Source organism: Sciurus vulgaris (assembly GCF_902686455.1).
Source record: "Sciurus vulgaris genome assembly, chromosome: 1".
Taxonomy (NCBI): Eukaryota; Metazoa; Chordata; class Mammalia; order Rodentia; family Sciuridae; genus Sciurus; species Sciurus vulgaris.
Genome location: NC_136461.1, coordinates 155,431,519 through 155,503,607, shown reverse-complemented (window position 1 = coordinate 155,503,607; position 72,089 = coordinate 155,431,519). Strand labels below are relative to the sequence as shown.

Here is a 72,089-nt window from a genome sequence, read left to right as displayed (position 1 = left end):
TAATTGGAATCACAACTTAAAACAGTAAAATAAAGCCGATTGAGGTCACTTACAAAAAGGACTTAAGGTAAGAGATAATGAGTATCATTTTATTCTAGCAACCTTACCACAGGATCACAAGGGGAGTTTTTGAAAATTGATGCCTAGAATAACATTCAATATTTTGATATTTTGATATATTTGATCTAAGGTCCAACTTGGACATCAGCAATTTTAAAAGCTCCTGTGGTTCTAAATTGCAGTCAAGGTTGAAAAAAAATCACTGTCTGATTGAGTCATTATAATATATACCATGTGTGTATATATATATATATATATATGTATATATATGTGTGTGTGTGTGTAAACATATATATATGTATGTAATACATATATATATAGTAAAACTGAAAGTTTTCAAATCCTTAGGAAAACACCATTCTATATACATGAAATATGAAAATAGAAGAATGTTTTAAACTATTCTTTTTTTATTTAGCTTATAATTTTTAACAGACTGCATTTTGATTCATTGTATACAAATGGGGTACATAATTTAATTTCTATGGTTGTACACAATGTAGATTCATATCATTCATGTAATCATACATGTACATAGGGTAATCATGTCTGTCTCATTCTACCATTTTTCATACCCCCCACTATCCTCTAAAGTTTCCCCATTATTCTCTCATTCCCCACCTCCCACCCCCATTATATATCATTCTCCACTTATCAGGGAATACATTTGGCCTTTGGTTTTTTGGGCTTGGCTTATTTCACTTAGCATGATGTTCTCCAATTCCATCCATTTATTTGCAAATGCCATAATATTATTCTTCTTCATGGCTGAATAGTATTCCATTGTGTATATATACCAGAGTTTCTTTATCCATTCATCTGTTGAAGGGCATCTAGGTTGGTTCCACAATTTAGCTATTGTGAACCGAGCTGCTATAAACTTTATTTTGAAAAAATAAAAAAAAATTTGACAGAATCATGTATATTTATAAGGTCCAATGTAATGTTTTAATGCATGTATACATTATGGAAGGAACAACTAAGGCTATTCCCTTGTGGTGACAATGTTTAAAATCCCATAGTTAGTCATCGTGAGGTGCAGTAGATCAATAGAACTCATTCCTTCTTTGCAACTGAAGTTTGCACACTTTGATCAGTTTCTCTCCTTTCCCCATTCACTGCTCTGCCCAAGCATCTCACCACCACACTTTTAACTCCCACTTGACTGTTTTAGATTCCAAACATAAGTAAGATAGTGCAATGCTTCTATTTCTGTGCCTGGTTTATTTCACTTAGTATAATGTCCCCTAGATTCATTTCTGTTGTCATGAACAGTAGGATGCACTGCTTTTTTAAAGGTCAAATGATATTACATTGTGTATATACCACATTTTAATGATCTGATTCTTCATTAATGACCCTAAGTTGTTTCTATATCTTGGCTATTGTGAATAATGCTGAAATGAACATGGGAGGACAGATATCTCTTTGACATACTGATTTCAGTTCCTTTGGATACATATCTGGAAGTGGAATTCCTGGGTCATATGGTAATTCTATTTGTACTCTTCTGAATAACTCCTTCCTGTTTTTCAAAATGGTGCTACTTATTTGCATTCTTACCAGAAGTGTAAAAATGTTGCCTTTTATTCACATCCTCACAAATAATTAATATTATTATTAACATGGTTTATGTTGCTATAATGAAATGCCTGAGACCAAGTACTTTATAAGTTAAAAAATATACTTAGTTCACAGTTCTGCAGATTCAGGAATATGGCACCAGTACTGACACAGCTCTGGAAAGAGGCACTGGGGATTAATTGGGGTCCCAGGAAAACTGCATTCATGGGTTCCAATGACATCACCCCATGATTTAAGGACTTCCCACTAGGCCTGACTTCTTAGAAGTTGTACCACCTCTTAACATTGCCACACTGAGGCAAAGAAGCTGCCATTATCTAAAACCTTGGAGGACACACACATCCAACTATAGCAATATCTTTAATCTTTTTGTTAACAGCCATCATTACAGGTGATATCTCATTGTTGTTTTGTTCTTCGTTTTTTATTTTTCTGATTGGTGATATTGAGATTTTTTTCTATATCACAGAGAGCAATAAAATACATAAGATGCTTAATGTCACATGTTATTAGGGAGTTGAGAATTAAAACAACAAACCGTTACACACCTATTAGAATAGCCTACATTCAAACCACTAAAACCGCCACAGACTGACCAGGTGGTGGAGCCACGGGAATTCTTATTTGTTGCTGGGGGGATTGCTGCATTATTATACGACTACTTTGGAGGAAAATTTAGAAGTTCCTTACAAAACTAAACATATTCCTATCATGAGATCCTTCAATCACAGTCCTGGGTATTTACCAAAGGAGTTGAAAACATGCTCATACAAAAACTGCACATAGATTTTTGCAGCAGCTTTATTCACAATTTCCAAAACTTGCAAGGAACCAGAACATCTTTCAGTAGATAAATGCATAGATCGTGGTATATCCAGACACTGGAATATGGGTTAAAAAGACATGTCATCATTCCATGAAAAGTCATGGTAGAAACTTAGATGTATATTATTAAGTGAAAAATGCTAATCTGAAAAGGTCACATATTAAATGAGTCCAACTATATGACATTCTGTAAAAGCAAAAACTCTGGAGTTGGTAAAAAAAGGTCAGTAGTTGCCAGGGGTTGGGAGGGATGGATGCATGAATAGCCAGGACCCAGGAATTTTAGGGTAGTAAAACTATTCTGTATGATACTATAACGGTGGATACATGTCATTGGGCAATTGTCAGAACCCATAGAATATAATACATCAAGAGTGAACCTACACGTAAAGATTTGGTGATAATGTTCAGGTTCATCAATTGTGACAGATGCACCGCTACTGTTCAGATGCTGACAATGGGAGGTTGTGCATGTGCCATGGAAGCAAGAGCATGGAAGGATGCTCTGTATTTTATGATTCATTTTCCTATGAATGTAAGAATTGTCTAAAAAATAAAGTCTATTAAAATTATATGGATTATTTATATTTCACTGCAATTTTGTGGTCAGTTGTATGCATCACCTTTTACTCATGAATACTGTGTTTAACTGTAGCTTTCCCCTCTAAATATCAGACAGAAATACAAATATAGAACCAGAAGATAGGCAATGGAAAACTGTTAGAATGTGAAACCACTCAATTTTTGCAGAAAACAAACGTCAGAAAAGCAGGAACAGAAAAGCAGCTACAAATCATAAAAACTCTACATCAAGAATAAAAATAACCCAATCAACAAATGGGCTAAGGAAATGAACAGACACTTCACAGAAGAAGATCTACAAGCAATCAACAGATATATGAAAAACTGTTCAACATCTCTAGTAATAAGAGAAATGCAAATCAAAACTACCCTAAGATTCCATCTCACCCCAATTAGAATGGTGATTATCAAGAATACTAGCAACAACAGGTGTTGGCGAGGATGTGGGGAGAAAGGTACACTCACACATTGCTGATGAGGTTGCAAATTAGTGCAGCCACTCTGGAAAGCAGTGTGGAGATTCCTTAGAAAACTTGGAATGGAACCACCATTTGACCCAGCTATCCCACTCCTTGGCCTATACCCAAAGGACTTAAAATCAGCATACTACAGTGATGCAGCCACATCAATGTTCATAGCTGTTTAATTCACAATAGCCAGATTGTGGAACCAACATAGATGCCCTTCAATTGATGAATGGATAAAGAAACAGTGATATATATATATATATATATACATATATATATACATGTATATGTATGTGTATATATATATTTATATATACACACATACACACACAATGGAATATTACTCAGCCATAAAGAATAACAAAATTATGGCATTTGCAGGCAAATGGATAAAATTGAAGAATATCATGCTAAGTGAGATAAGCCAATCTCAAAAAACCAAAGGACGAATGATCTCTGTGATAAGTGGATGATGACACATAGTGGGGGGTGGGAGGGGGCAAGAATGGAGGAAGGAGGGACTATATAGAGGGAAAAGAGGGGTGAAAGGGGTGGGGAAGGAAAAAATAACAGAATGAATCAAACACTATTACCCTATGTAAATGTATGATTACACAAATGGCATGCCTTTACTTCATGTACAGAGAAACAGTATGTATCCCATTTGTTTATAATAAAAATTTTAAAAAACTAAGATTGGCTACCAATTGAACAGGATGAAAATTTACTTTATTTACTTGAAAAATGATGACAAACTTCAATTTTAAAAATACTTAGTCACTGAATGGTGCACAATTGTAATTCCAGCAACTTGGGAGGCTGAGGCAGGAGGATGGCAAGTTTAAGGCCAATTCAGGCAATTTAGTCTCAAAATAAGATTTTAAAATAGTTGATAATGTAGCTTGGTGGCAAAGTGCTCCTGGATTCAATTACCAGCACTGAAAAACAAAACAAAACTGAAATAAGAAAAAAAGAAGAATTTAGTAAATTAAATATATTTTGGATGTACCGTTCTGCTGCTCCAAGTATTTGGTTATATATTTGAATATTATTCATATTATCATCTTATTGAAAATTTAACCACTCTAAGCACAAAATTTAAGTTTTTCAAAGACAATATAGGTTTAGAAAGATTATTGGAACTCTGTCCATATGAACGATTATAAGTGGTAAAATTAATCACTATATTCAGATAATTTTATTATACTACAAATAATTCTCTATTTTGTGCATATTGAAAACTTTAGAAAGATTTAAGAAAACTAAAAATGAGAATTAATACAAAATTAGCAACACTTATCAAATATGCTCAGTGTATATAAATAAATTGAAATGCACATCAATAATAATGCTAAGTGTTCACATTAAAATTTAATTTGGAAAACATATGAACAAATGCTGAAAGAATAGAGTGCACAAATATGAGAAAATTATGATAAACTATTGAATTATGTGATTCAATTTTGGTATGGTGGTATTCAGTATTCTAGTGATAATTCATGAGATTTTATGAATAATAGTTTTTTCACTGGCCCAAACCATATCATAAAAATAGTATTTTGTTGATCATTTCTGTGAAAATAAAACATCAACACCAACTGATATCATAAATTGTTTAAAAAGTAAACATTTCTCCAAGTCACTAAAATTATAGCACATGTAATAACCTAAGCTATTTTGGAAAACATAAAATGTTTGTTACTCAATTTTTAAGAGATACAACTTTGATGTAAGTCATAAATAATAGACAACAATTCTTGTTAGATTTGTTGGCTTTTGAATACAGGTATTTCTTAATATGGACACATTTTGAATTTTTCAAGTAAATAGAATATTAACTATAGACATTTAAAATTGCTTAAAATGTGAATTTAAACATAAATTATGTAATAAATCAAGGAGAAAACAATACTGCAAGTATTTGTGGTGATATCAGTTACTAATGAAAAACATCAAAAAATATCTTAGGACTTCATATTACTTCTGTCCATCCTTCAAATTATAGCAAATAATGTATAAGAAATCCATTTCTCAGTTGTTTATAATATCCAATCACTATAAAACTGTTTTTAGCTTTAAAAGCATTTCAAATTCATAATGGGAAAACTGAGTTCACCCTAATGTCACAAAATATCAAGACAGAACAGAATATCTTAAAACTTATAGGATGTTTTTAATAAAAATAAACATTGTGAAAACTAAAGACAGAGTTTAAAAAAAATTTTAAATGTCTTGCTTAGTATTTCTTTGGCATGATGATTTTACTAATATTAATGTTTTAAGCAAAATATTTTAGAAACTAAAGTTGAAGTATATGATGCCCTTAAAATCATCAAAGGGTTTAGAAAAATATATGAAAATAAAATAAAGCAATGAGTAAGTAAAATGTATTATTGATGCTAAAGCAATTGTAGTCTCTGGCCATTACTGTATATCTCTTCATTTTAGAAACTTTCAGGAGGAAAAAAAAATCACCTCTTGACTGAAACTTCACAATCAGCTCCCCTGTGATCCAGAAACAAATTATAAAATCTATCATTTTTCCACACTCAATACAGAAATATAATATCATGATCAATTTCTAAAATACTAAATGCACATCTAGACCTTTTAGCATTCTTGATGTTCATCACAATTCTTTGAACAGGATTTGCTGTATACCACTGAGCACCTGATTCAGTGACTGATGCATTTAGTAAGAGCAATAGATTGATTGAGGAGGTACTAATGAATGCAGAAGTAAGACTTTAGATTTTTTTTTTTTCTAAAAGTAAACATGCACCTAGCATGGTGATACATACCTATAATACCAGTGGCTCAGGAGGCTGAGGCAGGAGGATTGTGAGTTCAAAGCCAACCTCAGCAGTTTAGTGAGGCCCTAAGCAACTCAGTGAGACCCTGTCTCTAAATAAAATATCAAAAAGGGCTGGGTATGTGACTCTGTGGTTAAGTACCTCTGGGCTCAATTCTTGGTAATAAAATAAACAAACAAATAAATAAATACATGCTTCCTTTGTAGTAAGACATTTTGCTTTCAGGAAAAGCAGTTATTGCACACATTTCTAAGTACTCTTGTAATCTGAGTGTATATTTATTTTTGCCAATGTAAGTAATCAGTTGTTAAAACTGTGTTACCTTGGGTGAAGTATGGTGAAGCCAGAAGCAGATCTAGAGAGAGAAGCTTAAAAGAATATGGTTTATTATATGCAGAGCACTCACCATGTGGGGCCACTTAAGTAAGCACCAGAGCCATGCAGGAGGCAGAGGGAGACAGTGGTCTGGGTCTTGAGTGTGGTTTCTATGGGAAGGAAAGGCCAAGGCGGAGCACGCAGATTCAGAATTGCTTAATGTGAATCATTTCAGTGAGCTCTGGGCACAGGACGTTTGCTGGTGATTTGATACCAAGCCCTGGGCTGAGGAGTGTTGGTGCACAGTGGTGTGGAGTGTGAGAACCCCATTACAGAGGTGGCGGAGGGCTAGACTTAACTGGCTGCTCAAGAAAGGGAATTAACTGGCTGTAGCCAGAGCCTCCAGAGTGGATCACAACAACATTTTAAATACTATATTATAACAATGGAGAATATGAATGTCCAAATAAAAACTCATTAACAATATCAATTCTACAATGCCAAAAGAAATTTCTGTTAAATCTACTGACTATTTCTATCAAAAGCAAGATATTGGAGGGAGTAAGTATTTAAACTACAGGAAAAATTTTATTTCCAGAGGCAGTTCAGTTTTCTTTTTTCTTTTGCCTCTGAGGCAGAAGTCCCCTCCTTTTGGTAGCTGAGTCTAAGATGAGAATTCACCAGAGGAGAAGGGTAAAGGACGAAAAGATTGAGGATTGAATGTTTAAGGAGAATTAGTCTCACCAGAGTCTGCACCAGGGGAACTTTAGGACAGATTTCCTGGGTTAGGGGCAGACATGAGTAATCCCAAAGCAGTCACAGGAGAAAGAGGACAGAGTTAAGAGATTTTGACTCATTTATTTGGCCCTAGTTCCATTTTCTGTCCTCTTCTTGTCCAAGGCTACAACGCTCTGTCCTCCACATTACTCTACCCCATCTATTCAAAAACAGCTGTCTCCCCAGAGTTGATTTAATGGTTTTTTTTTTTTGCTATTGTTTGTAAGTTAGCTAATTCTTTTCTTATATTTATATTTTCTTATTTTCACCAAATTGCTTCACCAAATTGTTTGGTGAAGGACTCCTTCACTAAGGTTTGGAGGCATATCATACCACTGAATTTGAAATTTTAAAACAAAATCATGAAGTCTGCCCCAGATTTATCTATAAACTGGGGATTAGTGTGGGATTAGAGAATATTTGTGGGAAAGATTCCGCCTTTGGGTTCCCTTCTTCCACCCAGGAGAAGTCTGCTTTTACTTTTCTTTAATAAAGCTTCTTACTTTCTACTCTACGCTTGCCTCGGTGTGCTTCTCTGGCATTATACTTCAACACCTGAGGAAGCAGGACTCGTCACCAGTAAACGGCGGTATCAGATTTGGAGGTTCCACCATGGAGGTCCTACCCACACTGAGGTAGGTAAGCTTCTCTCTTCACGCACCCCACATTTGTCTGAGATGCATCTTTCTGTCTCTTTCTTTCTGGAGGGCAAAATGGGCACCTGTTGGCTACTTAAATGTCGTCAGTGCAGCCGCCATCCTTCAAGACTCGGGTGAGAGATTCCTGAACCAGGCAGTTTCCAATCACCTACTCTTTGCAGACCAGGCATGTTGGACTCTGCTGAAGCCATTTCCTACTTTTCTGTCCAGGCCCAGCGCGCAATTGCCGTCAGTACACAGTGTCCCTCGTCCTGACCTACCCAGGATGTGTGGAGGCGGAGGAAGGGTTGGAACAACTGCGGGGTTCTCTGGCCCGGGCTACTCTCGGGTGGATCCCAAAGGTTCCTTCTCCAGACTCCCCCTCCCGACTGCCCTAAGGGGTATCCAGGGTGATTGGTTGACAAATGGCACTGAGGGAAAGCGTCAATTACCTTTGCCCCCGTATGGGCCGTACAGCACTCCCCCCACATCCACTCCCTCCTGGATGTTTCCCCTTCGCTCGCTGATCAGACATTAAGCATTCAGATGGTAGGATCAAGAGAAAGACATGGGACAATTAGGAAGAAAATGCCCAGGTTACCTTTGTTTGTCCTTGCAAACAAATTTAGCCCTTGCTAGTTTGTTTAAAGTTTTCCTGTAGTTAAATGTGCTCAGTGTGTTCTAAGCTGCAAGAAGGCTATATTTTAAATCAACCCTTCCCTTGAATCCCTCAGGGAATAAGGTATTGGATGCCTAATAATCAATAGGTGTCCCCTCACCCTCTAGAGATTCCTTTAGTATACAAAATAGGCAAGAAGATGTGCAATTTTTCCTTTGTTGTGGGTCTCTCTTAATTAGGAATTTATAGTGGCAGGGAGGAAAGCAGTAATGCCCTTAAGTCTGAATCCTCCAAGGGTCTCTAGCACAGGGCAAACTGGGACTCTAGCACGGAAGGCCAGAAATCACTTTGGCAAAGCCAGGTAGAGAAAGATGGGTTTTCTGGACCGGATTGAAGCTAAAACTTAGGGAGACATCCCTAAAAATGGTCTCCGGTGTGGGCACCTGAGGTCTGTTTTTCTTTTCTTCCACTCAGAAGGGAGTTTCACTCTCAACAGTTTTGCCAGGTTCACCACTAGCCTGCATACTGAAAAACTGGGACAAATTTGGCTCACAGACACTCAAGAAAAAGCACTTCATTTTCTTCTGCCTCCAGGCCTGGCCTCAGTACACACTCTCTGATGGAGAATCCTGGCCACCAGAGGGAAGTATAAATTTTAATACCATTCTACAACTTGATAGATTTTGCAAAAGGGAAGGAAAATGGTGTGAGGTACCTTATGTTCAAATCTTCTTTACTCTAAGGGAAGACCCCAAATTATGCCAAAAAATGTAAAGTAGACTCAGCCAAAACCACTGCCATCAGGGAAGAAAAGCTTAAAGAATCACCTACTGAGGGAAAGGAATCATAGGGACCCCCCAGTGCTCCATTTTTTGCTAATGCCCATCAGCAGGCCTCCTGTCCTTCCATACTCTGGCCTTTCTCCATCTGCCTCGATGAGAATTTGGACCAATTAAAGTATACAACCCTTTCTCCCTCCAAGACCTAAGACAGATAAAAACAGACCTAGGGAAATTTTCAGAAGATCCAGATAAAATATTGAGGTATTTCAAAACCTATGCCAGGTGTTTGACCTCACCTGGAAAGATGAGACCAGACTTTAACCTCCAATGAGAAGGAAGCCACCCTAAAAGCAGCTGAACAGTTTGGGGATGACCTACACCTTACTCATAACCCAGGAGCCCAAACTAGATCTAAACCCAACTATCCATCAGGAGCATAGGCAATTCCCAGAAATGATCCTGACTGGGATCCGAATGATGAACAGGATGTTTGGAAGATCAGACACTTCCAAATGTTAGTCCTTGAGACCCTTAAGAGAATCAAACAGAAGTCTATTAACTATTCCAAGGTTTCTGAAATTATACAAGGAAAGCCTGGCTATTTTCAAGGAGAAACTCAGAAAGGCAATGAGAAAACACACCACCGTGGATCCTGAATCCACAGATGGCCATTTACTTTTAAAGGACAAGTTTATCATTCAGTCAGCCCCAGACGTTCGGAGGAAATTACAGAAATTGGCATATGGCCCTGATCAATCCTTAGATGATATCCTCTGACTTGCAACTTCCATTTTTTATAATCGAGATATAGAGGAAAAGAAGGAAAGAGAGCGTAGAGATGAGAAAAATGCTGAAGCGCTGGTCTTAGCCCTAAGAGGAGTTACCTTCCTGGGTGAAAAAGAGGGAAAACGGAATGTACCTCAGTCCACAAGAGGGATTTGTTTGCATTGTGGAGAGGAGGGACATTTCAAATGGGAATGTCCCCGAGCCAAATGGCCACCTCCAGAGCCCTGCCCTAAATGTCAAGGCAATCATTGGAAAAATGACTGTCTTCAAGGGCGTAGGTCCTCGAGGCCAGACTCTTCCACACAGGCCTGATGGGGCCCGGGTCAATTCTAATGGCTGCCGTAACTCCTATCACTATGAATGAGCCCCAGGTATGCTTCTCCGTAGGGAGCCAAGAGGTCAACTTCCTCTTAGATACTGGCGCCAGCTTTTCAGTGCTCAACTTTTATCCTGGACCTCTTTCCTCTAATACTATAATGGTGCAAGGGTGTCTGGACGGGCTATTACCAGAAAGTTTACTCCCCTACTGAGTTGTAAGTGGGATGGGATGATGTTTTCTCATGCATTCCTGATAGTCCCAGAATGCCCTACCCCTATATTGGGAAGGGACTTACTTTCAAAATTTCAGACTTCCATTACAATGAATTTGGGACCACAAGGATCATTATGTTTACTGTAAGAAAACCCACGAAAACCATGCCGGATATGGGAAATCACATAAGGGAGTTTATTAAGCAAACAAAGTGTCTCCCTGCAGGGTAAGAGAGAAAATGAGAGGAAAAGAAAGGGAAAGAGAAAGGGCACATGCTAGAGAGAGTGGAAAGCGAGGAGGAGAAAGAAAGCAAGTGAGTAGGAGAGAAAAAGCAAGAGAAAAGATGGCAGGGTAGCTATCCTTAAGCAGTTGAATTCCGCCGGGCTAACAGGGAACCAATAACGGAGAAGGATACTTGCAAGCTGACTGATGAACCAATAGCTAGCTAGGATGTTCACAGAATGACAAGTATTTGGGAGGCGGGGAAATGGCTGCAGTGGAAAGGGCTGGGGAGCAGCTTTCAGACTGACAAGCTAGGTTGTGATGCAATGGAAAAGGTGGGGGAGCAGCTTTGTATTACATTTATCTCTATTAGAATGTGATATAAATCCTAAAGTATGGGCCACTGATGTCAAAATTTGATGGGCAAAATGTGCAATCCCAATTAAAATAGTCTTAAAGAATCCCTCTGTCTTTCCACATCAGAGACAATACCCACGACGCCCAGAAGCAAAAAAAGGACTTATTAAAGATCATCTAAAGTCTCAAACAACAGAAACTTTTAGTACCTTGTAACAGCCCATGCAATTCACTGATTTTGGGAGTTCAAAAATTGAATGGGGAATGGCGTTTAGACCAAGATCTCAGAATAATTAATGAAGCAGTTGTTCCCCTCCACCCAGTAGTTCCTAATCCATATACTCTGTTATCTGAGATTCCAGCAACTGCTGCTTGGTTTTCTGTGTTAGATTTAAAGGATGCCTTCTTTTGCATACCTCTGGACTCTCAGTCTCAGTATCTGTTTGCCTTCGAGGAACCAGATAGTGGATCTCAATTAACCTGGACAGTACTTCCCCAAGGATTTAGAGATAGCCCCCACCTATTGGACAAACTCTGGCTAAGGACTAACAAAATTCAGAGATAAGACATCTGCAATTGTTCCCAATATGGGTATGATATCCTGTTATGCGCCTCCACCCAGGAGGAATGTCAAGAGGCTACTACAGAACTCTTAAACTTCTTAGCCAATTGGGGTTATAAAATCTCAAAAAAAAAAAAAAAAAAAAGCTCAATTATGTCAACAACAGGTCCAATATTTAGGATTACAACTATCTCAAGGAATCCGCAAACTAGGACAGGAAAGAATAACTCCCTTAGGACAATATCCTCTGCCTCAGACCCTAAGGCAACTCAGAGGCTTCCTAGGAATAACTGGATACTGCAGACTTGGATTCCTGGGTATGGGGAGTTAGCTAAGCCTCTTTACAGCCTTCTGAAAGAAACTTTACTCCAAGGAGCAACCACCCTAATATGGGAATCAGAACATATTAAAGCCTTTAAGACATTAAAAGGGGTCCTACTCCAAGCCCCTGCCCTTAGTTTACCTATTGAAGAGAAATTTAACCTGTTAGTCACTGAAAGAGGAAGAATAGCCCTAGGAGTGGTAACACAAAAGAATGCACCTGTTCAACAGCCAGTAGCCTATCTCAGCAAGGAACTTGACATGGTGTCTCAGGGGTGGGCCCACTGTTTGCGAGTAATTGCAGCTGTAGCATAATTGCAGCTGTAGCCCTACTCATCCCTGAGGCAGTCAAAATCACCCTGGGAAAATACCTTATTGTCTACACTTGCCATGATGTCACAGATACAAAGATGGTTATTACCAGGTTTGGGACAGAAATTTATGGCTTCCACCCACCATTGGGCATCTAAACCAAAAGGCCTCAATCTGTTGGGAACAAACATACGATAAATGGCCTAATAGTACTAGAGAATTAGGATGGATTCCAGAGTCCCTATGCCAACAAATTGTAATTTTTACAAGCCAATAATTGGTTTGGAACTAATTGGCTTTCTAGACCTGAAATTAGCTGGCCAGCACCCAATGGGACACAATGGATATGTGGAACTAACTTATGGCCCTGGCTTCCCCCAGGCTGGATAGGAAGATAGAAAGATGTTCCTGGATGCAAGGAAGATGGACCCCAAGTATAGAACAGCCAGCAAATCTCCCAATCGCAAACATAGATGGGGACGATATGTTTTTCGTTGGTATGATCATTTAGCTTCAATGTTTATCCCACAAATTGATTTAGAAGATGTAATGTGGCATGTGGAGACTCTAAACAATTGTACCCAAACAGCCCTCCATGATGTTGAAGAAAGCATTTCTCTCCTTAACACAGAAGTGACACTCATGAGGAAAGCTGTCTTACAAAACCCGATGGCTTTAGATATCCTCACTGCAGCCCAAAGCAGTACTTGTGCCATTGTTAGAACTGGATGTTGTGTTTACATCCCTGACAACTCTCTGGCAATGTGACTGACATCCTTAAAGATTTACATTCTCAAATAGAGGCCATGTCCTCCCCAGACTTATCAAGGGAACCAATTCTTAGCTTCTGGTTCTCTGATACCTCCTGGTGGAAAACATTATTAGTCTCTGTCATCACCATCATATTCATTGGCATGTTCCTATGCTGTGGCATTTACTGTTGCATTATTCTTATCCCAGTACTCATAACTTCTTGTTTCTCTTATAGATTGCCCATCTCTCAGATGACCCTCCAGCCTGTTACTTCTCAACCGGACTTTTACTGTGGACCCCTCGATCCACCTGATTTCTAAATGGGAACTCCAAACTGCTTGCCCCATGCTGCCCCCTTCCAGCTTGAAGCAGCCAGAGAAGTTCTCACCCCCTTTCCTTATAGCAGTAAGGAGTTCCTAAAACTAGAGGGGGTAATGAAACCAGAATTGGGGACAGGCAGTTAGTGTAGAAATAGGGGATCCAGGCAGATTGAGGAAATGGGGGCCATGAACGCCAACTGTCTCTGGAAGTTGGAGGCCGCCCTGGAGAATGGAATATCAAGGACCTGGAGAGCCCATTGATAACCAAATTTACCTGCCCTAGTCAGGGACTACAGGCAAGGAGATGCTAATTAAAGCCCCTGGGTCCTTACCTGCCTGAATCCCCTTGGCCCTCCCCCTGCCCATCACTTCTTGCTTTATGCAAAACCAGGCCTAATCACATAGGTAGGAAGGAAAGAGATAAGGGGGAAAGAATGGGAGAATAAAACCTATAAAAAGGACAAGATTTTCTCAATCCGATGGATTCCGTCTTTGGGTCCCCTTCTACCACCCGGGAGAAGACTGCTTTTACTTTTCTTTAATAAAGCTTATTACTTTCTACTCTTAAAAAAAGAGAGAGAATATTTGTGGGAAATAAAATTCTTAATTTAATTGTTTACTTATTCACATTGACCTCTTTTTTTTAAAGAGAGACTATTTTTGTCCCTTTTTACACCTCCATACTTGTGTTGCTTAGAGGTTCTTTGTTGTAAAGAGGTTAAACTTTTTAAAAGATCTGCTTGGAAAATGTAAGCACATGTATTTGCCAAATATATGTTTCATCTTTTAATTATTGGAATGGAAAACCCAGAAAGAGGAATTTATTAGGCCCCCCCCCCCTTTTTTTTATTTGGTACTGGGGATTGAACTCAGGGGCACTCAATCACTGAGCTATATCCCCAGCACTATTTTTTGTATTTTTCTAGAGACAGGGTCTCACTGCGTTGCTTAGTGCCTTGCCATTGCTGAGGCTAGCTTTGAACTCATGATCCTCCTGTCTCAGCCTCTGAAGCCACTGGGATTACAAGTGTGCATCACCGCACTGGGCTCAGGAATTTATAAAATAGTCAGATCACATCCATGGGAAATTTGTTGCAAAGACAAGCATATACAACACGTAGGTAATGAATAAACATTGATAAGACTCTTTAATAATAAGGTGCAGGTGACTTATAAATTAGATGTCATTCATTATCGATTAAAAGATCAAGTTAATTGTAAATGAAATTAAATAGGTAAACGCATATTCCTATAGTTTTATATGTAAAAAACATTGGATATACATATACATATGTACACATATATGTAAAAAAATACATATATTTACATATTTAAATATATATTTGCATATGTACACATTTTATATATACATATATGTAGAAGAGAATATAATATGTAAAAACATATACCTATAAGCTTTTTAAAATAATTTTCTTTTTGGATACAAAGAATGCTATCTATTTCATATTGATTTATATTTATATATTATGGAGATTACAAAGTCAATATTTTCAGGAGGATTGTTGGCCTTTCTAGTATCTAGGATTCCAAAGTAATTCAGTAAAATTAGAAGATAATTTTCTTAAAATGTAATGTAACACATTACACATGTATTTATAGGGGAATAGATGCTGTTTTGTTTCATTACCAATTGCTAAGTGAGCATTAGCAAGCTGGGATAAGATAATATTAATTCAATCTTAGAATTTAAAAGCTCAGACAGATTTCCTAAGAATTGAATTTCATTTTATCAGGTTTATGATATTCCTGGGACTTGTAATTAGAGAAAAATAAAATGTCACATTAGTGTTCTTTTTTTCTTTAATGGTTGTACTTAAATTTTTATTTTAACTCAGGACACTAACACATTTTATCTTCCTATTTGAAGAACACAGTCACACTAGCGTTTATATTTCAGGAAGCTTCTAGCTAAGAAGCATAATATTAGAAGCATGAATTCATGCTCCCTAAATCATATAATCTTTAAAATTGCACTAACCTCAAATGAGCTATCAAGTAGTAGATTCCAGCCACTGACCACATTTACCTAATAACAATAGATTTGAAAACATCTTGTGATATGTTTCTTATATTCCCTATGTACTAGGCAAAATTACCTTTGTTTTCTTGTCAAGAAAAATAGTAATAGTAGGAACATACCTCAACATTGTAAAGGCTATCTACACTAAGCCCACAACTTACATCATTTTTAGTGGAGAAAAACTAAAAGTATTCCCTCTAAAAACTTGAACAAAACAGGGATGCCCTCTTTCACCACTTCTATTCAACATTGTCTTGAATCACTTGCCAGAGCAATTAGACAGACAAAAGAAATTAAAGGAATACAAATAGGAAAAGAAGAACTTCAGCTGTCACTATTTGCTGATGACATGATCCTATATTTAGAAGATCCAGAAAACTCCACTAGAAAACTTTTAGAACTCATCAATGAATTCAGCAAAGCAACAGAATATAAAATCAATACTTATAAATCTAATGAATTTCTATTCATAAGTGATGAATCCTCTGAAAGAGAAATTAGGAAAACCACTCCATTCACAATAGCCTCAAAAAAAAAAAATACGGGGAATTAATCTAACAAAAGAGGTGAAAGACCACTACAATGAAAACTACAGAACACTAAAGAAAGAAATTGAAGAAAATATTCGAAGATGGAAAGATCTCCTATGTTCTTGGACAGGCAGAATCAACATTGTCAATATGGTCATTCTACTAAAGTCCTATACAGATTCAATTCAATTCCAATTAAAATCCCAATGACATTCCTCATAGACATAGAGAAAGCAATCATGAACTTCATCTGGAAGAATAAGAGACCTCTAATAGCCCAAACAATCCTGAGTAGAAAAAGTAAAACAGGAGGTATCACAATACCAGACTTTAAACTATACTACAGAGCAATAGTAACAAAAATTGCGTGGTATTGGTACCAAAATAGACATGCAGACCAATGATACAGAATAGAAGACACAGAGACAAAACCACATATATACAGTCACCTCATACTAGACAAAGGAGCCAAAAACATACAATGGAGAAAAGACAGCCTGTTCAACAAATGGTGCTGGCAAACTGGAAATCCATATGCCATAAAATGAAATTAAACCTGTATCTCTCACCCTGCACAAAACTCAACTCAAAATGGATCAAGGACTTAGGAATTAGACCAGAGACCCTGCACCTAATAGAAGACAAAGTAGGCCCAAATCTTCATCATGTTGGCTTAGGATCAGACTTCCTTAACAAGACTCCCAAAGCATAAGAAATCAAAGCAAGAATCAATAAATGGGATGGACTCAAACTAAAAAGCTTTTTTCTCAGCAAAGGATACAATCAAGAACGTGAAGAGAGAGCCTACAGAATGGGAGAAAATCTTTTTCACAAGCACTTCAGATAGATCACTTATCTCCAAAATTTATAAAGAACTTACAAAACTTTACACCAAAAATACAAAGAACCCAATCAATAAATGGGTCAAGGAACTAGACAGACACTTTACAGAAGAAGACATATAGGTGATTAATAAATAGATGAAAAAGTGTTCAACATCTCTAGTAATTAGAGAAATGCAAGTTAAAACAACTCTAAGATTTCATCTTACTCCAATTAGAATGGCTATTATCAAGAACACAAACCATTATAGACGTTGGTGTGGATGTGGGGAAAAGGCACAATTTTACATTGCTGGGTGGAGTTGCAAATTGGTGCAGTCACTCTGGAAAGCAGTGTAGAGAATCCTCAGAAAACTTGGAATGGACCCATCATTTGACCCAGCTATCCCACCCCTTGGTTTATACCCAAAGGACTTAAAATAAGCATACTATAGTAACACAGCCACATCAATGTTTATAGCAGCTCAGTTCATAATAACTAGATTGTGAAACCAACCTAGATGCCCTTCAAAAGATGAATGGATAAAGAAACTGTGGCATATATACACAGTGGAATATTATTCAGCCATAAAGCAGAATAATATTATGACATTTGCAGATAAATGGATGGAATTGGAGAATACCATGCTAAGTGAAATAAACCAATCCCAAAAAACCAAAGGCCGAATGTTTTCTCTGATAAGTGGAGAATGATATATAATGGGGATGGGAGGTGTGGGGAGTGAGAGAAGAATGGAGGAACTTTGGATTATGTAGAAGGAAATGAGAGGGAGGGGAGTATGAAAAATGGTGGAATGAGACAGACATCATTACCCTATATACATGTATGATTACACGAATGGTATGAATCTACATCATCTACAACTATGGAAATGAAATGATGTACCCCATTTGTGTACAATGAATCAAAATGTAGTTTATAAAAAATTTAAAAAAATAAATAATTAAAAAAAGAAAAATGTCAACAAGAAAAACATAATGAAGAGTCTAAAAGCAGAGCAGTGCCATTAACAATATACCCTTTCTGTCTGGCTTCTATTGTCTTCCCTTCTGCTATCCATAGTTTCTGCCTTTCATCTTCCTACTTACAAAGATTGTGCCTGTGTCTGCTATCCCAATTCAAAGAAAGTTGAAGGGAGAAAAATTGAAGGAACAGACCTCGGTCCAATCTAACCACTGCTATTGATCTTGCTTCATACCATACTGGATTTCACAGAAGTCACAAATGGGAGGTGAATTCTTTTAAATGAACCTAACCTCCTTTATATGACTATATTTTTACCTCAAGTAAAGTTGAAGCTATCACAGAGAGGAAGAAGGATTTAACGGATTTTAAGTAGGCACCTCAGGGTGTGTGGCATACAGCAGTTGGTTGCAAGTGACAGAATTCATAGGGCGGCATTTTAGGGAAGGACTGATGAGTCTGCATTGCCTAAAGTGACACTGATGAGAATTGATGTAGACTGTGTATTTGTGGCAGATGCGGTGACTGAGGAAATGGGGCTGTATCAGCAACGAAACGGGGTAGGTATTTAGACAAACTGCCTGGTGTCCTGAATAGGATATACAGAATGAGGATGGGAGCAAAAGCTCACTCAGAAACAAATTTCTCACTAGAGAAATCATTTGGTTTCATATAATTCAGAGTTTAAGGTCAAAGCAGAGAGAAGGAAAAAAAAAAAAAAAAAAAAAAAAACGGTCTCCAAGGTTAGAACACCAAATTCGACTTGGACTTGTCTCTGTTTAGTTAATGATATCCTAGCAAGAGGAATACCTGAATCTGTGAATCTGTCCTCAGTGCTTCCCCAGAACCAATCATTAACCACCTCTAATGACTGTCATTTGTATGTGTTTGACTATTTGTTGTCATTCCTTGAATGCTTTATCATTTTTCTTTTTTGTTTTTTTATAGCACTTTAAACTTTCTTCACTGGGTCATTTTATTTCAAGTTTTTGCACTTTTTTCCTGCCACGGATTTTTGTTCTGACTGCCTGAGATTTTTCCAGAGTCCTCCTCTCCTTTACCACCAGTAATATGGCTAGGGTTAACCTAGGTCAAAAGCAGCCATTGAAATCTATTTTTGTCAGGTAAGCAATGCAACCTCTAAAAACATTAAAAACTTCTCCCCAAAGAGGATAGCAAGTAAGCATATGTAAAGATGCTTCACATAATAGCAGAGTAATGTAAATGAGCACAACAGGGAGATACCACTACACATGATTAGAATGGCCCAAATCCCAAATCTGGTAACACCAAAGCCTGTTCCAAGATGTTGAGCACCAGAAATTCCCATTCAGTGCTGGTGGGAATGCTGTAGAATGATGCAGAGAACTTGAAAGGAAGTTTACAAGCTTCTGATAAAACTATACCTAGATTTACTGTCTAAACCAATAATTGTACTCCTTGATATTTACCCCAAGGATTTGAAAGCTTATGTCCACACAAAGAGCTGCACTTGATGTTTGCAGCAACTCGATTCATAATTACCAAACTTTCAAACAATCAAGACACCCTTCAGTAGATGAATGAATATACTGGTATATATAAACAGTGGAATATTACTCAGAGACAAAAAGAAATGTGTTATCAAGGCATAAAAAGAGCCAGGAGTGGTGGCATAGGCCTGTAATCCCAGCAACTGGAGAGAATGAGGCAGGAAGTTCAAGACCAGTCTCACCAAATTAGTGAGGCCCTCAGCAACTTAGTAACACCCTGTCTCAAAAATATATTAAAAAAAAAAAAAAAAAAAAAAAAAAAAAATATATATATATATATATATATATAAAGGAAAAGGACAGGGATGTAGCTCAGTGGTAAAGTGCCCTTGGGCTTAATCTCCAGTACCTGAAAAAAAAAATATATGGTGGTAACTTAAATGCATATTGTAGCCATACGTCCAGCATGGGTGAGGGAAAGAGTTTCTGTTGGAGGGATGAGCCAGCTATAAACTAACCACTAAGAAACTTATTTAATAGAAAAACCACAGCAGACAATTGTCTTTTGAATCAGAGGGGGCATGATGGATTGAGCCTTGCTAGATCTGGCTCTCACAAGAAAATGGAGCACAACCTTGGTTTATTTTTAGCAGTACAGATCAAAGGGGGACCAGTAGGAGCTTCTTCTGTGGGAAATAGGATGGGGTGGAGTTAAGGAAGCCATTTGCTCTAGCAGGTCATCCCAGCAAGACCTGCAAATTCCAGGCAGTGAGCCACTGCACAGATACCAAATGCCTCGGGCCATCTGGAACAGTCTCTTAATGATTGTCAATTCTTGGAAGATACATTTCTGTGTTTGACGACTCACCAAGCCTGGTTTGGGGGTCATAGATGGCTCCCCACAGCACATCATTAAGTGAAAGAAGCCAGTTTATAGAATTATAAAGAATCCTAGAAAAAGCAAAAAATCCTATGGACTTAGTAAAAAGATTAATAGTTTCCAAAAGTTGGGAGGGAAGAATATCTAGGCAGAGCACAGAGTACTTTTAGTATTAGTTTACATGATACCATGAGAGTGAATATGTGTCACTATATATTTGTACAAACCCATAGAAAGTTTACCACCAAGAGTGAGCCCTAATGTAAACTATGAACTTAGGGTGATAATGGTGTATCTCCATAGGTTCATCAATTGAAACAGATTTACCACTGCTTCAGATAATGGCAAGGCCACACATGAATAGGGTTTGTGTTAGTCAGTTCTCATCTCTGTGATCAAAATATCTGGCAAGAACAACTTATATGAGGAAAGGCTTTATTTTGGTTGACAAATTTAGAGGTTTGGTCCATGGGCATGCTTAAAGGCAGAAACATCACGTCAGAAAGTCATGGTGAGGAATGTTGCTAGGATTATAGGAGCTGGGAAGGAGAAAGAAACTGGGGCAGTGTGTGGGGGAGTTTGAGAGGAAGGGGACAGGGACATAGTTCAAAGTCATGTCTCTAATGACCTCTTTCCTCCCATGCACATGCCCCACCCACCTACAGTTGCCAACCAACAGTAGATTATTAATCCATCAAATGGATTAAGCCACTAATGAGGTCATGACTCCCACAATTGAATATTATCACCTCTGATCTTTGCTGCATTGTCAAACACATGAGCCTTTGGGGGGATATTAAAGGTTCAAACTATAATGGGAGTTATGTGAGAAATTTTAACATCTGAATTTCTCTATGAATGTAAAACTCCTCTAAAAGCATGTGATCAGAATGACTAAGAAAGTCTGTACTGTAAAATTTCAAATTTAAGGCTGGGGATATAGCTCAGTTGGTAGAGTGCTTGCCTCACATCCTCATGGGCCTGGGTTCAATCCCTAGCACCACACACAAAAAAATGCAAATTCAGAAATTCGTAAAATATATTTATATATACGAACAAAAAGAAAAGAAAAAGAAAAAACACACTGTACTCCAACTAACCTGAGATGACCACTGTTCTTTACCTTTCCATATTAATAAATTTTCAGTTTATCTACACTCAACTCATATTCAAATTTCTAAAGGTATTCCTAAATATTTTTCCCCTAATGCTTTGTGAAAGTTTGTTATGACACTTGAAATGTTATAATCTAGTACAATTTTTTTTTCCATTTCCCTAGGACATCAATTTGTTGAATAGATTCTAGTCTGCATAAACTCTTAACTGCTAAATTTTTCTTTCAGGGTTATCCAAAAAAATTTTCTACAACTATAGAAATGTTCCATATCTCTGATAAACATTAAGGTATTCACTGGACCCATGTGATGAATGAGTGAGTATTGAGTACTAGAACAATTCAACTTTTAATTTAACTTCAGTTCATTTAAATTCAAATATAAGTTAAATCTAATTTTAAATAGTCACCACATGTGGTGAGTGGCTACTGCATTGAACAGTGTAGACATAGTTGCTTTCCTCATGCTTATTTTTAACTTACAGCTTTATTCCTATTTTTCCTGTGACTAGAAAATGTAGGAATAGTCTAAATGCATGATGCATTCAAACTGAACAAGACTGACTAGAAAATTTGCTAGAGATGTCATATATTGCATAGTGGGCTCTCTCAGGCGCACATACTCTCTGGTTGTCCCTCCATTCATACTAAGATTGAGCCCAGGATAAGAATGATGATATTCTGACATGTTCTTTGCAGAGACACAATCTCCCCCTTTGAGTCTGGAAAGTAGTTTGTGAGGCAGCTAGAGTGGAATGAAACAAATGTCTGGTCCTTCTTCAAAGATACTCTGATTTTTATTTTTAAAATAAAATAAAAACCCATTTTATTAGGGGTTTCAGAATGATCTTCCAGTTCTACCTTTGTCTCTATATCATTAGATAGATTGACTCTTTTTTTCTCTCTATAAAGAAGAGCTTTTCTGATTAACAGGGGCATTTGTTTACCCCATATTTCCTTTAAGAATGAAGGCAAATGTTTAATTTTTTTCCTTTAGTTACCAATTTTTAAAGAAAGATGTTTTTATGAACACAATGAATGTCAAAATATGAGTTTTTCCACCTTTTTCTTTCATCAATATCATTAATAAATTTTGTTTTTTATTGATTCAAAAACTGGGGGTTAGGCATGTAGCTTGGTGGTACAGCACATACTTAGCACATGTGAAGTTCTTGGTTCAATAACCAAGATAAAAGCAAGGAATACATTTTCCTTCATGCTGGTTCGTGATGGTATCTTTTAAAATGAAACTCAGGCTTTATTGTAGAGCATTTCTTGGGAAGTACATCATGGGTTGTAGAGACCAGCCTTTGAGAGTAGATAAGTTCCAATATCAGACCCTGCTAGCATCTCTTTTGTGGAGATTCCATAGCACCTTAATTCCTCAAACATATTCTAGTTTTGAGCATCTGAGTAAGAGATAGCATTCAGCAGAAAGCCAGCCTCAGCTTGGGAGATTCTTATATGCTTTAAACAGCATGAATACAAGCAGTGGTCCCTTATGTTTAATTTTCAGGGCCATAGCTTTCCCAACTCACCAAGCATAGATATGATTTAAAGCAAAGAGCTTCTGATGACCTATGGTATATACTCCTGGGTCCTCGACAGGCAGAAAAGACAAGAGAAATACAGGGTGAGTCTTGAGACATAAGATAAAGAGCTATAATCTGTAAGGTATCCAACTATAACTGTAGAGTTAGGGAATGGTCCCCAAATGGCATGACATAATTTCATGGAGGGTTGAACATAGAAGTATAGGATGCATACACCTATACTCTAGTATGTATACATATCCAGAAATACTATAACTCATCATCTCACTGTGTACACTGACCTTTTCTGAATTTCAGAACATGTTTAGCTTGTTGAGAATAGACTTCCCCTATCAGTCTGGTGATACTGAGAAGTAGAAACTGAGAAAGTGCTCTGGGAGTTTAAGAGATGTGGGGAAGTCTTGTCACAATTGCGTTTAGTAATGTGTGATTTTCATGCTTTCATTATCCAGAACACACATGCAGTTATGATTTTTAATTTTAGGTGTCAACTTGAATGAAGTAAGTGATAGCCAGATAGTTGATTAAATATTATTTCTGGTTATATCTCTGGGAACATTTCTGGAAGAGATTGGCATTTTTTTTCCCTTGGTACTGAGATTGAACCCAGAGGTGCTTTCCCACTGAGCTACGATCCCCAGTCTTTTTTCTTTTTTAATTTTGATACAGAGTTTCACTAAATTGCTGGGTCTGGCCTTGAACTTGCGATCCTCTTGCCTCAGTCTCCAGATTTGTGTGTGCCACAAAGCCTAGTAATATTGGCATTAGAATCAGTGGACTGAGTAAGTAAGATCTGCCTTCAACAGATGTGGGTGGGTAATATCCAATGGACTGACGACACCGAACAAAAAGGCCAAAGAAAGGCAAATTCATGTTGTCTGTCTCGTGGAGCCAGATTATCCTTCTCCTGGCCTTGAACATCACAACTGCAGATTCTCTGGCCTTTAGACTCCAGGACTTGCAACAGAGACTCCCCAGGGACCCTCAGATTAAGAAATTACATGATCAGCTTTCCAGGTTCTCAGGCCTTCAGCCTTGGATTGAGTCAAGCTACTAGCTTCCCTAGGTCTTCAACCTGCAAACGGCAAATGGTCTATCATGATATTTCTCTTTTTATAATCATGTGAGATAATTTCCCTTAAAAAATCCACTTTAATCCATCCACTCATTTATCTATTTATCCATCTACCCACCTACCTACCCACCTACCTATTTGTCCATCTATTTACCCTATTGGTTCTGTCTCTGTGGAGAACTTTGCCTAAAACAGTGATAATAGTTGTTTCTGATATTTCCAAATCACTGTACTGTTAACAAAGAACATCCATATATACTACACGACTTGCTCTTTAAAAAATTCATATTTTATTGTACCCTGATTGTTAGTGAGGAAATAGATACTTATAGGAATAATTTTCTCATATTTACCCATCTAGCATGTGACTGAGCTGAGATTTATAGCCAAGGTCCTATAATACATTAGTTGTTAACTCATTTAATAAAAATTTATTAAACACTACTTGTCAAGTACTTTGTTGGGCACTGGGGACACAGTGTTGCACAAATGTGTTTCATATTCCCCATACCTCAGTCTCTAGTCCCATTATCACCTCCTAAGATGAAAGTCTTATTTCTTGATTGAACTACTGCAACTATCTCTGAATGGGTGTCTTTCTTTAATTCATAATTTAAGTGTCACATGGTTGCCCCAGTGCTTTTTCTAAATGTATATATGGTCTTTGAAGCTTTTGCTTTCAAAGGTTTTCATTATATTCAAGGGGATTTTTTGTTTTTGTTTTTGTTTTTTAAGTCCAAACTTCTTAGCCAGGGCCTTCACAATCTGGCCTCTGCACAATTCTGTTGTTTCTTGTCCCATAGAAACCTGTGACCCATGCTGAATCCCAACACTCTACTGTACTGAAATATTTGTAATCTTCACCTGTGGAATGATCCAGGGTAGTCTTCCTTCCTTCAACTTTCCCCTGCAAGCCTATCAACCTAATTCCAGGGTGCTTTAGGTAGTGTGATGAGGTAATTTATTGTCTAAACTGGGGTATTATTCAGAATGAAAAAAAAAGTTAATAGTTATGTTGGAAAAGAAAACTCCTGGCTTTTTTTTTTTTAACCAGGTAACTAAGAAATATGTTTAATCAAAAATAGCTTCATGTGCCCCAATTACTCTAAACTTATTTTAATATGATATCTACTGCATCCCATAAAGGCATTTGTCTACCTTCTAAGTTTCTTCATTCAGAGGCAAGTCTGTTATATTCATCCTTGTCTCTACAAAGTTTTTTATTGGGGATTGAACTCGGGGGTACTTAATGACTGAGCCACATCCCCAGACCTTTTTTTTATTCTATTTAGAGACAGGGTCTCACTGCGGCTGGCTTTGAACTCCCTATCCTCTTGCCTCAGCTTCCTGAGCTGCTGGGATTATAGGTGTGCACCAGTTTTGTATTGTTTTTGCTCTAGTAGGTGGTCAATATTTTAAAAGTACATTCTGTTAAATGAATACATTCAGGTAGGAACTTTACTGAGCATTTGGACATCAAATTTTACAATTACTCTGGGATGCAAACAACCTGTAAAATACTTGATTACATGGAAACTTGTCCAAATTTGGAAAGAGTATTGATGGGAAGTGTATATATATATATATATATATATATATATATATATATATATATGTAACATATTCTAAAGTGATCTTATGAAATTCATCAATCAATTGATGGTTTTAAATTAACATCTATGGAGAATTTTTTAGATTATTCAAGATTATCTCTAGATGATACATTATTCACTTTTAGGAAGTGACCCCATATAATTATAGATGTCTGAAATTTTCTTTCTATTATGGAGAAAGAATAAATATTTCAAATTAGAGAAGAACTGTTGTACCTAATCAGGACTAAAGACCTAGGACTTATCACTTATCACCTATATTAGTTAGTATTCTACAGAGAAACATAACCAATAGTGGATATTTACATTTGTTTAGTCTAGATATAGATATGGAGAAATTGGCTCCAAAAGGTGTCTGAGAAATCCCACAGTTTATTATCTATACTCTGGAGACCAAGAAAAGTCAGTGGTTAGTTCTAGTCTGAATTCAAAAGCCTGAGAACCAAGAGTATTAAGGCCAGAAAAATCAATGTGCTGGTTCATTCAGTCAGATAGAAAGGGAGAGGAAAGAACAAGTTTTTCCTTCCTCTTCCTTTTTGCTATATCCAGGTACTTGACCGAGTGAATAATGCCCACCCACATGGGGGAGGGCAATTTGCCCTCTGAGCTATTTAGTCTAACCAGTTCAATGCTAATCTCTCAGAACCCCTCACAGACATGCAGAAATGATGTGTACTCAAATATCTGGGCAGCCCATAATCGAGTCAAGTTGAGACATAAAATTAACCAGCATATAACCCATGTAGTATGCCAATGGATTCTGGCAAATTTAATAATATCATTGTCCAAATAACTGCCTTCAATAATGTTGTGAATTTGGCAACATTTGTCTTTCACATCTCAATTTGAACATCCACTCTTAGGAAACTCTTATAAAATTACATGGTCTTTCAGGGAGCAGTGTTGTTAAAAACTAAAGCGATGGTCTTACTAATTTAAATTCATTTGCATCAGTAGCAGTTTTCGTAATGGAAAGAGACAAAATGCATCTGCATGACTCTAAAGATACCTGGTTGCTATTCTGGCTCACACCTTAGAGTTTCTAGGACAAAGATTGAATGTATCTATCTGGCTAGCTTCCTGCACATTGACTGATCCATTTATTATGTTCAATAAATGTTTTATTGAATCAACAATAAGGTAAATATTTATCAATAACTTGGGAAAATACTCATTTTCATATTTTGTTTTTGCTATCAAGCCCCTTCAACTCCCTTTCCAGTGGCTTTTGATTAAAATAACAACAGTGATAACAAAACCATACCTATTAATGCAACACAGTGTGTGTGTGTGTGTGTGTGTGTGTGTGTGTGTGTGATAAAATTGTCTAGTCTTTTGGGAGAAAATATAACTAGGGGTATTTCTTGATATGGAAACTCTAATATTGATTAATCTCTTTTAATTGCTTTTCTGTAACATTTACATTTTCCATCACTGATTAATAGTAAAAACATGGCAGTCTATGACCAGGATAGTCATAGTTCTTAAATCATTTAAGAAAGAACACTTTATCAATCCCTTCTGGACAAAAGAGGAAGTATGCTTGTCATTAAAAAAAATACACATTTCTATTATTCTACTACCAATTATAAAATCATCCAGACAAAATGAAATTTGCAACATCTTAATAGTCTTGGCTTCTAGCAGGGCTATAATTATACTTTTCTACAGAGATAAAGGTCTTCTTAGCTCAAATTTGAACATTCTCTAGGGGTGGCAATTTCACACACTTATGCTGTAAAGCAGTCTTTGTATGACAATTCTCACTAGTCCCTTCCTTGTATTCCTGCTATAGTTTATATGGATTTAGTTTAAAGCAGAGATTGAATCTGCATCCATATGATGCCAAGATTATTGACTGAAACCACACATTTGGTATGAAATAAATCTTTAGACAGAGTTCGATAAGGTGTCATGCATGGAGTCTGTGTGTTTGTGTGTACATATGTGTGCAGGAACGGACTGTGAATTCAATTTCAATATGCATTTATCTTATAAAGTTTAGTGAATATCACCATTCAAAATATCTTATCAAGTACCTATTGGATACCAGCTACTTCTGTAATCCTGCTCTCACGGAGCTAGCATTAGTGTAGTGTCTGTGTGAGTCTCTCTGTGTGGGTAGACCCAACAAACAAACAAACAAATGTCTATTATGTAAAAAGGTACTAAGAAAATAGGAAAATTGTATCATGGGACATGGGAACAAAGAATTCCTAGAATGAAAGAGAGGCAGTATTTGTTTTCTGTGCAGAGTAACATTCGACCATAAGCTTCAAGGCTTGAAAGAACGCACTTATTAACTCACAGTTTGTTCTTGCCTCAGTTCTCCACTTCAGGGTCTCACAAGGCTGTGATCCAGGTGTCCACCAAAGCTGCATTCTCCTCTGGAGGTTCAAATTGGGAAGTCTTCTTCCAATTCCCTCAGGTGTTAGTAGGTCATTATCTTATGTGCTGTATCACGTACAACAACTAGCTTTGTAGCCAGTCATGCAGAGAGAGCTCCCAGAACTGGATCTGTGAGCAAAAGAGAACTTTATGCAATATAACATAATAAGGAGAGTGATAACCTATGATCCTTCCCATATTCTATTTCTAGAAGCAAAGCAGTTCTCTCTAATACTCAGGGGAAGAGAATATACAAAGCTTTGAATGACAAGAGGTAAGGGTCATGAGAATCACCTGGAAAGTCTGTCTGACACTTACAGATTTTTTTAAAAAATAGAGTGGTTAGCATTACCTTCACTGAGAAAGTAATATCACATCAAGTCTTTGAAGGAGCCATGAAAGGCAACTGTGAGACTGCTTTTGGCAGTAACGTCTCAGAAAAAGTACAAACAAGCTGAGATAAGTGAGAAAAAGAGAGTAATAGAAAAAGATAATGTTACATGGTCAATAGCTACCAGCAACAGGGTGGGAGTGGGGAGAGATGGTGGCCATAGTTGGAGAAGATTCTGTAAAATTTTATAGGCAATTGTAGACATTTGACTTGTATGCAGAGCGAGGTCAGAAATCAAGAGAGGGTTTTAAAAAGTAAAGCAATTTCATATAAATTATTCGAGGTTATCACTGGCTGAGAGTAGGCATGGAATGGCACTCATGAAAGTATGGAGACCCAGTTAGGAGCCTGGAGTTGTAACCTTAGTAGAGATGGTAGTGGAGATGGGAAGGACTTGTCAAAATATAGATAAAATTCAAAGGTAGACTCAACATTTTTTCTTAAATTTATCTTTTCCATTCTGTAGATGAAGTAGCATTTTCAGAATTTAACAGCAAACCTTCATGTCCATTGAGTTTCTACTTTGAGCATTTGGAATTGCATTTAAAATAAGCTCAATTTCATCTCCCTGAGGAACTGAACTACAACCTGTGAAACTCAGGAGCTGGTAGTTGCCATTGCCTGCTCTGTTGCCTAGAATAAAGAAAAAAAAAAATTACAGTCGAAAGAAGAGGGAAGCTGATGCATAGAAACCATAGTGAAATACTTACTGAGAGTATTCAATGAATATCTTCTATTTTTATTTGAAGGAGCCATGCAAATTAACATTAACCTAATCACCAATGGAAATAGTAAAATCAATCTGCAGAAAGTGAATTGTTAGAAAAAATTGAAAAAGACTTTTTCTTTTACAATTAGTTATACCTTATTTCTAATATATAGGTAAATCTTGAGAAAGGTTGTAAGATTTTTTGAGGGCATATAAATGTGGATGAAACAGAAGATTTATAACAGCATATTTATGGTTCTCTGAATCTTCTTTGAGCCTTACCAGAAGTCTTCAAAATTGTGGTAACTTGCAGAGATCATAAATTTTTATAAGGAGTTCTCATAGGTGTACATTGTTTTCTTTTTCAAAACCTTTAGTGGCCTGTAAAGAGAATAAATATTGTCTTGTTTCTGCTTTTAAGTTCTTTGAAGCTGAGGCAAATGAAGTGAAGTTAAAAAGCACAGTGATATCATTTCATTTGAATTGTTACCTGGCCCCTAAACCTCTATAGCCTGAAGTCTAGTATTTCCAAATCCTGCTGTACTAACAAGCAAAAGTGATTGGTGATTCATTAGGACGGTTTTATTTTAGGTACCTGTTCTCACTGTTAAGCTATTTTCTTAATTGCTAATTAGATGTCTTGGAAAGTATTAATAAAGAAAAGAATTCATTTGCACAAGGCTGCTGGCTTATCAGTTGCTCCCTCTGTGAGTCAACATGGTGCAAGTGTAAATGTATAACTGGCTTAAAGAGCGCAATGACTCTTGCCTCGTTATGGTGTGACCATATGTGGCCAATTATATTTCCTCTGTTTTTAATAATGTAGTTGTTGATTTACTAGTCCACATTCTTCTCTGATCATTAATTTTTATAGGCTTTCATCCTTTGAATCATCCTCATGTGGTTTGTTACACCCGCACTTTCTTGCCACTACATATTTTAAGCTTATAAACAGAACACACAATTGTGTTGTTCCCATGGAAACCTTCAAACATGGAAGAACCACAGCTTTGAGGCTGCAACTTATATTGTATGAGGGTTCATGCCCTGCAAGTGCATACTTTAATCTCCAGTGTTTCCGACATGAAGATGCAGTTAACCTGGATGCCATTAGAGTTAATTGCTTATTTTATTTTCATTTTTTAAATACCTTGAATCAGTTTTAACCACTGTGGTAGAAAAGACCTAGATTAGCACATCAAAATTAACCAAAAGACAGGACCTCCATGAAGATGAGCATCTGGTATGGAGAGGAGAATTGCAGCTCCTGGAGCAATTTCTATAATTCTTACAAGTTCATTCGTTTACTCATTCGGCTGTTAATTTTTGTGTAACTGGAACAAGAGGGGCTCTATTCCAGGCCTGAGAGTTATAGTAATAATAAGATAAAACCTCATAATGCTTACATTCAAGTGGAATCTGGAGCCCCTTCAAAATTTATATACAAATAACCATACCAGGCAATGGGATGCAAAATACAGAGGCAGTGTACATGTGGCAGTGTGTTGTGATTTTAGTCAAGGTCATCAAGGGACATGTCATTGTAGTAGGTGCATTTGACTAGAGACTTGATTGAAGTGAGTGAATAGGTCATGCAAAATCTGAATGAAGTTCTTTACATGAAGAGGAAATTGAAAATACAAATGCCTTGAGGTGGAAACCAGTTTGATATACATCCACTTGACATACAGGAAGAGTTCCAGCAGCCCCGAACCTAATAACCAAGGAATGGGGTTCAGGAAATGACAGGAAACTACAGATACAAAGAAGGATGGGAACTAAGGGAAGTGAGTATGTAGTGGCTTGTAGGTCATGGTAAGGACACTGAATTCTGTTCTGAGATTAACAAGCTCTGAGCAGAAATATAATGTGATCAAATTCATAGTTTAATTATAGATTTCTCTACTTATGGTGATCATACTTAACTATGTGGAGGCAAGTGTAGAAGTTAGACCAGTAAAGATGCTATTATAGTCATTTAGGGTCTAGGAGAGAGAAAGCATACGCAAGGATTGGATTCGAGGTATAACTGGAAGATAAAGACAGTAGGACTGATGTTCAGAACACAAATTGTGAATGAAAGGAGTCACAGTGAGTACTAGAGAACTATTCTGAGTAACTAGATTCATGATGGTGACCTTCACTGAAATGTAGAAGACTGAGGAAAAAAAGTTTTGAGGGGGTGAAAACATGAGTTTTCATTGTTAGTTTTTATTGTCAGGCTTACTTGTGGTTGACAATTCACAAATTCAAGGAATTTTCGTTTCCTTTTTGACTGTGAGCTCTGGAAAGGCAGTACTTCTGTCTATTTTACTCACCTTGTTATCCTGAGTTCCTGTGCTGTTTATGAGCACGGACATTGAAAAGTGCTAAATGTTTATTTGTTGGCATACTCATCCAATAAATGTTGATATCAAGGACTTTTTCCTATGTGCTTTGTTTAGCAACTCTAGAGTTAGCTTGTAATAAAATACCCATAGAAATAATATACAATAAGTATATATTATTTATATGGGTATTTTAAATATATTTTATATATAATAAATTTATATATATTTATTATATATAATAAATATGCTATATGTTATATATTTATATTGTGTGTGTGTATATATATATATACATATATATATTTCATGAATGGAAAGTACTAAAATGAAATTTACTCTTCGATATTTTTAAAATTCATTTTACAAATTCCAGCTTCTCTGTCAGTAGTATATTTACTTGGTTGGTTGACTACTATTGAGCTTTTCAAGGCATCTGTTAATAAGGACCTAAACCCATAATACAACCAAAAGTCCTGCACGATCTGGCTCTTTCCAACCTCTACCTCTTCATCTTTTGTTTCTACATGACTCTGTACCCCAGCCACAATGACCTTCTTTCAATTTCTTGAATGAACAATGGTCACGGCCAATTTAGAGCTTTTTCTATGCCTGGAATGTCTAGTTGCCTCTTGAATCCTAGCTAGACTAAGTCGGACCTCCAGTTTTGTGCCCTCAGTACTTAGCATTATACTTCCTAACAGAGATAATTTAAATAAGTATTTATTTAAAAAATTTTTATGTATGTATTATAATTATACATAATAGCAGAATTCATTGTGGTATATTCATACCAGCATATAATGTAATTTGGTAAATTTCATTCCCCATTGCTTCCCTTCTATTTCCCCTTTTCCCTCCTCCTAATCCCCTTGCTTTCCTTTACTGGTCTCACTTCTGTTTTTATGAAATCACTTTGTTTTCCCTTTTTTCTATTTTCCACATATTCAAGAAAACCTATAACCCTTGACTTTCTAAGACTGGCTTATTTCACTTAAAATGATGTTACTCAGTACATCCATTTTCCTGCAAAAGACATAATTTCATTCTTTATGGTTGAGTAAAACCCCATCGTGCTTATATACCACATTTTCTTTAACCATTCATCTGTTGTGAGATACCACACTGCCTCCACAAGTTGGCTCATGTGAATTGCGCTGCTATAAACAGTCGTATGCGTGCATCCCTAGAGCATGCTATCTTTATATCTTTTGGATAAATACCAAGGAACAGAATAGCTGGGTCCTTTGATGGTTCTATATCAAGTCTTCCAAGAACCTTCAAATTGATTTCCACAGTGGTTGCACTAATTTACAATTCCACAAAAAGCACATGTGTTCATTTTTCCACACATCCTCACCAGCATTTATTGGTATTTGTATTCTTGATGACTGCCATTCTAAGGGGTGTGAGATAAAATCTCAGTGCAGTTTTGATTTGCATTTCCCTGATTGTGGAAGATGGTGAACACTTTTTCAAATACTTGTTGGCTATTTACATTTCTTCTTTTGAGAGAAGTCTATTTATTTCATTTGGCTTTTTATTGATTGAGTTATTTGATTCTTGGTGTTTTTTTTGAGCACTTTATATATTTTTATATTAATCCTCTGTCAAAAGAGGAGCTAGCAAAGAATTTTTTTCCATTCTCTAGGCTCTTTTTTCATGCTTTTGTTTATTTTGTTTTGCATAAACTTGTAAATTTGATGCTATCCAATTTATTATTTCCTGGTTTTATTTTCTGAGCTTTAGGAAATTCTATTCAGGAGATTATTGCAGGTGTCTAACTGCTAGAGTGTTGAGCTATTTTATTCTAACAGTTGCAGTTTCTTGTCTAATTCTAGGTCTTTGATCCATTTTGAGTTGACTTTTGTTCAGAGTAAGAGATAAGGCTCTAGTTTCATTTTTTTACATATTCAGTTTTCCTAGCACTAATGTTTTAAAAAGGCTGCCTTTTCTCTAACACAGGTTGTTGGTGCCTTTGTCAAGGATCAGATGACTGTATCTGTGTGGGTTTGCCTCTGTGTCTTCTATTGCATTACAATGTTCTACCTGTCTATTTTTATGCCAGTGCCATGCTGTCTTTGTTACTACAGCTCTGTAGTATAATTTGAAAGCATGTATTCCAATGCCTCTAGCATTGCTCTGTTTACTTTTAATTGCTTTGGCTATTCTGGGTCTTTTATTCTTTCATATGAATTTTAGGACTGTTTTGTCTAGTTTTGTGAAGAACATCATTTGATTTTGATGGGGATTTCATTGAATCTGTAGATTGTCTTTGATACTATGATTATTTAAACAATATTAATGCTGGCTGTCCAAGAACATGGGCAATCTTTCCAACTTCTAAAGTCTTCTTCAATTTCTTTCTTCAGAGTTCTGTAATTTGATTGTTGATGTCTTTTGTTTTCTTGGTTAAAGCAATTCCTAGGTTTTGTTTATTTTACTTGTTTGTTTATTTGAGGCTATTTGAATGGGATTGTTTTTCTTATCCTGATTTCTTTTTACATGGGTTCTTTATTAGTATATAAAAATTTCTTGATTTTAATGTGTTGATTTCATATCTTACTTCTTTGAGGAGCTTTTTTAAAATCAACTTTAGAAGTCTTCTGGTAGAGTTTTTGGGTCTTCACAGTATAGAATCTTATGATTTATAAATGGTGATAATTTGACTTCATCCTTTTCTATTTTAAACCCTTTAATTTCCTTCTCCTGCATAATTGCTGTAGTTAAAATTTCAAGTACTATATTGAATAGGAATGTTGAGAGCAGAAATCCTTGTCTCATTCCTGATTTAAGAGGAAATTCTTTCTGATCTTTCACATTCAGTATGATGCTGACTTTGGGTTTAGTTTTTGTAATATTGAGGTAAGTTCCTTATACCCCTTTTATTCTTAGTGTTTTTAACATGAATTTTGCTGAATTTTGTCAAAGGCATACTTTATATCCACTGAGATTGTCATTTGATTTTTGTCCTTAATTCTATTTATGTGATGAATTACATTGATTTGTATATGTTAAAGCATTCTTCAATCTGTGGAATGAAACCAACTTGATTATAGTATCCAATCTTTTAATGTATTTTTGAGTATAGATTGCTAATATTGACATGGTTGTCTGCTGCTAGGTTGAGCATGTGAGTAGGCATGTGGCCTACTGGTCCCAGCTAAGAAGTGGAAATGGAGTGGCAGAGTGACAGAGTGGTGGCTCCATTGAGTTGGAATGTAGGCAGCAAGCATGGGCCATGGCCACATGGAGCTTGGCATGAAGGCATTGTGGGCCTGAGGTACTGCAAGCCAAGACATGCTGATCTGTCACTCTGCTGCAGGCACGCCTGGGCACTATGCAGATGCAAGCTGCGGAAGCCTGTTCCATGTAGCACTATAGCCAAGAACCTGCAAGTATAGACCATCCAATGACCTCAACCTCAGTTTCCTGACCTGCAACAAGAAAATGGAAGTGGGGCAGACCCAAATGGAAGTTGAGACTCAAGAGTTGACCAATAGCATTAGTACTTTTCCAAACCCTAATTAGCATAAATGTGGAGCAACAGCAGTGACCCAAGTGCTATATACTCCTGCACTAGCACACTCTGATGGAGAAAACCTTTTATTGGGTCTCCTCTTGCAGTGAAAAAGTTCCATTCCTGTTACGCTTACACTCACTGATTTTGGTTTGTGGATGTCTTTCCTCAAATTCATAAGACAAGAACTTGGAAAGAAGAAAAAATTGATGGTGAGCTGTTGGGGTCTGCTGCACGACTGGAAGATATAGCCCACGATTAAGAGTTGCAACACCTTTTGGCTGCAGAGGTCTGCAAACATAGGTAGACTCCACTCACCTAGTAGAAGTGAAGAAATTCAGTCTCACCTGCCAGCAGAAGCAGGGATTTGAGTTTCATTTCAAAACTCCAGTTTCAATATTTTACTAGGAATTTTTGGATCTGTCTTATTAAGGTCTTTAGTTTGCTTTCCTTTCCTTAATATGTCCTGGTTTTGGTATTAGGATGATCTGTCTTCATAGAATAAATTTGGAAATGTCCCCCTCTTTCTATTTCATGGAATAATTTGAGGAGGATTCACATTATTTCTTCTTTAAAGGTACAAGAGAATTCAGCTTAGGATTCATATAGTCCTGGGTTTTCCTTTGTTGGAAGGATTTTAACTGCTGTATAAATCTCAGTGTTTTTCATTTGTTTATTTAGGTTTTCTATATCCTCTTAGTTCAATTTTGGTACATCATAAATATCTAGAAATTTGGCTGTTTCTTCTAAATGTTAAAATTTATTTAAAAATAAGTTTTCAAAAGATTCCCTAATCTCTGGATTTTAGAGATGTCTCTGGTGAGGTTTCCACTTTTATCTCTTAATTTTATTAATTTGGGCCCTCTCTCTTTCTTTTGGACAGTCAGGCTAAGGATTTCTCTCCCTCCCTCCCTCCCTCCCTCCCTCCCTCCCTCCCTCCCTCCCTCCTTTCCTTCCTTCCTTCCTTCCTTCCTTCCTTCCTTCCTTCCTTCCTTCCTTCCTTCCTTCCTTCCTTCCTTCCTTCCTTCCTTCCTTCCTTCCTTCTTTCCATACCAGGGATTAGATTCAGGGGTGCTCACATCCCTAGCCATTCCTATTTTTTTATTTTGAGACAGGTTCTCACTTTCTCACTAAGTTGCTTAGGGCCTTACTAAGTTGCTAAGACTGGTCTCAAATCTGTGATCCTCCTGCCTCAACCTTCTGTGTTGCTGGTATTGCAGGCGTACACCACCATGCCCAGCCTCATTCTTGTTCATCTTTTCAAAGACCTAACTCTTTGTTACATAATCCTTGTGGGGTTTTAAAATTCTTTGTTTAATTAATATTGGCTCTAATATTAATTATTTCCTGAATTCTACTTTTTGCATTGGTTTGGTTTTCCATGTCCTTCAAATACATCTTTAGGTTATTTACTTGGAATCTTTCTGATCGCTTTGTTTTTTGTTAAATGTAGCACTCATGGTTACAAAATTTCTTCTTAGAACTGTCTTCATAGTGTCTTAGAGATTCTAGTATGTTGTATCTCTGTTCTCATATGTTTCTAAGAATTTTTAAAATTTCTTCTCTGATTTCATCTATGATATACTGTTCATTGAAAATTTTATTATTCAATTTCCATGTATTTGTGTAATTTCTATAGTTTCTCTTGGTGTTGATTTCTAATGTTATTCTATTATGATCTGATAAGATATCAGGAATTATATCAGTTTTTTTATTTGGCAAGACTTGCTTGGGAACCTCAAATATGTCTATTTCGAAGATAGTTCCATGAACAGCTGAGAATAAAGTAGTTTTAACTATTTTTTGATGAAATATTCTGTAGGTATCTGTTAGGACCATTTGGATTGTACTCTTTTTTAGGTCTGAAGAATCTTTAGGAATTTTATCTATCAGTGGGTGAGGGATTTTGAAAGCACTGCTTTGCCAGTATGAAGTGAACTTCTTTGTCTCTTCTTATTACTTTTGGCTTTAAACCTGCTTTATCAGATATGAGGGTTGCTACTTTTGCTTGTTTTGGGTCTCCATTTTCATGGAATGTCATTTTCTATCCTTTCACTTTTAGCATGTGAATATCTTAGTCTTGAAGTGCATCTCTTTCAATGACATATAGTGGAATCTTACTTTTTAGTCACTATGCCATTCTATGTCTTTTAATTGAAGAGTTGAAAACACTTATATTCAGCATTATTATATAGGTATCTTTATTATTTCCCACCATTTTGATTTATTTTTAGTATTTAATTTGGTCTTAATTCAATTTACTTAGCTACTCTGATAATGAGATTCATCTTTTTTTGTGAGCTCTGCAATTTGGTTTTAATTTCTGTGTGCAGAATATCTTTAAGCATTTTTCTCTAATGCTGGTGTGGTAGTCATGAATTCCTTAGTTTTTACTTATCCTGGAAGTTTTTAATTTCTTTTTTGATTCTGAATGATATCTTTGCTGGATTATAACAATCTTGGTTGGCAGTTGCTATTTTTTTAAAGGGGTCAAACACATCATTCCAAGGCCTTCTGGATTTTAGAGTTTCTGCTGAAAAATCATAGATTTTTGGTTGGTTTATCTCCAAAAGTCACCTGGCATTTGTCTCTTAAGGTTTTAAAATTCTTTCCTTGCTCTGTGTATTTGACATTTTAATTACAATGTGTTGTGAAAAGGTTCTTTGGTCTAATTGGAATTCTAAACGTTTCCTATATTTGGATGTCCACCTCATTTCCAAAGTTTTGGAATTTCTCTGCTGTTATTTCACTGTAAAGGTTATCATTTCCATTAGCCTATATCTCAGTTCGCTTTATAATTTCAGTTTTTCTCAAGTTTGGTCTCTTAATGTTGTTCCAGAGTTCTTACATATTCTTGCTTTTTTTTGGTCCTTTATTGCTTAGTGAGCTTTTAAATTTATATATATTGTCTTTTAAGACTGAAATTTTTCTATGTGATGCAATCTGTTGGTGAAACTTTTAACTGAAATATCTACTTGATTTATTGGGTCATTTTCAGGGTTTCCTTTTGGTTCCTTTCAGAAACTCTATCTCTTTATATAGCTCTTTCACATCCTGTATATTCTCCCTTAGTTTATTCTTTGAATCATCTTTCAGTTCATTGATCTTTGAAACAACTCTTTTATTTTTGGGAATTTTATCTAGAATGATATCTGTAAATTCAGTGATTGTTGGAATATACATGTTTGGAGGCATCTTGTTGGCCTGTTTCCTCATATTTTCCAAGGTCCTATATTTATATATCTGTTGAGATTGATTCCTCTTCCACTTTTTGTAGCGGAGTTCTTTAGTGAGTAGTTAACTCTTTATAATGAGTTCTGGGTTCAGGGTATATCTGAGGTTCTATACATCTTATTGTTGTACTCAAAGTGTTAATTTCACCCACCAGTAGTACTATAAAAGTAGAGAGTAACCACCAATATCATTCAGAGGAAAACTTCAATCAACATATAGTATAAAAGTTATTATTAATGATATCTATACATCTATAAACTCTCTTAACAAAAGAGAAACATGAATGAGAAAAGATATAAAATGGGGTGAAATATTAAACATTAATTACAGTATGCTAAACTGAGTTGGAAGAAGGGATAAAACAAAACACAAATTCAATAAAATATTCTTGTTTGTTTGTAGCTGCCATTAATGTTATTTCTTAATTTAAAAAATAATCAAGTGATCCTCAGGTATTCTTTAGGGCTTTATTGAAAAAATATAAATTAGAATGTACTAATTTTATTATTTAGAATACTTTCTTCCTGCTTCTAAGACAACTCTTGTTAAAATGCCAGAGTCATCTCTTTTCAAATATTCTTTTAATGAGCATTAAATTGATAGCTTTGTGTATTTTTGAAACCATTTTATCATTAAATAAGAAAAATGAGAAAATTTGACCTAAAGAACTATTAACACAGAAGATGGTATATTTATTTCTCTTATCAAATTTTTGCATGAAAACTCCATGGAAATCTAAATTGATTTATATTTCTGGAACTATTTTAAAAAAGAGACTTGCTATACCCAACATTGCACTAACATTACACTTTTTTTGGTTATTGTTGCTACCAGGGATTGAAACCAGGGGCATTAAAACTCAGAGTCACCTTCCAGCCCTGCTTTTTTAATTTTTAAGATAGGTTCTTGCTAAGTTGCTTAGGGCCTTGCTAAATTGCTGAGGCTGGATTTGAAATCGTGATCCTCCTATTTCAGCCTCCTGGGCCACTGGAAGTTCATGTGTGCACTACTATTCTTGGCTCCACTTTTTCTTTTAATCTTATTTGTTCATTTTAGATATACATGACAGTAGTTCACTTATTTAAAAAAAAATGAGAAAAATTCTTAGTCCTAGATTTAGCTCAAGAGACTTTTGCTTATATCATTAATGATATTGGACTTATTTTATGTGAAAATAAATGATAATTGTACACCTAGATTTTAACTTGTATTGAGATCATTTAAACTGCATATGATTACTTTTCCCAAACTAAATCTTTCTTAATTATCTATCTGAACATCTGTCCAGTCCTTCTTTAGATGAACATTAAATTGATACTTTTGTATATTTTTTAATCCTATCCAACAGTAGTTATGTCAATGAATGATAAGATGGGTAATACAATCCTTTATTGAGCTTCACCTATTATAAAGTGATAATCCTTGAACCACCCCCATTTTATTTAGTTCCATAATTCCTGCTATATGTTTTCTCATAACTTTTTCTGACTTTCAAGGAGACTAGTCCTATCCTTACAGTGACAAACATAATTTTCCTGTGTAGGTGGTATGATTCTGTAGAACTTCTCAAGTAACTAGGTAAAGAGGCTGTTACATTTTAGTTCAAAAGTGATAGGCACATTTCAACACAATTTATTAATTGCCAAAACACAAGCCTACACATCAATTGATAGAGAGATTTCAACCTAAAATAACATCTGACAATCCATCTCTCATTGAACCTCCTTCAGATTAAAACTATCCATGAATCAAAAAATAGGACAAAACACCAAAAATTAATTATGAGATAACATATTGCCAGATTTGGAATAATTCCTTAACTATAATATAAAGTTGCTGGGGTTGATTTGAGATAAATGAATCAGTGGCTGCTTTTGATTTTTTCCCATAAGAAAGATAGAAAAGAAGTAGAAAATTTATCTCTCCTAATTTAACACTCCATCTTACAGCAAGGAGAACAATAAAGTGCCTTGAGTTTCTAATATCTACAAGACACTAAGCTTTCTAAGAACACAGTAATAAAGTAGAGAGTAATGATTCTTCTCTTCATTGACCTTTCATTCTATCAGGAAGTCTGAAATTTTAAAGGAATGTGAGAATGATGTCACATAAAGCATGAAGTGCTTCAGAAATATAACATGGGATTGTCTCATCTACTTTAGGATGATAAAATGAAGTAACATCTAAATTGATATGCAAAGAATAGTTTCATAGGACAAGATGGGAGGTGGATTGTTTCAACAGAATTAGTATTTTATTACATTTTGAGATTTTTCTCTTCAAATAAACTCCCAGAATTTCACTAGATTCTTTCTTACACATCATTAGAATTCCATACCTACATATCATCTCAGATGGATCTATTAAAGCTTTTTTCATAGTTGACATTTATTGTTGTAGTTTCTTTTTTTTTAATTTGGCATAGACACCTTTATTAACCATTTTGGATCAAAAGAGTTATTCTAATTTTCATTCTTCAAAATGTGATTTTTCATACATATTTAGAAAATACCTGTGAAAGTGGCTCCTTTTATCAAGATATTACCCTCCATATAGTTGGAAAACATTGTAATAAGTTTATTCATTCAAAACACAATAATTTATGGAGCAACTATTATGTACCAAGAACTAACTTCTGTTAAACAAATCAGATAAGAATTTCTATCTCTGAGGTAGTCACATTATGATATGGGGACATAAATAAAAAGAAACATTAAATATGCATGAAAACACAAAATCTAAGCAAATAATACATTTGAAGGTAAGAAGTGTTGTTGGAAAAATAGAACTAGTAAGGAAAATTGGCAGGATGAAAGTGAAATGTCATCCATGTGCTAGTCCTTTGCTAGATGCTGTTGGCTCAGATATTTCTCACACTCGACAGTCTAGATATGGAAGTACCTAAATAAACAAACCACTGTAATTTCCTGTGACATAAAGGTTGTCCTAGAGAAGTAGAAGATTGCCTAATTCAGCTTGGAGCTAGTTCTGATTCAGGAAGAGCCCTGTGAAAATTGACACCTGATCTCAGTCTTAGAGATGAACAAAATGTGGGCAATCAAAGAGATTATAAATACATCTTAAGATCCAGAAAAAAAGTTGACCAAGTCTTCCAGAATCTCTCCATTCCATAGTAGTGGCAGTAACATGACCTTTCTATGTCATAATCCTTAATTTATATAACAGAAAGTCAATTTTAGCAATTGCAAAAAAGGATATCAATCCTTTTTTAATCAACAAATAAGATTATCTTCTCTCTGGACTAGGAATCGATTGCAATAAGGTAATTGCCAAAATATCTCTGAAAGCATCCATTTTTTTAATCTAATGAATATGCCATGTATCCATTCTTCTAAACTAGATCCTTAGCAAATGAATACCTTGACCATGCTATCATATCTCCCCTAAGATACATCATTGTTTCCATAGTATGCTAATATTAGAAATTTTATTTGAGCAATATGTATTATCTCTTTCAAAACAGTTTCAGACATTGTCTATTCCATTACCTTATACTTATTAAATAGAAACCCAACACAATGGATTGCCACATTATTTCACTGCCAGTAAAATGGAATGTCCAATTAACTTTTATGATTTATTCTACTTTTACATATTTCATATCTACTCAATCATCAATTCCTGTCAATTTTGCCTTTCCTCCTCATGGCCATCTTTATTGCTCAAGACTGAGCTCCAATCATTTTCTCCTACTTTACTAAAATTGTTCATCCTCTGGTTTCTCTGACCCCAGTCTAGCTCATTAATTTCACCTTCTGTTTGATACTAAATAGAAGTTTAAAATCAAAATTCATCGGAAAATACCATCATCTTGCTTAAAAGATTTCAGTGGCTCCCTGTTGTTTACAGGATGAAGTTCTAATTTATTACATGACTGAGAATGAGACAGTGTCTTATTTTCTTTCTCCCCAAACTCATATGCAGCTCTCAGCTACTGAGAATTCATCCTTAAATAACTCCTCCACTAGGGTAGTACAATAATTGATGTGGAATTTAAACACACATACACATACAACTCGCTCCACAGAATTATAATCTATGAAATTGAGCTCACATACAAATATTTCTTTAAATTTTCACATTTAATTTCTCAGCATTGGCTTCTTAACCACAATCTTGTTACTAGGATGCTGATAGGTGGTCTTGGTTCTTGCCTGACTCACTCACACTTCCAAATTTTTTACATTCTTTTCCTTGGGCCTGGAATGCTGCTCTCTACATCAGTCCCTTCCTTCCCCCAGCAATTCCTTATCTCTCAAGTTCAAGATCACTCAAAATTTCCTGGAGTAAGCCTTTTTTCTTTGTCCCTCTATCCCCATGCCATTAGTTGTGACTGTGTAGTTTCTCTGAATAAATTCTAATTGAATTTTATGTCATAATTTCTGCCACAATATGAAAAAATTACAAGTATCAGTTTTTCAATTCTGCTGCTAAATTTGCTACTGAAAGGATTGTGAATTTAATTATTTTGTTTCCCCATTAGTTTACTTGGTGCTCATGGTTTCAGAGGTCTCAGTTCATAGACATGTGGCTCCATTGGTTTGGGCCAGAGGTAATTTAAAGCAGAACACAATGGCAAAAGAAGGAAAGCAGCTCAGTTCTTGGCAACCAGGAAGCAGAGACAGCTTGTTCCTCACCAGGGACAAAATATATGTCCCAAAGGCATAAGTCCAGTGACACACCTCCTTCAGTCACACCCTACCTGTGTAAGTTACCACCCAGTTAATTACTATTAGTGGTATAGTGCACTGAGCAGGTTAAGACTCTCATAACCCAATCATTTTACTTCTGAATATTCTAGTATTGTCTCACACAAAACTGTGGGGCATACCTATCTAAATCATAACATCATGCCCCTGGTTCCCAAAAGGTTATGTCCATCCCATATAATATAAATATATTTAGTTCACTTCTAAGAGTCCCCATAGTCTTGATAATTCCATCACTGCCCAAAATCCAAGTCTGAAGTCTCTACTGAGACTCAAAGAAACCCTAAGCATGAGTCCCTATAAAAATTAAAAATGCACATTACAAATATCTGAGTTATGGTGCATCATAAACATTTCCATTGCACAAGGGAGAAACAGGAGCACAAAAAGAAGGGATGGGACCAAAGCAAGACTGAAATCCAGGAAACAAGTCCTGTAGCTCCATTTCCAGCATCTGGGGCATATGTCATTGTAATATTTTCTCCAAAGGACTTGTATAGCTCAGCCCCTCTGACTTTTTTGGTTGCAAACCACATGGCCTCTCTCTTGGCTGTTTCTGCTCAATTCCTGCAGGTTTCCTTGGTAGATGTCCCACAGTACTGGCATCTGTTATTCTTGGGGGTCTCCACTGCAGCTGCATCTTCCTTCTCACTTCACACATAACCTTCTCAGGGGCAGCATGCAGGGACTCTGACCATGCTACACTTTGCCTGACCTCCAAGGCCTTCCTTTGAAATCTCTATGGAAGCCTCCATGATCCCTTAACTCTAGCATCTTGAATTCCTGCAGAACCAGCACTGCACCATGTGGTTGATGCCAAGATCTGCCACCATATTAAGCAGTTGCCAAGTATCCAAATACCATGGCTGCAGCCACCTCTGGGTGACTGAACACAGTGAAACAACTTCCTAGGCACTCTATGAAAGCTAAGTAACCTCATGGACTCTTCTCAAAGACTATTTCCTTGTTGTTGTTTTCCTGTTTTAAAGAAGATGAAATCAATACCAGCAATTCTGTTCAAAGTGAAAAAGTAGAAGAACTACATTTTTCAGATTAATAAATTTGATTTTAGGTAAAATTATGAAATAAATATTTCTAGTCACAAAGTTTTCATCTTTGTAGATATTCATATCATTTTATGCACTATGACAAATGTTTATGATGTTTATATTGTATGTGTATGATATATATGTTTACACTCATACAGACACACACACACAGAGCTGGTAACACATGTTGAATATCTTTAATATACTAGGTACTGTTCTACATGCAATATCCATTCTTTCTTATACTAGTCTGTTAACAATGTTGCTAGGGTGATATTGCTAAAATAAAGACCCTCCAGATAAACAAAAAGGAATTTATGACCTTAAGCCAGTGTTGCAGATATTAAAGAATCCTAGAAATAAAGGAGAAAGGTTAAAAGCAATAGGGAAACCATGGGAAAGATTGAATATCATTCAAAGGGTAGATACAGAAGTGAGAATTAAGAATGAATTGAGCATTAGAGTTCCCTTTTAAAAATTGAGGAGTCCAAGGTAGAAGTCTGGTTGGGGAAGAGCAGGTTGTAAAGTCAGCTGGGGGTGGGTACTTCTATTAGAGAAAAACAAAAAGACATGAGTACTGAAACGAGATTAATACAAAATAAATGTTGAAGCATTTGGAACATATCAATGAATATCATGAAGATGACAGAAGTCAATAATCCCTCACCAGGAGGTGGAAGAACTGAGAAATTGTTCCTGGCCTAGCAAAGGCTGGAGAGGACAAGGTCTTTATTTGGGAACTTTAACATTGTCCAGGTTATCAGGAACGTAAACACAACATTTAACTCTTAATGTCACTGATGTCCCCAGAAAATATAGTTAAGCTACTTAATGTTATCTGAGTTTTTAAAAATATCCTTTTATTGGTATAAACTGTGTTTAGTAGAGATCTCTACATTTTTGTTACTTAGGGTTAGATAATCATACTAGCAAACATAAGTTAAGCCTACCTGTGTAGCTTAGCAAGATCTGTAGGCCTTAAACTGATTAAAAGTTTCTGACTCTGGCAGTTTCTCTTGATAGATAGTTATCAGGGACATTTGCCTAAGAATCTCTCTTTTATAGCTTCCAGTCTTTATTCTAGTGGGCTAACATAAGTGTATATTCTAAATTACTTTTAACTATTGTTTCTTTTAAATGCCCAAGAATGGCTATATTTTGGTTTTAACTGTTTTGCTAGGTGTTTAAGATCAAGCTGGTCAAATTGACCTGTTCCTGTCTCTTAAAAAGTCAGCTGAGTTCCCACAGGGATCACTCATGAGGAACTTGAGAGCAGCTGCTTAGCTTCTTTAGTGCCATTCGCTAGGTAGGGTCTCCTTGACGAAGTGGCTTCCCTTGGAAGCATCAAGGATTTCTCCCTTTTTCAAAGACCCTCCTCTGCAGCAGGTGCACTGATTGACTTTTCATTCTCCAGTGGTCAAAGTGACAAGATTTAGTACATACTTTTCAAAAATAACCCCAAATATAAAAGGCCTTAATTCTTCAATTAAAAGACACAGATAGATTGAATTAAAAAAGAACACTTCTTTGATGCCTGCAAGAAATACACTTCACAAGCAAAGACATACACAGACTTAAAGTAAAAGGTTAAAAAATGATATTCCATTCAGATGGAATTCAAAAACAGGCAGGAGTATCTAAACTCATATTCAAAAAAACAAATCCCTAATTAAAATTAGAACAAAGAATGTCACTAAATATTAGCGAACAAAAAATGCACCAAAAGATATAATGGTTATAAATACGCAAGCCCTGATGTTGGTCCACCCATTTTCATATATACTACTTGACATAAAGGGACAGATGGGCTCCAATACAATAATAGCAGGTGACTTCAATAACCCACTCTCACTAATAGGTAGGTTGGCCAGACCTCCCAAAAATAAATGAAGAATAGTTTAATACTATAGATTAAGCTATAGATCAAATGGACCTACAGAAATCTATAATAAAATTATGGCATTTGCAGGCAAATGGATGAAATTGGAGAATATCATGCTAAGTGAGATAAGCCAATCTCAAAAAACCAAAGGACAAATGATCTCGCTGATAAGTGGATGATGACACATAATGGGGGTGAGACGGAGGCAAGAATGGAGGAAGGAGGGACTGTATAGAGGGAAAAGAGGGGTGGGGGGAAGGAAAAAATAAGAGAATGAATCAAACTTCATTACCCTATGTAAATGTATGATTACACAAATGGTATGCCTCTACTGCATGTACAGAGAAACAAGATGTATCCCATTTGTTTACAATAAAATAAATTTTTAAAAATTCTGTAGAATATTCCCTCTAAAAATAGTAGATTGCACATCTTTTTCCAGTTACTCATGGAACTTTCTCCAGAATAGATCAAATTTTAAACCTTAGAGCAAGTCTTATCAAATACAAAAAATTGAAATAATTTCCCACAATTTATCAAATTTTAATGGGATAAGATTCGAAACCAACAGCAAGAGAAACTTCAGAAACTATAAAAACACAAATATTGAACAATGCACTTTTGAATGAACAATGAATCATTGAAGAAATAGAGGGAAATTTTAAAAATTCCTAGAATCAAAAGAAAATGGAAATATAGCATACCAGAATCTGTGTGATAAAGAGAGACGTTTTAAGAGGTAAATTTGCTACTATGAATGTCTACATTAAAAAATCAGAAAATTTTAAAATAAATAACTGAAGGACGCATATGTGATCTGAGTAAAACAAGAACAAACAAAATTCAAAACAGGAATAAAGGAAGAATATACATTAGTGCTAAACTTATGAAATGGAGACTAAAATAAAATACAAAGATCAATGACTCGAAGAGTTGGTGCTTTCAGAAGACAAACAAGATTCACATGCCCTTAGCCAAACTAACAAAAACAAAAAGAGAGAAGACCCAAATTAATCAAATTGGAGGCAAAAAGGGAATATTATAATAGATGCCACTGAAGATGGGACCATTTGGGACTATATTGAAACATATTCCAATAAATTGGGAAATCTAGAAGAAATGCATGAATTTCTAGACAAATATAACCTATCAGAATCAAACTAAGAAGACAGAGAAGCCTAAACAGACCAATAACAAGCAATAAGATTAAGGCAATAATAAAATGTCTCCCACAGAAATAAAAAAGCCCAGGACTGGACAGATTTATGGCTAACTTTCACCAGACTGTAGTTTAGTTAGGTTTTTGTTGCTGTGACCAAAATACCTGACAAGACAATTTAGAGGAGGAAAAGTTTATTGGACTTAAAGTTTCAGAGGTATTCAGTCCCTGGTCAGCTGGTTCCATTGCTCTGGGCCCAAGATGAGGCAGAAAATCATGATGGAAGATAACTAGTCAGCTCATTACATGTAGGACACAGAGAGAGAGGGGAAGATAGAGGAGCCACTGGGACAAAACACAATCCTCAAAGCTATACTCTCAGTGCTTTAATTTCTTCCAGCTATGTCCTGTCTGCCTATAGTTACCACCCAGTTAGTCTATTCAAATTAGAATGGACCAATTTGGTTATGATTCTCATGAACTATTTTCCCTTCTGCATCAAAACTGGAGCATTTGGGGAACATCCTATTCAAATCACAACATTGTGCTCTAGCCCCCAAAACTCATGTCTATTTCACAATGAAAAATGCACTTACTCCATCTCCAAGAGTCCACAAAGTCATAACAGTTCCAGCAGTGCCCCAAAGTCCAAGGTCAAAGTCTTATCTGAAACTACAGTAAACTCCTGTCAGTCCCAGTAATTATCCAAAGTAAGTTACACACATCCAGTACAAAAAGGCACAGAGTAAACATTCTTATTACAAAAGGAAAGAATTGGACCCAAACAAGGCCAAGCCCAGCCTGGCAAATAGTAGGCCCTGTAACTCCACATTCAGCACTCAGGGTACGTCTTGACAAAATGTGGGCTCTCAGGGCTTTAGCAGCCCTACCTCTATGACCTTGCTTGTTGCAGAGCTTATGGTCTCTCTTGTAGCCTGACCCTTTAACTCCAGCATTCTGCATTCCTACAGAAACAGCACCATGTGCATGATGCCAATGTCTGTCACCAGTTCAAGTAGTGGCCAGTTTCCCTTGAACCATGGCTACAGTGGCTTCTGAGTGCCTGGACAGTGAGTAAGGTGATTCAAATCCTGGGAAAACAACTTCATATGCACCCATGTGTAAGCACCAGCCTTCATTTTTTTCTTCTCTAAGGAGTTTTGTTTGTATAACCCTAAGCCTATATGGGTGTACTTTTGATGAGTTATGCGTTTTCTGATGAATCTTTTCTATTGTTTCTCTGGAAAGTAATTAGTTTCTCTTTAGTGGCAGTAATCTCTTCAACAACCACACCTTTTTTGACCTAAGTTTTGCATGCACTTTTTTGGACAATTTCAAATTTTAAAAATCCTTCTGCTTTGCTATCTGCTCTTGAGTCTCACAGTAAACCTGGCTAAAAGCTTCTAGCAGTATCCATGCCATTGCTTAAATAATGTACTGCCTTAAAATTCTTTTCTGCCAGATTATTTCATAACCTTTAGATGTAGCCTTGTGACAGAGTATCAGGACAGAGGTAAAAGTAGACAAGTTTTTCTGAGTGAATGTAACAGAAATGACTTCTAATCCCATTTCCAATAAAGTCCTCATTCCTCTCTGAAAACTCATTAGCATAATATTTACCGTCCACATTCTTATCAGAATTCTGATCTTCCAAATTCCCAATAGAATTGTCCATTAAGTTCTGTTTATAACATTCTAAGTCTTCTCTATCCTACACCCCTAAACTTTTCCAAACTCCTCCCACAAATCAGTTCCCAAGGCTTCTATACCTCATGGTCAGGTTAGCACAGTGATGACCCCAATTTTGGTACCCATTTCTGTATTAGTTCTTCGTTGCTATGTCCAAAATACCTGATAAGAATAAGTTAGAGGAGGCCATTTTTATTTGGGGCTCAGTTTAAGGGGTCTCAGTTCATGGTTATCTGCCTATATTGCTCTGAGCACAAGGTGAGGCGGACCTTCATGGTTTAGGATAGATGGTAAGTTCATTACATGCAGGAAGCAAAGAAAGAGGAAGGATCTGGGGGGGACAAGATACAATCTTCAAGGGTACTCCCCAGTTACCTAAGTTCCTCCAGTCATACCCCACCTTCTTATAGTACATTCAAATTAGGATAGGTCAGTTAATTTATGGCTCTAATAATTTAATCACTTCACCTCTCAAATTAACATAGAAGCTTTTGGGGGTTGCCTCATGTCCAAACTAGAATACAGACCTTTAAAGAAGAAAACTTATGCTCCTAAAACTATTTCATAAAAAGAAAGAAAGGCAATACTTCTAAACTCATTCTATGAAATCAGTATCATCCTGATAATGAAATAAGGATACAACAAAGAAAATCATATACCAACATCCTTGGTAACATTGATGCAAAAATTTGTAGTAAAATATTTTCATTTTGAATTCACCAAAACATTAAAAAAAACCATACACCATGATCAACCCAGTTTCATTCCAGGAATGCAAGAATGGTTTAACATACACAAGTCATTAAATATAATATACCACACAAATAGAGTCAAAGATAACAATTACTTCATTATCTCAATAGATGCATAAAAAGCTGCCAACAAAATTTAAGATCACTTTTTGATAAAAGCCTTGAAGAAACTAGTTATATAAGAATCTTCTTTCAACATAATAAAGGTTATATATGACAAGCCCCAAACGAACACCATACTGAATGGGAAAAATCAAAGTGTTTCTTCTAACATCAGGAACAGATTAAGATGTTCACTATTATCACTCCTATTCAATATTATACTTGGAGTTTTAGAGAAATTATATAAGACATAAATAAAAGGTATACAAATAGGAAAGGAATAAGTAAAATTATCACTGTTTACATATGATATGATCCTATACTTGGAAGTTTCAAAAAATTTCACCAGAATTTTAGAGCTTTAGATCTCTTAAATTCAGCAAAGTAGCAAAATAAAAAATCAACATACAAAAATCAATAGTTTATCTATACACCAATAATGAATTCACTAAGAAAGAAATTAGCAAAGCAATTCCATTCATAATAGTTTTGCAAATAAAATACCTAGGAATAGCCCTAACCAAGGAGGTGAAAGACCTCTACAATCGTCAGTAGAACACTGAAGAAATAAATTGAAGAAGGCAGCAAAAAATGGAAAAACCTCCCTTGATAATGGAGAAACAATTAATATTGCTAAAGTATCCATATTCCAGAAAGCATACCACAGATTAAATGCAACCACCTCAAAATACCAATGATATTTTTCACAAAACAAAAAAAAATTCTATAGAAAAAACAACAGAATAGTCAAACTCTGAGCAAAAGATCACTGTTGAAGATAACATACCATTTCAAACTGACATACTGTCAAAAGGTGGCGATAAGCCAACCTCTTTAACAAATTCTCCTTGTAAAACTGGATATCTACATATGCATAGATTGGAATTAATGCCCAACTTTCATCCTGTTAAAAATTCAGTTAAAAATGTATCAAAGACCTAAATACGAGATCTGAAACTGAAATTGCTCAAAGAAAAATTAGGAGAGACACTTAAAACATAGGTACAGAGAATAACTTCCTCAGTAGGAGCACAAAGAATAACTTCCTCAGTAGAACCCCTATAGCTTAGGAAGAATCAAATGGAATGACACCAAATTAAAGTTTCTGCATAGCAAAGGAAACAACAGAGTGAAGAAAGAGCCTACATAATAGGAGAAAATTTTTGCCAGCTACTCTTCTGACAGATGATTAGTAACTGGCACATATAAAGAACTCAAAACAAACAAACAACCCTAAACAAATTACACATTGAAAAAATGGACAAATGAATGGAACAAACACTTCTGAAAAGAAGTTGAAATAGACAATAATTATATGAGAAATGTTCAATATTTTTAGCCATCAGGGAGATATAAGCCAACTTAACATTGAGATTTCATCTCTTCCCTAGTCAGAATGGCAATTATCTAGAACACAACTAATAGTAAATGCTAGTGAGGATGTATGGGGTGGAGGAAGAAAGTTTTATACATTTTTGGTGGGAGTGCAAATCAATGCAGACACTATGGAAATAAGTGTGTCAATTCCTTAAAAAATTAAAAGTAGAACTACTGTATGAGCCAGCTATACTACTTCTTAATATATATGCAAAAGAATAAAGTCAGCATGCTACAGAGACACCAGTATACTCATGTTTATCATAGCACAATTTACAATAGCCAAGTTATGGAATTATCCTAGTGCCCATCACTAGATGAATGGATAAAAAAATGTATATGTGTACTTAATCATAACTAAGAATGAAAACATGTCATTTGTGGAAAAATGGGATAAAACTAGAGATTATCATGTTAATGAAATACAAATATCACACATTTTCATGTTTCTCTCATGTGTGAAACCTAGATCAAAAGAAAGGAAACTATCAGTGAAGATGGAGGAGATAAAGGAGAGGGTGAGAGAAGTGTAAGTGTAAGTAACAGGGGATAAAAATTATCAAAAATGTTATATGCTTGTTGAAATATGCCTCTTAGAAACACACTATTCTATATAATCAACAAGTACTAATAAAAATAAGAAAAAATAAAAAAAAATTTATTCTGTCTGCAGAATGAGACTTTGCTGGAAATGCTTGTTAAAAATAATGTAGTAAGAGGGTAAAAAAAAAAAAGTCAGAAGTCAAATTGTTATAAAATTGTTTAGTATTTCTGATTATCTGTTGTTTATGATTTTCAATCATTATAGTTACATATAGTTATTTTTGTGACAAAAATATAGGCATTCCTGGTGAATAATAATAAAAACAGTAACTAGATTTGGTATTGTTTTGCTACTTTTTTAGAATTTCTGACACATGGTGGATGTTCTAAAAATTATTTGTTGAATTGAAACTAAGGTTAATAAGTCTCTTATAACACATTGAGCTAAATGCTGTGATTACATCTTTCCATTTCGCTTAATTAGGAAAAAATATTTTGAGGCATGTGTCATATTTATCTCCATATCTCTAATGTGCATACTGATAAATAGAAGGTATTTAACCTATGTCAATTAATATATCAATCTTTAAACATTTTGATCTCAGTACCCCAATTTCTCTTAAAAATACTAAATAGCCCCCAAAGCTTCTTTTAGGGTTATAATTATAGACAGGGCCTATATAAAATGAGCAAATTTAATAGATATTTATATATTTATTAGTAATTTAAAGTAAAAATAATAGATTTCGACATGTTACCATAAACTAACACCAGATTATTATGAAAAATATTTGTCAAAAGCAAAACAAAATTAGAAAGGGTCATTGTTTTCATTTTGTGAATCTCTTTAATGTATAACAACATACACAAAGTAAATACAAGAATCTACATTTTCATATCTTCTGCTGCATTCACTCTTTATAGGAAAGTTGTATGAATTGAAAAGCATTAAGGAAAATCCAGCTTCAGAAAGATATGAGAGTGGAAAAAGGAGCAAAATGTTCATAAACTTTGTTGATCATGAGTCTATTGTTTTATACTACATTAAAACTCAATAGTAGTTTCTTAATGGTTTATTGCAATGTGGTATTTGAGTCAGTATTAGTTAACTTTTGTACTTTGTAACATTCAAAGCCATTCTTCTTTAATGAATTCGGGAAAATCTTTTATCTGTGTATGACTTCATAACATCATGCAGTAATAATTTTGTGACTTTTCATTCACTTAGTAATGGAGATCTTCTAAACGTTAATGTATTTCATCAAATAGTATAAAAACCACATTTGTTAATTTCATCAATGATGTCAACAAAATGTCTTCAGATATTGGGAAACTCTCAAGCTTATGTTAATACATGTAAATTTTCCAAATTTCTAATTTAGTTTGAAAGCTTGAATTTTATCCTTGACAGCAAATGCTATTTGTTTTCCTTAAAGGGAAAAACTCATTGCATTTACTAATGTACAAAACTTGAGCCTATATAATAAAGGTTTGTCTGTCATGCATTTATGGCAAAAGCAGCTCATCCAACTGGCAAGTTAAACAAATGTACTCACAATTTATACTACATTAGCAGAAATTTCTGAAAGTTTCCTTTTCTACTTTCAGGACTAAAATATGTGATCTTTATAGATTATCACATAAGCCAATTAAAAATGCTGTTTATTCTATTTAATTCCAGTTAAACTCACATCTTTAAGCAATTGGAAATTTCTGTTTGCTTCAAAAATAGATATGATACATTCATATACTATCATTCCTTAACTTATCCTAGCCATGTAGAGTAAATCACAGTATTTACAGATTATGTTTGCTTTCTAAGTATTTTCTTTGCTTCTCACTTATTCATATAAAATGCTTTCTCCAAAGTAGGCAGAGTGATCTCTTAAAAATCACACGCCTTTCTGAAGTCCCTCCTATGACTTTTCACCATCAATGGAGTAATAAATAAATCCAAGTTTCTTATCATATCCTGTATGATTAGATCTTTGTGTATTTTTTTTTAATCTCAAAGTTTACCAACAATGCCCTCATTCACTATTTGCCAGCTTTTCCATCGGTTTTCTTTCTCAAGCTGACTCACTATAGTTAAGAAGGATGTTTAACACATATAAGATGCTTACTAACTACTGGATTAAATAATAAACATTACACTACAAAAGTTCAATGAGAGTCTTAAAGTAATATGATCTCATATTACCAGAGTGATTTGGAACCATGGACAATGACCAGTAGGTTTAATATTTTAAAGTGTTCTGTGTATGTTACCATGATGTTGATTATCAATAGAACCACTAGTATTAAAATATTGTTCAGGCTGTTCAAATACCTAAAACCTACACCTATGTGCCTGCATGCATCAGTGAAAATCAGAGGAAATATCTGAATCTGCCCTCTATAACAAAATGAAGTACATATACAGGATATTGAAAGGCAATGTCAGGGAATTTAGAGATACTGTATTGTTCCTTCATGGATTACAAAAAAAGGCTCTGGACTTTAAGATGTCCTAAAACTACATCTAATTAAAAAAGAAATTGCACAATAGATAAACTATTATCAAATACCTTGGAATTTATGATTAAAAATATTGTAAATTGAGAACTAGGAAGAACCTTAATATCATCTGATCAAAGATAATAACACGGTCAAGTGTAGAGATCATCCTCATGTCCAAATCTCCCATTCTCACCCTAAGAGATGTGGAGAGGGCTAAAAGTGTTAAAGGATTTACGCCAGGCACACAGCACATTAATCATAGAGTTGTGACAAGGTTCTAGATTCTTTAACATCTGTAGTTTGCTTTAGTACTTCAAGAGGCTCCCTTTGTTTGTGTTGGGGAGTTTTTGTGTCAAAACTACAAACTAGAATTCCTGGCACAAATGCAGTATCACCTACAGAGAACTTGGCATCACAAGGACCTCACTTGATAATCTCTCTAGAATTTTGTCCCAATTATTCAGGAGGCACAAATTAAAAATTCATATGTTTAAACGAATATATATATATATGCATATATATATTTCACATATATGCCATTTAATATGTACACAAATATATTGTTTATGACACATATGTATGAAATGCTACATAAGTTCTAGATAAATACTATGAAGTTCTAAAAATCCCTTTTAGTGCAAAATGTATATCCAACGTGTCATAAAGATTGTATGTGTGTATATATATATGGCATACACATCAGGTTACACAAATTCATGAGTCTGACACTTAAATTCACCCTTGATATTGCAAAACGATATAGCAGAATCTCATTGGAATGCATAAAAATGAGGAGTAAGATAGAGAGATTTCTATCAAGTACATGTTAGGTGGAGAAGAATTTCAGGCTTTCTGCTATTAGTTGTAGATACACAGTAGCCAAGGACATTTATTATGGGAAAAACATTTATTATGTGTCTATACCATTAGAAGTACTTTGCTTTGTAGTACAGTATTCGAAGTACATATTTCTTTTGCTTTTCAGATAAGTGCATTTTATAGAATAATTCAACTGGCTTTTAAAAAATAATCAAAATGAATAAAATAATAATAAGAAAAGCCATTTTATATTGGCTGCCTGATTATTGTTCTAAAGTATCTTTGAAAATCATCATTTGATAAAGATTGAGTAGTAGTATATCCTAAAAATACATCTTTTCACTTGATCATGATTCTATTTTATTGGCAATTATTTGTTCCCAATTTAGAGATAAACAAAATTTGTAGTCACTGAGTGATTACATATCAGAAAAACATAAAATCTGTAATGACTATTATTATAATGTTGAGACTAGCAAACAAAATGTCAGGATAAAAGAAATGTACAGACTCTAAAAGCAGAAGAGAAATATGAACATTTTTACACATAGAGGGCAGTCACTGAAATGTATTAAATAACACAAACTCTGCTACTTTGGTTACTGGTTTTTTATCCTTTCTTCAAATATACTACACAAGGGAACTTTATTGTTTCAGATTTGTACAGGTTTAGGGAAATTACATGTATGGGGGGGGATCTAATAATAAGGCTACCAAGTGATTACCTCCCAGTCTTTAAAGTCAAAGCTTCCCTCTTTCCCAGAGCTCTTACTTTGACAAAAAGATGATGAAAAGAAACATCTTATCAGGCCCTCAACTTCTGACCTTTTCTGGCACCCATACAAGGTCAGTCTAGAAAATTTCCAGGGAATTATTTTGGGAACTATCAACTCAATTTTAATTGTTTTTAGTGAAAGTCACATGGTTGAAATTTCAGCCAACATTTGAAATGCCATGCACTGTTTTGAGACTATTTTAAAAACAAATATGGGGAGTTGATTACTTTCCATCCCAAGAATTCTCTACCTCCCACATGAAGAGCATCTTTTTATTAAAACTAGATAGCTTGTTGAATAACACAAAAAATTTCCAAATACTATATTGTTATATTCTAGATTATATTATTTAAAACAAAATGAAAATTTTCCTTTCACTACCAATAAAAACAGATTGCTGAATTTGTTTAAAATATACCAAAGAAAAGAATAACATTACATTGCCATTGCTTGAGAGTCTCTAAAATTTTTATATCAAGCAGTAAATTATACAATAACTATTCTAAGTTACTGAAAATTTGCTGAAAGTGAATACAACTTTTATATGAACTGTATTTGTTGATTTAACATTCCTGGCTCTAAAATTCAAGCAGAGCTTTGAGTTAGTCTGGATTTTATTCTAAGGACAATGTGAAGTCATTTGGGATAGTTAAGCAGGAGAGCTGTTATAATCTGATTTATACTTTGGAAACTCATTCTAATTGATTCCGATTTGCAGAGGACAGGTTATAGGGGTTGAGGGGTAGCAGCCAAGAGAAAACAGATGACTGGACCAACTCTAATTTGGACAACTTACAACTGACCCTTGATCTAAACAATCATGGAGAAGATAGTGAGTATCTGGGAATGTGGCAAATTGCTAAGTTTATAGACATGGCATTTAATCAGGTCCAGCCAGTTGTCTTACAGGAATACAGATTTAATCTCCAGCGTTGCCAGATTTTTTAATTTCAAGAGAAAGATTTGAGTTATTTCAATATTTAAATCTTGGAAACCAATTGAGAAAATCATGTTAAAAAACATCTGGAGGGCTAAAAGTACATATCCCTATGTTGGATTTAACCGAAGTGTCACAAGTCTGCATCTTCTCAGTTGAACATACATTTCTAGAAGCACATTTCCTTCACTTGCACCTCACTTTCCTTCAAAAAGAGATAGAAATATATTTTGTGGAAAATTTTTCATTGATCTAGTTTTGTTTTGCTATTGGGTGTACATGGTTTCAGATTAGAGTTGTTCTCTGCATTCTCTATCAATTGTCTGTTCAGTCTACATGGATTATTGTATACAGGGTTCTCTTCCTCCCACAAAAATCATTCAGAGATGAAACAGATAATAGGCAACTTCCTTTTTTCATCGTTTTTTTAATTCTCTCCTTCTAGATTGGCAGTGAGGCACTAAAGTACATAAATCAATAACTTTTATCAATAAACTATAAGAAGTTCATAAGTATATTTAGGCTGAATTTCTATTCAAAGTCAAGTAACTCTCTGTACTCTTGCCATCAGCAAAGAAATCCAGAAAACGAGTGGTCAGCTAAGACATTTAAAGAAAGTTATGTTAGAAGATTGAATTTATGCTGTTTTCTTTTCTATATTTGACATAAGCCAGAGCTAGGGATCTCAATTTTTAGAAAGATATAACAGTTTAAGACTAACTTATGAATTATGTATTAATTGAGTTTAATAATGCTTTATTTCTCTGTCAGCTGGCTAACATAATATTTGGTCTAAAACTTTAGATACTCAAAAAAATGTACTGACTAAATATATATCCCAAACAACTTGACTACTGGCTAATGTTGACCAACTTGCTTTCAATGATAAATTTCTCCTTTTGAGATTAATATCTCCATATTTCTTTTAACAAAACCTTCTTTTTATCTATTTCATCAGGCTCAACACCCAGAGTCAATCTTGATTCCTCTCTTTCTAGTTATACTGCCCTTTTTCAATCAATGTGGAAATCCTATCAGCATTAATTTCCCCATGTTTACTTCAGGTCTGCTACCCACTACCCACTGCCTCAGTTATGATTCTAATCCAAGTTTTCATATCTTACCTAGTATAGTGCAGTAGATTACTTTTTGGTCTCCTTGTGTCGCACTGTCTCCACAATCTGTTTTCCAAGCGAAAGTTAGAGTGATATATTTAAAACATAAACAGATGATGCCATTCCCCTGCTCAAAACACAAATAATGGTGAAAGAGTCTCGCATCATAAATTGAACAAAATCCCAAATCTTTAATACTGTCCCCAGTACTCTATGTGACCAGGTCCTTACCCAGACCTGTGAACTCCTTTTCTATTGTTGTGTCTCTTGTTCACAGTGATTTGGCCAATTAGCCACCTTCCACCTCTTGAACACGCCCAGCTCATTCCTCGTTTTGAACTTGGCATGTGTGGTTTGCATGCCTAGACCACTCTTATCCAAAATAGTTTCATGACTCATTCTTCTTCATCTAAATGACTGCTCAGATACTACCCATTACAAAAAGTCCTTCTTGACCTCATTTGGTAATATACACTGGTTACTCTCATCACCCTGAAAGAATGCAAGGATCCTAAAAATGAGACCTCATGTAACTTGATCCTGATGTACCAGGCAGAAAGATTCTGGTAGATATATGTAGAATTGAATGATCTTATATAAAAAAAAAACTAGCTTCAAGGTATGTTAAAAAAAAAAAACTCAAATTATTTTAGGAATAAATTATATTTACTAAGCATCAACCATATGAAAAACATTAGACTGATAACTTAGAAAGATAAAAGAGAAATATAAAATCCAGTATAAATATTTATCATCTAATAATTCCATCATAGTTTCTACATAAAGTATAGAAAAATAGAATAGTCAAGAGCAAACAGGTACCAGTTACTCACAGAACAAATGAAAAATATAACCAGTTTACCCAAACTTCTTTAGCTTTAGGGGCATAATATTTCCCTATGCTATAAAGAATTATATAATTAATTTTCTGGCCAACAATTTGGAAATCTTTTCAAAATATAATTTCAATTAAGTGATAAATTCTGTTCAGCTATCTTCCAGGTAAGCAATATGAGTTTATAAAATTTTATTTTTTCCTCCCCTCAGAGAAAATCAATCCCAATATTTTTTCTTCTATTGTAAGTAACTTTGCTCTCAATATTTCAAATGCCAACCTATGCCAGCAGCTGCAATTAGGATCAAGAAACAGATGAGAATGATGGCTTTCAGGAAGTTCTCTACTCACTGAACAGAACACTGTTTCAGAGGTTTGTCTTCATGATAAGTCTTCTGCTCTCTGCCTCTAATCCTAGCATAGTTTTAGGTAATTAGTCTAAAAAGTTAAATTATTTTTAGATTTCTTTTTATTGTTCTAGACATTGAAACAAGAGCCTTACATATGTTAGGCAAGAACATTCTATCACTCAGGCATACCATCCAGCCCCAAATATACCTTATTTCTATACTTCACTCACATATATTATCTTGACTCCCACTATTGTTCTTTATATATAATTCACATTTTTCAATTCAAATTGACTGGAAGTAGCCCCAAGTCATCAAAAGTCCACGAAAAACTTTCCAGAATGTAATTGCTAGTGAAGAATGTTATTTAATAATATTGATGATTCTTAACAAAACAATTTTAATTTGATCCCTTAATATAATGCATTTGCCAGTTTAACTATGTGACTTTAGGGAAAATGTCTGAGAGAAATACTAGATTTTTAAAGAAAAAGCTTACATCAATCTTTCAAATTGCTGATAGATGATTACTAAGTTAATGTTCAAAGAAGTGGGGGTGAATGAGGACAAAAAGAGGAGCAGAAGGAGAAGAGGACACCAACTCATACAACCACATTTTATTTTGATGCAGACATCTCACAATGAAATTTTAAAAATGAGAAGTAAAATTTAATTCATAGAGCAGAGAGTATCTGATATTGAAACTTAAGTTTTGAACATCGTGTATTTTAAATAAACAGTGATTCTTCTTAGTATTCATGATGCAAATAGATTAGACTTGAATCTGACCAAAAGCTTACTGATACAAATAATTTGGAAATTTTTATTAGACTTTGCTTATAACATTGTCTAATATTATTCAGACTTTGAGATTTTAATTTTTCTCAGCATTACACTATAAACTGCAGGAGTAAAGCGAGAAGAGCAGGCCCATGACTTCCAACAAAATCCTTAAGTTTACCACCTAAACCCTTTTCCTGCTGTGAGTTAAGAACAAGATCATCATGCTTCTCTCATTCATTGAGTCCAAAAGAATGGGTCCAAATCATGGCCTATCACTTGAAATCTCAAATTCAAATCACCTAATGACTCATTGTACACTTTCCCAAACTATTATATTTTTTCTGGAAAAGAATTATCCTTCCTCCATTTTCAAAAGACGGGGATTCTTTGCAGTACATATCATCAGGCAATTTCACATGCTCTAATTCCTTATTATCACCACCTTTCAATCTCCATATTACTCTCCCTTCATTCCCTGGATATTTTCAAAACTGACTTATTCCCTTTCCCCACTATTTGTACATCAGTTTTTGTGACTCAAATTGCTAGGTGGATGATCACTGAAGACTTTAGTCTTTCACATTCTTGACTTCTGCCTCTGACCATTCTTATCCACACCACTCCAGCCACATTTTTTTTCATGGTGATACCCCCCAGACTTACAACCTATAATATCTCAGGTTCTCAAAAAACTTTTTAAAAAACTTTCTACTCTTTGAACATACCACCTAATGTATTTTCACCTAATTTTCTTAAATAACTACGTCAATGAAAAATTTTTTTTTTCTCTTTGAGATAGCTGTTAACTCTATAACCATTCCAGTATTGATAATATACCTGTCTTCTTTTCCTTCCTGCCTGCCATGGTCCAAAACTATCATCACAAAATACCATATTTGTTTAATCTTTGCTTCCTCCATTTTGAAAGCATTTGCAAAAACCCCAAATGTGTTTAAACCCAAGTATTTACTTACTACCGACCCACATTATAGTGGTTAAACAACACGGAATAAATTTTCACAACTGTGCTGATATTGCAATTTTAATTTCTGATCCCTAAACTCAATAAGGCAGAACTTATTTCCTGAATGTTCTAATTTTTCAAAATGGTTATTTTACATGCCCTCCCTCTGAAATCCTTTTTTAAGCCCCAGCCTACTTTTTAGCAATGTGAAAAGTCAGAAAACCCTTCCCATCAGCAAATCTATCAACCTATCTGAACCTGAATCCACATTTTTTTTTCTGGGGGGTGGGGGACAGTTGCTCAAATTACAATTAAAATGGAAGAAACTCTTGCTCCTATCAGAGACCTACCTTTTCAATTTATTCAATATTTAGTGCCATTTCATCCATTCTGGTATGTATGAAATTATAACTCCCTCTCAGATTCTAAATTTAGTTTTTCTTTTGGAGATTATTTACATGTGCATAGTATAATAATATTGCTTATCTTAAAGTAAACAAAACCCATATCCTCACTTTCAGCTATACTTTGATTTCTCTAAATCCTTCTGTTATCTAAATCTCTGTTATTCTGAACCCTGGTATGTGTCTCCCAAAGACCAATATCTTAAAGGTTGGTTGCACACCATGGTACTATTGGGAGTTGGTGAAACTTTTAGCGGGTGGGGTCTAGTCAGAGGAAGTTAGGTCACTCTGAGTGTGTTCTTGTAGGGGACACTGGGACTTCAGCCCCTTCCTGTCTCTTTTTTCTTCCTGACTGCCATGAAATGAGCAATTTCTTATGTTAGGTGCTTACACCATGATGTTTTACGTCATCACAGTCCCAACCAATAAATGAACTGAAACCTTCGAAACCATGAACCAAACTATACCTTTTCTCCTTTTTAGTTATTTATCTGAGGTATTTTGTTACAGTGATGGACATTCTAACAAACCTTCCATAGTAAAATTATCCCAAAGTATTATCTGTGGCTGCTATTTCTATTTAACTCACACTTTCCATTCATTAGAGGTGGGCACTCATTTCCAACAGTTCACAAATCATAACTAGACTTCTTGTTGCCAAAAAGCAACTGGAAATTTGTCATTCTCAGTAATATTCAGCATAAACTATCTCCATGAAACACTGGCTTTGCTTTTTAAAAAACATAATTTATGAACATATATAACTCATATACAATTTATCCATTCACAGTACACAATTCAACAGTTTTTAATATTTTTTCATGAAGTTTCACAAAATAATCATATAAATTTTAAAGTAGTTTCATGACTTCAAAAAGAAACTATACACAGTCATTCCCCATTCTCTATGGATCGCCTGTGCCCCCCCCCCCACTAGTTAGGTAATTGCTTACTAATCCACTTACTTGTTTTTTTCCTATCCTGGATATTTCACATAAATGGAGTAATACAATTAATGGTGATTTATGGCCAGCTTGTTTCATGTTGCACAATTACTGCTTCATGTGACAAGAGTTCATTCCTTCTATTGCAGAAGAATATTTCATTGTATGGATATATACTGTATTGATTAGTCCACTTATCAGTTAATTCTACTTTGGGAATTTTATGAATAATACTTCTGTGAACACATGTATAAGTTTTGTGTGGACATGTGTTTTAATTTCTTTTGTGTATATACTGGGGTATGGTATTGTTGGAACATATGGTAACAGTGTGTTTAACCTTTTGAGAAACTCTGTCTTCAAAAGTGTAATGCCGTATTACATGCTTAAAAGTAACTTAAGAGAATTTCAAGTTTTCCACATCCTCATCTCTTTTTGATGATAGCCATCTTAGTGAGTATGAAGCAGCATCTCAGCGTGGTTTGTATAATCTATTATTTTTTGTGATAAAAATATTTCTGTAGGTTGCCTAAAAGAATGAAGTATGATCATACTTCTTCCCTCCCAGTTTCACCTCTATTGCATACCATTGGCCAAAGGTAGCCTAGACTCAGGACACTGACTCTCAGCTACCCAATTATATACCTCTATTATATATCTCTATTCCTTGGCATAGTCAAAACACAAATATCACATCCTAAAAATATATCATGATGCCCCTTTATGGCATGATGTTTATTTATTTAATAATGCAATAAATCAACTTCTGGAGTAAAAAGTTATAAAATTGATTAAAGAGAATAAAATAAATAGTTCTGTTTGCCAATTTGGTCATGTTTCTAGCTACCTGGACTGCAGTTAAGTCACCTAGGAAACAAAGTGGCTGGATGCAGTAATCTTTGAGTCACTGCTGCTCCAAAATTAGGAAAGTCATTCCCAGTGATGTGTAATTACTCAAAATACCAAGTTATATAACATCTTTACTGGAAGTATTTGACTTCTACTGCCAGGAAAACCTTGGCACTTTAAATGCAACCATTTTTTGATACTTAGGAAAGTTGCCAGGGAGTGAATAAACATTAAGTGCAGAAACTTTCTGTTTATTATCAGAGTAAATACAATAAAAGCAGAAGTGACTTTTATCCTTCACACTAAGTAATTATCTACCTAATTAACAAAATTTGTCTCTTGAAAGTGGTAATTTTATAGACAAATGATTCATTCGTTTTGGTACAATTTGGATTAGTGGTTCAAGATAAATGTTTCCACCACCTCAAATCTGTGCTAATTAAGTGAAACCCCAAATACAGGGAACTGAGCTGACACTAAACTGTTCATATAATAACTCACTGCCTTTCAGCACTAATTTTTCAAGGTTAATATTGTAAGACCCCCAAAAAGGAGACCCCAACTCTATCCCTTGGATCAACGGCAACCCCAATCAACCACAGGAGGCGTCACTTAATGCAAACCGCAAGAGGTGTTTATTCCACTGCGCTGGGACCCAACTCGTGACTTACCCAGGAGTCCAGGAGTCGAGTCCCTAGCAGAAAATCTTACAAGTTTATAAAGGCAGAAAACCACACTTCGGGAGGGGTCGCACATGAAAGGGAGAAAAAGGGGGAAAAAAAAAGGAAAAAAAAGGGGGAACAAAGCTGCCGGGAAATTCCAAAGGGGGTCTGAGTTGGCTGATAACATACAACATGTTTCACAATGTTTTACAACAGGGCGTAGATTCTGGTCAATAGTTCCTGATAATCCTACTGTTTGAGCACTATCTCGCTATCTGGCCCAATTTACTCTTTTACTCTCTGTTTGGGGCTGTTTCTTGGAACAGCTTTAGGGGCTTTGTTCCCATTACTTAGGGAGTTGAGACAATGGGAGGGAGACCTTAGGGAGTTGAGATAAAACAGCTTAAAAAAAGTCCATTCTTTCATTTCCGCATTTTCTTTTCAGAAAGTTCTAATCATGGAACTTCTGTCTCTATATACTCGTCTCCCAAGTTGTTTCCTTGGCGGAGGGACTGATATTGTTGCTTGAGCATTAGCACCTGTACAGCACTTACTCTTTCCCTCATGAAGGTAATTAGGCAATTTAGGATGCAGGGCCCAAAAGTGAGGAGTAAAAGCAGTATAACAAGGGGACCCATCAGGGTGGACATGAGGGTGGTGAACCAGGGGTACCGGTTGTACCAACTTTCAAACCACCCTTGATGTGCTTCTCGATCTCGTTGTCTTGTTTCCAGTCTTTCTCTAAGTTTGGACATGGAATCTTTTATTACACCAGAGTGATCTATGTAAAAACAACATTCTTCTTTTAGTGAAGCACATAATCCACCATCCTTAAGGAATAGGAGATCTAAGCCTCGCCTATTCTGTAGTACCACCTCGGATAGAGAGGTCAGTGACTCCTCTAGTTTTGTGATTGATTGCTCTATAGCCTTCAGATCCTCATCTACAGCAGCCCGTAATTCTTCAATGTACTGGGGAGTCTGAACAAGTGCAGCGGTCCCTGTCCCTACTCCAGCTGCTACTCCTAGGCCCAGCAGGACAGCTAAAGTGAGTGAGACCGGTTCCCTCTTCTGTCTACGGGGCTGTAGGTCAAACTCAGCCTCTAAAGAGCCTGCCTCATGGTAGATAACTCTAGGTACCAGTTGTACAAGGACACAGTAGTCTTTGGTGGTGTTGAACACTGATGAGGATACACATGGGGTCAGTCCTGTACTGCAGGCCCACCATCCGCCTACAGGGGGAACCAGATAGTAGTTGGTAGTTGTTTGAGGGCTTTCTATCGTCCGGTTGCACGTATGTCTACGGTTTGCAGGAACTGTACCTAAGCAAGTGCCTTGCCCAGAGACTTCTGTAAGAGTGAGCTTTCTGTTTGACCCCCAGCTACAGGAGTCATGGGAGGTGGTGTTATTAAAGGTCCCCGAGAAGGTGATGCCTTCATAATACGGAGGACTTGACACCAGACATAGCCAGCAAGACTCAGTCAGATTAGGGTTGGAAGCGTTGAGGACGCTGAAAGCTCCCTGTATCAAATTAAGGAGTCTCTGCCCTGTGTTCAGTATCTTGGGTGTATTTGCTAGGTTGGGGGCCAAGGGGGTTGTAACTGGCTTATTTGTTGGGGCTCGGAAAACAGGCGGCCTGATATGGGCAGGTGATGACCACTGTTCAGATAATACTAGGTTAGGTCCTACCTGGACGGTAGTTGGGGTTTCAATCTTAAGCTTGATAGAGAAGGTAAATCCATTGTCCCACCCTGACATATAGAAACGGAATCCCCATGTTCTCCCTTTTATCCATTCACGCGATAGCCTTCCTTTTTCCGTGAAGGAGATGTTCAGAGGGTTACACCACCCTTGGTTGTTACATTTGGCTGCCGTGAGATTTTGCTGAACAGTTATTAAATCCCAGGAGGAGGTGGGGTGCCAATAAGTGTTGCCAGTAGTCTCACACCCCCATGTGGCACAATAATAATGGTCTATGCCTCCGCACGTCCTTACCATATTCCGTGACCTCCCATCCCGGGGGCAGACATAGAAAGGGGTCTGTTTTAGATTGTCACGGGAGCGTGGGTAGCTACATCCTGGGTCGTACCCTTCAACTAGGCGGTATTCTGTTCCCCCGAAAGGCCTGGGTGATGTTGGCCAATGTCTATGGGCCTCCTCAGCAGTCAGGGTAGGAATGTCCCAATTATCTAACCCAGCTACTAAGGCACAGATGTCTGGGGTTAGGGACGGCCACCAAGCCCAAAGGGGTTTCTCCCTGGTGGTGCTCCATATTATATCTCCAGTCTGGGAGAGGACTTGCCATGTTAGTCATTGGGGGGCATGAGGGTTGGGGCTACTTATCGGCGGGAGGTGCATCAACAGGAGCAGGAACACGGTGGATGCGGAGCTTGAGAGGGTTGTCCAATTTTTCCACTTTCCACGTTGGGTCTGGTGGTGGTGCAGGCTTGACATGCGAAGCATGAATCCAGGCGGCGATGCCATCGACCTTTACTGCAGTTGGAGTAGTAAGCAGCACTATGTATGGTCCTTTCCACCTCGGTTCCAGACTGGCCACACGGTGACGCCGGATGTACACTGAGTCTCCGACCTGGAACTGATGAGGTACCTGAAAGTCTCCAGGCTTGTAGGCCTCAGCCAATCAATTCCACACCTCCCTCTGCACAGTCTCAAGGACTTTTAATCTGGTGTACAGAGATTGAGAGGGGTAAGATTCTGGGGAAGGAAGGTGTTGTATGTTAATGAGTGGGGGGTGAGTTCCATAAAGGATTTCAAAAGGAGTTAGCTTGAGGGAGCCAGGGGTATTGCGCACCCGAAACAAAGCAAAGGGAAGGAGGACTGTCCAGTCTGTTATGCCAGTCTCTAAGGATAATTTAGTCATGACCTCTTTTAAAGTTCTATGCATTCTTTCTACCTGCCCTGAGCTTTGGGGCCTATAAGCACAATGTAATTTCCAATTAAGCCCCAGGATTTTGGCCAGTCCCTGACTTACCTGGGCAACAAATGCAGGGCCGTTGTCTGACCCGATTACCTTGGGCACCCCGAACCTCGGGAAGATGTCTTCTAGTATTGTTTTGGCCACCACCTGAGCAGTCTCCTTCTTGGTAGGAAAGACTTCAACCCATCCTGAAAATGTATCTATGAATACTAATAAGTATCTATATCCATACCTGACTGGTTTTACCTCAGTAAAGTCCACTTCCCAGTAACTCCCAGGACGGTCTCCTCGGAGCCATTTGCCATGAGGTAGCTTGCTGGGCTGGGCGTTTACCATCTGGCAAGACTTGCATTCTTTTACAGTTGTATCTGCAAGCTCCCCGAGCTTCATGATGTAATACGGTGAAGACTGGACAAGAGTTTTTAAATGTTTTGGGCCTAGATAAGTTAACTTGTGAAGGTGTCTGAGAAATATGATCGCCTGTTTTTCAGGGAGAATTCTTTCTCCTTCTGAAGTTTCCCAGATCCCCTCTGGAGTCTCTAGGCGAAATCCTAATCTGTCCATTTCCTCAAGGTCTAGTTCTGAATATTCAAAGTTCCTAATAGAGGGGTATACCGCCTCCTTAGGGTGAGACATCAGTTTTTCCCCCGACAAGGATAGGATATTAAGTCCTTGAGCCGCCCACTTGGCTTCCCTGTCAGCCCTTTGGTTCCCTCTGGCAACTTTTGACCCCACTTTTTGGTGTCCGGGGCAGTGAATAATCGCTACTTTCTTAGGAAGGTGAATGGCCTCTAACAGGCTTAGAATTTCTTCTTTATTTTTGATTTCCTTCCCTGCCGAGGTCAGTAGCCCCCGCTGCCGGTAGATGGCCCCGTGGACATGGGCAGTAGTGAAGGCATACCTGCTGTCAGTGTAGATGTTAATTTTTCTCCTTTCTGCCAACCACAGAGCCTGAGTCAGAGCTAGTAACTCAGCCTTCTGAGCCGACGTCCCCTCAGGTAGGCTGCTTGCCCAGATAGTTTGTTCATCATCCACTACCACCGCCCCGGCTACCCTTTTACCTTCTATTATGTAGCTGCTTCCATCAGTGAACCAGGTCAGCTGAGCGTCTGGTAAGGGCTAGTCTTGGAGGTCCCTTCGGGTCCCCATTTCTTCTGCCAGTATCTCATCAGGTATGTAGCACACTCTCCTGGGTGGACGTGTCAGGTAGTAGGGTAGCTGGGTTGAGGATGGCAGGCAGCCCGAACTGGATCCTGTCTCCATTCAGTAGGAGACTCTGGTAATGTGTCATGCGGGTGTTGGACAGCCACTGGTCAGGGGGCTGTCTGATGATGCTCTCCAGGGAATGAGGGGCAATGACCGTTAGCTTTTGTCCCATAGTTAATTTGTCAGCATCTTTCACAAATACTGCCACTGCTGCCATGGACCTCAGACAGGCAGGCCAGCCACTAGCAACAGGGTCTAGCTTCTTGGAGAGGTAGGCTACCGGCCTCTTCCATGGCCCTAGAGGCTGGGTTAGCACCCCTCGGGCTACCCCCTTCCTCTCATCCACAAATAGGATAAAGGGCTTTGCTTCGTCTGGCAATGCCAGGGCTGGGGCAGACAGTAATGCCTTCTTGATGTCATCAAAGGCCTGCTGCTGGTCGTCACCCCACTCAAATGAGGCACCTTCTCTAGTCAGAAGATAGAGGGGAGCTGCCAGGGTAGCAAACCCGGGGATCCACAGGCAGCAAAACCCCGCAGTCCCTAAAAATTCTCGCACCTGGCGGGGTGAGCCAGGATCGGGTATCTGAGTCACAGTTTGGTTTTTGGCCTCTGTTAGCCATCTCTGCCCCCCTTTGAGGGCGCACCCCAGGTATGTTACCTCCTTTTGGCAGATCTGGGCCTTCTTGGCGGAGGCCCGATATCCTAAGCGGGCAAGTTCTTCTAGCAGTAGTCCCGTGCCCCATTGGCATTCCTCCTCTGTGGCCCCGGCCAGTAGTAAGTCATCTACATACTGCAGAAGTGCTACCTGGGGATGGCTGGCACGGAAGTGGGCTAAATCTTGGTGGAGAGCTTCATCGAAGAGGGTCGGGGAATTCTTGAACCCCTGGGGGGGGGTAGTCGGGTCCAAGTCAATTGTCCTGTTGTCCCAGAGTCAGGGTCCCTCCACTCGAATGCGAAGATGTTTTGGCTGGAAGGATGTAGTCGCGGGCAGAAGAAAGCGTCCTTTAAGTCCAAGTGTACCAAATATGATCCGGGGGAAGAGAGCTCAGCAAGCTGTAAGGCTTAGGTACAGTGGGGTGGATGTCCTGTACTCGCTTGTTTACTTCTCTTAAGTCCTGTACCGGGTGATAGTCTCCTGTGCCAGGCTTTTTAACAGGTAACAAGGGAGTGTTCCACGGTGACTGACACTTCACTAGGATACCTTGCTGAAGGAGGCGCTGGATATGGGGCCTAATTCCTTCCGGGGCCTCTTTAGTGATAGGGTATTGACGTACAGCCACAGGAGTAGATGTGGCCTTAAGCTCTATGACTATGGGTGGTCTTTCTACAGCTCGTCCTGTTCCAGCCGTTTCGGCCCACGCTCCTGGATACCTGTTCAACCAGTTATTTATGTGACATAGTTTTGCTCCCTGTCTCTCAAAAAGTCTGTGTTCATCATCCAGGCACATAGTCAGGGCAGTAGTTATTCTCTTGCTTCGGGTCACTTCTGGGCCATCAGGGGTGAAGGTAATCTGAGCTCCCATTTTGGTTAGGAGGTCTCTCCCAAGTAGAGGCGCAGGGCACTTGGGGATGACTAGAAACGAGTGGGTTACCCGTCCCGTTCCTAAGTCTACCATTCTTCAGGTAGTCCATGAGTACTGCCGGTGCCCTGTAGCTCCCATGACCCACGATTTCTTGTGGGAGATGGGCCCAGACGGTTCGAGCAGGACCGAGTGTTGAGCCCCAGTATCTACTAAGAACTCAACTGGCTTCCCCTCCACCTCTAGTGTTACCCTGGGCTCAGGGAGGGGTTCCGAGCCCCGTCCCCGCTAATCTTCTTCTTCTAGGGATAATACTTTCTTGGAGGGCCCGGTCTTCTTCTTAGGACACTCTCTAGCCCAGTGACCTCTCTCCTTAGAGTAGGCACACTGATCCCTGTCTAATGGAGTGCGATTGCCCAGGTTGCCTGACCCTTTTTTAGCCCTGCCTTGTGTTTGTTCCTGGCCTCTCTCACCTACTACTGCGGCCAAAATCCGTGTTAGGTTCTTCTCCTGCTTACGATCCCTTTGGTTTTCTCTTTCCTCTCTCTCCTTTTCTTTCCTTTGCTCCTTCTCTTCCTCAGTTTCCTTCTTATGATACACTTTCTCTGCCTCCTTAACTAAATCCTGTAGGGTATAATCTTGTAACCCTTCTATTCTCTGCAACTTTCTCTTAATATCTATTGCTGACTGCCCTATAAAAGCCATGGCCACGGAAGCCCTTTGCCCCTCAGAGGTAGGGTCAAAAGGGGTGTAGCGCCTGAAAGCTTCCATCAGGCGCTCGAGAAATACTGACGGGGGTTCCGTGGCCCCCTGGATAACCTCTCTTACCTTAGCCAAATTAGTGGGGCGTCTCGCTGCCCCATGGAGGCCAGCCACTAGAGTCTGGCGATAGACTGTCAGTCGCTCCCAACCTTCTGCCATGTTGAAATCCCAGTCAGGCCTGGAGAGGGGGAAGGCAGTCTAATGACGTTGGGGAGCTGGGTGGGTTGTCCATCTGCTCCTGGTACATTCTTCCTTGCCTCCAATAAAATCCTCTCCCTCTCCTCCTTAGTGAAAAGGGTCTGCAGTAGCTGCTGGCAATCATCCCATGTGGGCTGATGAGAGAACATTAAAGACTCCACCAGCCCGGTTAAGTGCTGGGGGTCCTCTGAAAAGGGAGGATGATTAGTTTTCCAGTTATACAAGTCTGCGGAGGAGAAAGGCCAATACTGGAGGGGCTGAAGAGGAGCCGGTCCACCATCCGTTGCCACTGGCGGGGGCCCATAAGCCCTTAGGGTAAGGGCAAACGGTGGTGTCGGGAGTTACTCTGTGGTGGCTCCTGGTACCCTGTGCAGGCCCTGTGGCGCCCTGCGTGGGCCCTGGCAGAGACTCATTAAGGGGAGCAGAGGGGGCGACTGCAGGGGCCGGAGTTTCTTCTGGCTCTTCCTGACCCCCTACGGGGACCGAGGTGGGAGGGTATGGGGGAGGTGAGTCAAGGAGAAGGTGGTCAGCCTGGATTTCGGGATAAATCTTCTTGGGGGGGGGCTAGGATCTGTGCAGCTGGCCGGGGCTTGGGTTTTGCAACCCAAGGTCGAATCCAGGGGGGTGGATTTTGCACCAGATGCTGCCAGACCACGATGTAAGGCTGCTGATTCGAATGGTCTCCAGGTTCCTTCTGAAAAACAATCTCTTTAACAGCAAGAATGACATAGATTAAAGGTCCCTTCTGCTGGCCATCCTACATTAAAAGCAGGCCATTCTGAGGAGCAGAAGGTCCGCCATGGGCCTTTCTTGATCTCAACTGATAGGTCGCGACCTCTTCCCTTAACTTCAGCCCAATGGTCTAATGTCAGACTAAGAGGGGTTGTCACAGTCTGTCCCATCGTCAGTTCATCCATCATTAGAAACACAAACAACAAAACTAACAACAACAAAAATGCTACAGACACAAGGACCCACCTACTCCACCTTGTTGGCCACAAACATACAACAGAACCAGAACCAGACGGGCGCCAATCTCTGATCCACCAATTGAACCCCATCAGCGCCCTTACCGATGGAGACTACCAGGCGTCCCTGGCTCTCCTCCACCCTTAGGGCGTCCCCCAGGGCTGCAACCTGTGGCCCTCCGGGCACGTCTACCAACCACTGTTCGGCCACTCTCACGAGTCACCGAACGGCTGTCAAACTGAAACCGAAAGCGCACTCACAGAACCAGACCAACTAACAAAACACAAGACAAAAACAGACAACCTCGGGGTACCCCTTCTTACCTCCAAGATCGACTCCGCGAATGAGGGGGGCCGTCTTGTCCCAGGCAAGCCCCCAAATGTAGGACCCCCAAAAAGGACCCCCAACTCTATCCCTTGGATCAACGGCAACCCCAATCAACCACAGGAGGCGTCAGTTGATGCAAACCGCAAGAGGTGTTTATTCCAGCGCGCTGGGACCCAACTCGTGACTCACGCAGGAGTCCAGGAGTCGAGTCCCTAGCAGAAAACCTTACAAGTTTATAAAGGCAGAAAACCACACATCGGGAGGGGTCGCACATGAAAGGGGGGGAAAAAAAGGAAAAAAAAAGGGGGAACAAAGCTGCCGGGAAATTCTAAAGGGGGTCTGAGTTGACTGATAACATACAACATGTTTCACAATGTTTTACAACAGGGCGTAGATTCTGGTCAATAGTTCCTGATAATCCTACTGTTTGAGCACTATCTAGCTATCTGGCCCAATTTACTCTTTTACTCTCTGTTTGGGGCTGTTTCTTGGAACAGCTTTAGGGGCTTTGTTCCCATTTCTTAGGGAGTTGAGACAATGGGAGGGAGACCTTAGGGAGTTGAGATAAAACAGCTTAAAAAAATGTCCATTCTTTCAATATAACTTCAACAGAAGGAAGAAAATACAAGGCACATTATGTAAAAAGTGTCACGGAAAAACAAGAAGTTCA

The 72,089-nt window shown here is 37.1% G+C and overlaps 1 long non-coding RNA gene across 2 annotated transcripts; it reads right to left on the bottom strand.

Moving 5' to 3' along the window:
• Positions 1 to 25,760: 25,760 nt before the first annotated feature.
• Positions 25,761 to 57,944, bottom strand: LOC306647263. 2 transcript variants are annotated; one of them, XR_013760062.1, is made up of 4 exons: positions 57,719 to 57,944; positions 30,847 to 30,913; positions 29,079 to 29,123; positions 25,761 to 28,228 (listed from the first exon to the last, which is right to left on the bottom strand). It is a non-coding gene; the product is annotated as an uncharacterized lncRNA (long non-coding RNA). The 2 variants fall into 2 exon arrangements; XR_013760063.1 differs by lacking the exon at positions 30,847 to 30,913.
• Positions 57,945 to 72,089: the final 14,145 nt, after the last annotated feature.